Source organism: Staurois parvus, unplaced genomic scaffold (assembly GCF_062004578.1).
Source record: "Staurois parvus isolate SC_StPar_1 unplaced genomic scaffold, SC_StPar_1.0 ptg000232l, whole genome shotgun sequence".
In the NCBI taxonomy this organism is placed as follows: domain Eukaryota; kingdom Metazoa; phylum Chordata; class Amphibia; order Anura; family Ranidae; genus Staurois; species Staurois parvus.
Window position 1 is genome coordinate 9,057,346 of NW_028318028.1, and position 72,089 is coordinate 9,129,434.

Consider the following 72,089-nt stretch of genomic DNA (forward strand, 5'->3'; position numbering starts at 1 on the left):
CCGTTGCACAGAGCAAGTAATTATAACGTTTGTTTTTTAAAAAAGATGTGAACTTTTCAAATCGCTTTAACTTATTTTTGCTAGCCTTTTTTTGCTGTTGCATTTTATATCATTTATATTTTAATGTAGGGTAGTTAGGGTCAATTAAAGCCCATCTTTGAGCAAACATTTACACCCTTACCATTACCCATTTAATACAGAGTGTTACATTTCGTTGTGTCTTTTTTTTTTTCATTTTTAGGTTTTACCTGCTAGTAAGTCTCTGTATCCATTGTTGGATGTTGCTGCCATTCAGTCATCATTGATACATATTTTCAAAGTTGTTGAATGTAGTCTAAAATTTCTGCTATTTTTCCATTTTTTATAAAGATTTACCAAATCTTCCACATGTGACTCTTTTTCTACCATTTATCCTGTCATGTGTCCTGTTGAAGTTATTTTTTCCAAATGGGTATGAGTAAGAGCTTGACCAGCTGAACATTAGCACTTGTGGCCTAGCAGACATACACATGCACATTTTTACTGACTGCCATCCCTGGACTGCTAATGTAACAGGTGGATTTCCTTCAGTCCATGAATCATGAGATACTAGCCTGTTTCACATAATGGGGTTGATTTACTAAAGACAAGAAGTTTGTTCACTTTGCAAGGGAACTTATGCTGTACATGCGAATTTTCCCAAAGCTTGCAGGATGTGATGAAATGTCCCTCAATAAGAATACCAAATCATGTGCAAGGAAAAGAAAACAAGAACATTTTTGCTTGCACAGGATTGGATGATGTTAGTTAGCAGGGTTTCAGCTCATTCACTAAGTTCTGGGGAACATTTCCATTAAAAGTGCGACTTCACTTTCAAAATACCACATCCCTTGAAACCTGAACAGTCTTCTTGCACTTAATTAACCCCTTCCAGCTGCCGCCTCCCAGCCCTTTAAGAGTTTCAGACGCCAGGAGGCGGGGCAGGTGGGGCGTGGTTTAGGGATCATGTGACCGCCGTGACGTGTCGTCACGGCGGGCACATGATCAGGAAAGGTCCCGATCGAAAGAGCAGACCGGGACCTTTACGTGAGTACCGGACATGTGTGCTGGAAGCGGGCAGGGCGCGCGCTCTCAGCACATGTTTTTTCTTACATAAACGCAAATGTGCGGCCACTCAGTGTCTAGGCCCAGACGCCGGGAGGCCGCACATTTTTGTGTGGCCGGCGTAAAGGGGTTAATCAAACCCACTGCCTCCCTTCAACACACACGCCTCATACGTACTCCTCACCCTTGCACTCTTTGCTTTATACACTCCTGGCCCCTGCATCCTTTATGTTACCCACTCCTGACCCCTGCACTGTATTCACTGTGCTGTGTATTGCAATCTCCTAACTACTACACTCTTTCTATTGCAAAAGAGTTGCTGGCTGCTAAGTAGTAACTAACTTATATCTATAAAGTTTTTTCTTCAAGTAGAATGTGTGCAGAAAAGCATAGGTAATGGAAGAGTTTTTACTTTTGAATATATTTATAAACGATATAGGGGCTGGGATTACAAATCCTATTTCAGACTTTGCAGATGACACCAAGCTGTGCAGTGGAATAATGTCCTTACAGGATGTCTCCAACTTACAAGCCGACCTCAATGCACTGTTTATTTGGGCAACTATGTGGCAAATGAGGTTTAATGTTGATAAATGTAAGGTTATGCACTTGGGGGCTAAGAATATGCATGCATCATACATACTGGGGGGGGTACAACTGGACATACTAAGGGGGGGTACAACTGGGGGAATCAATGGTGGAGAAGGATCTAGGAGTTCTGGTAGATCACAAGCTTAATAATGGCATGCAATGCCAAGCTGCAGTTTTTAAAGCAAGCAAAATCCTATCTTGTATTAATACACCAGAGAGAGATATTATTTCGCCCAGTACAAATCATTAGTAATGCCTCATCTGGAATATGCAGTTCAGTTTTGGGCACCAATTCACAAAAAGAACATTGGGGAACTGGAGAAAGTGCAGAGAAAGGTAACCAAACTAATACGAAGAGGAGATTAAGGGGGGATATGATCAACATGTATAAATACATCAGTGGTTCATATAGTGAACTCGGTATAGAGTTATTCACCCTGAGGTCATCACAGAGGATAAGGGGGCACCCTTTACGCCTGGAGGAAAATAAATTTAATCTCCAAACACGGAAAGGTTTCTTCACAGTAAGAGCTGTGAAAATGTGGAATAGACTACCTCAAGAGTTGGTTCTGACCAGCTCAGTAGATTGCGTTAAAAAAAGTCCTGGATTCTTTCCTAGATACACAGAATATAACTGGATACTAACATTTATAGGTAAAGTTGATCCAGGGAACATCCGATTGCCTCTCGGGGGATCAAGAAGGATTTTTTCCCCTGCAGGAGCAAACTGTATCATGCTTTGCTGGGTTTTTGTGCCTTCCTCTGAATCAACTGTGGGTATAGGATTAGAACTTTTTTTTATGGTTGAACTGGATGGACTTTTGTCTTTATTCAGCCAGACTAACTATGTATCTGTGTAAAATGATTGTATGGAGATTTATACATTTTTTAGAGACTTCCCCTTGTGGCACAATATCTATTCACACAATTATTGTATGAAACTTCTCAATTCCTTTAGTAAATCAGCCTCACTTGCTCATATAATTTAACACAATATACAATGAAGTAAGTGATGTATTTTGGTTCTGCTGCTAAAGAAAGTTTACACAAAGTGGATCAGGACAGGGTGACCTTACTCAAAGGATGACCCAGGTTAATAGACAACCAATTTTGAAGCTCATTTTTATTTTACCAATATAAGTGCAAATATTGTGTAATGCTAAAATCAAGTATAAATATTCCATCAAAAAACCCAAAACACACCTCGTTCTTGGATGAGCTAAAGCTGTGAATCAGGTGAGTTTAAAATTATGTTTTTAAGTGGAGAGATAGATTAGAATTTCAAGGACTACACAAGGATCTGCCATGTTCATTGAATGCTTCTAGCCAGCATTGGGTTAGTGTGTATGTATAGGCAAAACATGTATTTTTTTTCATTTGGATAGAGGAAGGAAAGATTAAAACTCCTGTCAAGTCTGTATTGTTGTCAGTGCAGATTCATCTTCACTCTTTGTCCTAATGACCATTTTAATAGGCACAAAAAAATGAAGGGAAATCTAAAGTTTGGACAGTAGTCACCAAAACAACAGCTGAACAGTTCCAATGGGGACATCTGTTATGGTGACTGCTATCTAATAGAAGATTTCTCCTTACTTTGTAAAGATATGCTCTCACATCCTCATGCATCAATGGGACAGGGAACAAAGGGAAATCTCAAGTGGACAAAGGTAGCAAAAAACAAAATGGACAAGGGTCCTTACCCATGCCTATTCTATTCAAAACCGAACAAAACGTTTGTGGCTGTACAGTTTAACATAATTCTAGAAAGGCATAATTTTAGAAAGTCGTGCATACCCTAGCAGGGTGGCCATATATTTTCTTATGCAGCTGTACAAAGGAACTCTGAGACATAAGGGGCCATTTATACTACATGTGGGTCAAACAGGTGCTGAGACCCTTTCTATCTGTTATCTAGGTCAAGCAGGAGCCTTTCTTCATGGTGATAACTGTTTCACTGTTTTCTAATATCCAAGCGCTGTTAGGCTCACTAAAAAATGTAGAATAAAAGCTCACCTATTTCCATGTATCTCTCTCTCATGGTTGGAAAAGCAAGGTGTCACTCCCCCGCTGATGAAATCGCTGAAGAATGTAAGTCACCAATGAGATTCCCCGCTCACCCAGCAGGCTAGACAGTAAAGCTGGCCATACACTAATAGCTGCAGTGGCTGTATTTGATTTTTAATCAAGAGATATTGGGCAGAAAGCAGCCGCCAAATGAGCAGATTTCAGGAGGTTTCCTGGGAACTGAAATGTTTCAGTGTATGGCCAGTTTAACACATAGAAGTGTGTATTTTACTTCCTTGTTTAAGTGGTTCCTGCCTTGCCTATTGTACAATGACAACCAGGCAGGACCGCTCTTGTTCTGGGAGGACATCATATGACATCCTCCCATTCTCGCCAGGCATGCTTGACCCTGGGGGCATTCAGCGCCGTGATTGGTAGTGAGCTGGGACTCTTAGAGAGCGCATCACAGATCAGGGTCAAGAGCCTATGATGTTGGCTCTTTACCAAATGATCAGCTGTGTCCAATCACAGCTGATGACATGTAAACAAATACCGGTTATCTGCATTACTTTTCTTCAGCACTGTCACAGCATGAGGAAAAGAAAGCCAATAATCGGCTTTCCTGTGACGGAGATATGTACACTGATAAACAGGGGAATAATGAATGAACAAAAACCCAGTGTTAATTAACCACTTGCCTACAGGGCACTTATACCCCCCTCCTGCCCAGGCCAATTTTCAGCTTTCAGTGCTGTCGCATTTTGAATGACAATTGTGCGGTCATGCAACACTGTACCCATATGAAATTTTTATAATTTGTTTGAGACAGATAGAGCTTTCTTTTGGTGGTATTTAATTACCTCGGGGTTTATTATTTTTTGGCTAAACAAACCAAAAACAACTAAAGATTAAAAAAAAAGTTTTTCTTAGTTTCTGTTATAAAATTTTATAAATAAGTGATTTTTCTCCTTCATTGATGTGCGCTAATGAGGCTGCAGTGATGGGCACTGATGAGGAGGCACTGGTAGGTGGCACTGATGGGTATTGACAGGCATCACTGATGGGCACTGAAAGGCAGCACTCATATATTGCACTGATAGGTGGCACTGACTGGCACTGTTAGGTGGCACTGACGGGCACTGATAGGCTGCACTGACTGGCACTGATAGGTGGCACTGGTTGGCAGTACTGACTGGAACTGATAAGTGGCACTGAAAGGCAGCTCAGATGGGCACTGATATGTGACATTGATGTGGCACTAACAGGTGGAATTGATGGACATTGACAGGTGGCACTGATAGGGCTACACTGATCATCAAGGCACACTGATCATCAGTGCTCTGATGATCAGTGTACATGTCCCCTCTGAGTAATGTGGATTACCGGCTCTCCTCTCCTCACGAGCTGTCAGCGTGACAGCTCGTGAGGAGAGGAATGCCAATAACCAGCATTTCCTTATTTACATGCGATCAGCTGTGATTGGACACAGCTGATCACATGACAGAGCCAACCTCTTCAGCTCTTTCCGTTGATTGGTGATCCGCTGTGTCCCAGAGCTGAAGGAGGTCATATGACGTCCTCCCAGAATGAGAGAACCGCCTTGCACCCATCATTTCCTTATATGGCAGGCGGGAGGTGGTTAAATACCATCAAATGAAAGCTCTGTCTAAAAAAATTAAAAAAAAATGTAATTTGGGTACAGTGTTGCATGACCGTGCAATATTCATTCAAAGTGCGACAGCACTGAAAGCTAAAAATTGGCCTACACAGGAAGTGGGTGAAAGTGTCCGGTATTGAAGTGGTTAAAGTTGCATAGCAATACTGTCACTAACCAGTTACTGCCAGAAATTGAGTGATAATATTACTTGTGAGCTAATATGGTGAAATTCAATAGTGATATAAATAATAAAAAAAAATGATATATAAAAATACACCTATGTCACTAGCTCCTTACACCAACTCATAAATAGTGCTAACATACAAAATAAAATAATAGTGCTGCGCTCCTGTGCTATTAGTAATGTTTACTCATAATATGATGTGATATATCTTAAAAGAATAAATAAATGAAATAAACCATTCGTCTGTGACTTATATCTGTGATCAAACTATAAACTTTTTCATACCATCACTAGTGAAAAACATAATATAGTGACCAAATCAAAAATCATATATAATTGCCTCAATGCAATCCAATTAAATAAACACTAAAAATTGTCCGGATTATGTGAACAATCCTCCTGATATATGAAAAAACTTGTGCCTCCAAATGGATGAAACAACGGTGAGTATTAATTTATTATGCGCTCACCTCCTTTATAGCGTAATGTGAATTTAGGCTGAAAATCGCTTATTGTCCTAAAAGGACGGATGAAACTGCTCCTGCTCCAGATCTCCTACTCGGATGGTTCTACGTTGCAGTATAAAAATAATCCACCTGGTGTCTCTCCAAAGTGCTGCTCCCTATGATGGGTATGGATGGATGGATTCCTCGCTCTCACCTCCAGGGGTCTTTTGGTGTTTATTTAATTGGATTGCATTGAGGCAATTATATATTATTTTTAGTGTTTATTTAATTGGATTGCATTGAGGAAATTATATATTATTTTTAGTGTTTATTTAATTGGATTGCATTGAGGCAATTATATATTATTTTTGATTTGGTCACCATATTATGTTTTTCACTAGTGATGGTATGAAAAAGTTTATAGTTTGATCACGGATATAAGTCACAGACGAATGGTTTATTTAATTTATTTATTCTTTTAAGATATATCACATCATATTATGAGTAAACATTACTAATAGCACGGGAGCGCAGCACTATTATTTTATTTTTTACTGCCAGTGACAGGATCACTACTGTGACATGGCCTTTAGATGGCAAACACCTTGTGGAGAGGTGGGTATTAGTTCGTTAGATACTTTACACAAACACAGTCGCTTTTCTTTAAATTAACAAACTGACGGTATCTCATTAATCTCCCCCCCCCCCCCTTATGCTCACTGAGATTTGCAGAATAATTCTCCCATCTGAGTTTCAGCTCAGAAACCACAGAAACTGTAACCTGTCTGGCTGTTCAGTGTGGCAGATGTGCTAAATTAGTAAACATGTGTGTTTTCAAATGTGTATTTAACTGTCTGCTTGTAGTATTATTGGTAAAGCCAAAGTGAACCTGTTAAGGCAGAGAACAAAATGGGGAAAAGTGATTACTATGGCTAGACATGCATTGGGCTCCATTCACAAAGCGGTATTTTCCTCTTTACAATTTGCAGTAAAATTTCTTATAGCGTTTTTTCAAAAAGGTTTTTGGCATTCACAAAAAAAGCCACTAAAATAAGGCATGTGGTATTTCATTGAAATAGGCAGTATTTATCTTATGAAACCATGCGGTATTATATCTTATGCGATATCCAACGGGGCGGATTCAGTTGAGGAGAACTAGAAACCCTGTCAGATTGTATTACTAATAAAGAGGTAAAATGGTTTAAACCATTGAATACTTCAATTTGCTAAGTCAGTGCGTTCCCTGCAGCAGATGTATTAATACAAAAGAAAAAAGTGACTAGAATACCAGTCAAAGGGAAGCTGCTTTCTCCGGACACCTGTGGTGTATCAACAACTACGTTAAATTAGGTACATACAAAATATCTTTATAAATGTCAAATGAATGAAAATAGTATCAAAAATCACACACATAAATAAATACCCTTCTTCTACAACAATGTCTAATTGGTGGAAGAAGGGTATTTATATACGTGTGTGATTTGTTATACCATTTTATTTCTTTCAATATTTGACATTTAGAAAGATATTTTGTATTTACTTAAAGTATAACTAAAGGAAAAACTCTTTTTTTTTAGTTTTGGATAGAGTGGAGAGGGATTAGGACACCTATTAGGTTTTTATTGCTATCTGTTCCACCATTAAGGAGATTCACCCCCTCTATTTGACCTGATCACCATTATCATTGAAAGTGAAAAGAAAATCCTAAACTTTGATTTGTCCCCAGAAAAATAATAGAGGGGAAATCTTCCACTGGGGACACAGATGGCAAAAAATTATTTTCAAAAATGACAGGGGTTATAACCCTCCCTCGGCTCCTGTCTAATATGGCCCTAGTATGTGTATGTATGAATGTGAGTTAGGGACCTTAGATTGTAAGCTTCTTGAGGGCAGGGACTGATGGGAATGTACATTATATAAATAAATATATATAAAGCACTATGTAAATTTATGGCACTACATAAGTACCTGAAATAAATAAACAAGTCACATTTTTTTGTATTGCACAAGGATTGCTTGTGTTCATTGAACGCTTCCAGCCAACAATTAGTTAACCACTTGCCAACCGGGCTATAGCCAAATGACGGCTACAGCATGGTTGTCCAGTTCTGGAGGGTGTCATATGACATCCTCCCAGAATATGTACTCTCGTGCACCCCCGGGGGCATACATCCAGTGATTTCAATTATCACTGTGTCCTACGGACACAGCTGATCACGTGCTGTAGTAAAAAGCCAATCACAGCGGCCTTTTACCACGTGATCAGCTGTGTCCAATGACACAGCAAATCATCGGTAAATGTAGTTGCTGGTTATCGGCTGCACTTTTCTCATGCTGTTACAGCATGAGGAAAGCACTGCCGATAACCGGCAATTGTCAGAGAACGGATTGGCACCGATCATCAGTGCCCTGATGATCAGTGCAATCCACCAGTGCCACCCACCTGTGCCCAGCAATGCCGGCCACAAGTGCACAGCAGTGCCAGCCACCTGTGCCCATCAGTGCCTAGTAGTACCACTCACCTGTGCCCAGCAGTGCCACCCACCAATTCCCAGCAGTGCCCCCCATCAGTGCAGCCCAGCAGTGCCAGGCATCAGTGCCCATCAGTGCTGCCAGCCAGTGCTGTCAATCAGTGTCATCCATCAGTGCTGCCTCATCAGTGCCAGTTCATCAGTGCCCCCTATCAGTGCCCATCAGTGCTGCCTATGAATGCAACCTCATCAGTGCACATCAGTGAACGAGAAAAATTACCTGTTTGCAAAATTTTATAATAGAAACAAAGAAAACCTTTTTTCTTTCAAATTTTTTGCTTTTTTTTTGTTTATAGCACAAACAATAAAACACCCAGTGGAAATTAAATACCACCAAAAGACTGCTCTATGTGTGAAAAAAATGCTAAAAATTTCATTTGAGTACAGTTTTGCATGACTGCGCAATTGTCATTCAAAGTGTGACAGCACTGAAAGCTGAAAATTGGCCTGGGCAGGAAGAGGGTATAAGTGCCCAGTAAGCAAGTGGTTAATGTGTATGCATAGACAAGATTCCTTTATTTTAGTTTGGATAGAGGAGGGAAGCATTAGAACCCTGTCAAGTTTCTATTCCTGTCTAAGCAGATTCACCTTCACTATTTGTCCTGAAGGCTGTTTTCATAGCAACAGAAAATGATGAAAAATCTCAAATTGTTCCACTGTCACCAGAATAAGGAGACAACTATCTAATACAGGGTTTCTTAACCAGGAATCCTCTAGGAGTTACCAGGAGTTCCTTGAGCAAAGAGCAGTTTCTGCCTGTCAGATAAGTTCCCGTTGACACCACTGATCTCTTTAGCTATCTATAAGGGGCTAATTCTGCCCAATGTCCACAAATGTAAGGAGCATTCTTCCCATTGACCATCACACTAATGTATCATGAGTTATAGATATCGTCATTTTTACCAGGGGTTCTCTGAGACCGGAAAGTTATTTCAAGGGTTCCTCTGTGTTGAAAAAGGTTGAGAAAGGCTGGTCTTATAGGTGTACGAACATTTCTTACTTTTCCTTTAATTGCTGGAGTTTTTTTTTTTCATTACACACATGCAAAAATGTGCATTTGTGGTTTGAAGAATACCACCAAAAGAATATATATTTGCTAACAGCAGAGAAGCTGTAGAATAAAAAGGTGGTAGTTGCAAATGTTTTGTCACACATTATTTATACAACCTTTTTCTCAAACCTATATTTTCCATTAAAAATACATTAAATTTATTTTAGTGCAAACATAAAAAATATACTCATTTTTTTGAGGGAAATTATAAAAAGTGTGATTATGTCTACTAAATGGATACTGTGAAATTGCCACAGTCTACAGCAGCAATGGGCAAACTACGGCCCGCGGGCCGTATACGGCCCGGCGGACCTTTTAATCCGGCCCGCGGAGCGTGATACTGTCAGGATGGCTGTCAGGATGTGTGTAGGCGGGGCAGCGTGACGAACGTGAGGGGAGCTAGGCTCCTCTCACAGTCCGCCCTGAAGACCGGAACGGCGTGGGAACACGGCGAGAGGAACGCGCGGAGCAAAGGTAAGTAAATTGACACAGGGGGGACTTGGCTTACTACTTGGGGGGAATAGTACTATGGGGGATGAAATACTATATGAGGGATGAATTAATATGGGGGATGAATTAATATGGGGAATGAATTACTATAGGGGGGATGAATTACTATAGGGGGGATGAATTACTATGGGGGATGAATTACTATATGGGGGATGAATTACTATATGGGGGATTAATTACTATGGGGGATGAATTACTATATGGGGGATGAATTACTATATGGGGGATTAATTACTATGGGGGATGAATTACTATATGGGGGATTAATTACTATGGGGGATGAATTACTATGGGGGATGAATTACTATGGGGGATGAATTACTATATGGGGGATGAATTACTATGGGGGATGAATTACTATGGGGGATGAATTACTATATCTACTCTTGGTCCGGCCCCCGGGGTCCAATATATGAACCCATTGCGGCCCTCAAGTCAAAAAGTTTGCCCACCCCTGGTCTACAGCATTCAAAATTTTACAAATGCAATGCTTTAAAATTAGACTTTCAAATGGTTTGTTATTTTAAAGTGGTAGCAAACTGCATAAAAAAATTAAAAAACATTTGCTGCAAGGCAATGGCTTAATGCGCTAGTATGCATTGCATACTAGCACATTATGTAGAACTTACTTTAAAACTAAGCCCTCCAGCAGCGCTCGGTCACCACTGTAACATCCTCCATGTTCACCTGGTCTTCCTTACGAGTTCACAAGCTCCTGCCATCTGACTGGCTGAAGCGGGATGATGTCAATCCCGTGCATGCACACGGGAGTCATGGGCCATAGCACAGTGCCCTGAAGGAACAACACGTGTATGCCGTTCCTTCAGAGCACATGCGCCAGCTAAAACAATTCCTGAATATCTCCTAAGCAGTGCACATTTAGGAGATATTCATTTACCCACAGGTGAGCTTTATTATAAACTTACCTGTAGGTACAAATTAACCACCTCCCATCCGGCCGTTGTATATAAACGGCCGGACGGTGGCACTGTAGGGTTGGGTGGCCGTTTATAAATGGCCTCCCCGCACCCTACTTGTGCGCACTCCCTGGGAGCGCGCAGCACCGCAATCCGGTGCCCGCTGTGTCCTCCGGACACAGTGAAACACCGATCATTGGACGGGACCTTCGTAAGAGGTCCCGAACATGTGATCACTGATTGGCCACTTGTGACATCATTGCTTACGTGTGAAATCTGTGAATGATCACAGAGGTCACATGGTACAAGGCTATTCACAACAGCCTTGTACCATGTGACAAGCTGTGACCAATCACAGCTCACTCAGTAGTTCTCAATGGCTGCAAGAATGCAGACAGAGAGAAAGAGAAATGATTGATTTTACATCCTATATTGGTATAAAAGCAATCAGTGTAAAAAAAAAAAAAAAAAAATCTTCATTCTCCCCACAAGTAGTATAGCGTCACCATGGTGACCATGGTGACACTGTACTGCTAGGGTGACAGTATGTAAAAAAAAAAAAAACATAAATAATATAAAAAAATAAAATAAAAATGTAAAAAAAATGTTTAAAAATTATAATTTTTGGTTATAAACTAATTTGGCTTATTTATTTTTTTTTACTAAAAAGATAACGAAATACATTTTGGCCAAGATTTATGATGAAATATTATTTATTTGCAAAATTTATAAGAAAAACACTTTTTTTCTAAATTTTTGGACGTTTTCATTTACATAGCAAAAAATATAAAAATTCTAGTGGTTAATAAATACCACCAAAATAAAGCTTTATCTGTCTCAAAAAAATGGTAAAACATTCATATGGGTACAGTGTTGCATGACCACACAATTTTCATTCAAAGTGTGATAGCGCTGAAAGCTGAAAATTGCCCTGGACAGGAAGGTGGTAAAAGATACCGACCAGGAAGTGGTTAACAAAGTAGGTTTACTACCACTTTAACTAAGTATTAGTGTAGTTATATTTCTTGTGTCATTTGTTTATCTTACCATGTAATGCTGGGCTCACATGCTGTAGCTACTGTTTTTAGTGCCATGGCTGATCTAGTCTTTCTTGTCCATGTATTAATTCACCTAGCTTGTCCCTATTCACCAAAGTAACAAGACAGCTTCCTGTTCCATGTCACACAACAGCCAATCAATACCTTGACATTTCCTCTGTGTTGCACCACAAATGTGGGTGTGCTAATGCAATGAAAACACATCTCTTACCTGCATTGCTCTGCCTGCTTGTGCCTATTTCAGGCCTAATTACTAGTTTTCACCTACAGAACTCTAGACTGAGAGACCCAGGGATTGTGGGATATATAGTTTCTTCACAGAAAGTGTCAATTCCTAGACTACAGACAGAGATCATGCATTAACCTGTGCACTGCTATGCCATATGCCACATGTTTGAGCACAAATAGAACTTGCTAACAAAGGAATGTAAAGATTTATTCTAGTATAGCTGTGTGCAACAAATGACACCATGAAACTTCATAATCAATGCACAGCTTATGTTGTGAAAAACACAAGGTGCAGGTAGAAAGGTTTATAATACCTTTAACCACTTCCTACCCATAGGACGCAATATGATGTCCTCGGGGTTGAAGTGGTTATACTGGGATGATTCCTACAGCTGCAGGCATCATCCCGGAAACAAAAATTCAGCCGGCAATTACTTTCAACATAGACATTTTTGTGGTAATATAGAGCCAGTTGGTCACATCTATAGGCAGCAGAAGAGGGCCCCATTGGGGAACCCCAGGACCGCTCTGAAAAGGAGCATCTAGTGCACTGCACAGAGAGAAAGGAACTGACATTCTTTCTCCCTCTCTGTGAAATCAGACGTGATGAGGATTTGCTCAGTATGATGTAAACTAGATCTCAGATCTGATTAAACCGATCTCAGTTTGATCTAATGCTTTGGAGGCCAGAATAGAGAGGGAGGCCATAAAGAGCACCTGTCACAGCCCATGCTATAACAAGGGATGGTATTCATCCCTTGTGATAGCGATAAAGTTGTTTTTTAAAAAAAAAAAAAAAGCAACAGTGTTAGATAAGTAAATCTCATCCATGTAAACTAATACATTCTGCTGGAGAGCTTGTGCTTTTGCAAAACAACAGACTTGCACTCCACTCACATGCTGTAGTGTGCCGCTGCAAATTCCCTCCCCCTTTCCTGTCCTATGCACACTGCTGGTGGAAAGATCTGGGTTCGGATCTCTCAGTGTTCTGCTGCCATCGCCTTGACCAAGGAGGAGAATGCAGGGTGTTCCATGAGTTTGAGCTGAAAAAGACCCTGGGTGAAAGCTAAAAGAGGATATGCTGGGATACTTCCATCTGTCCATCCATCTGTATTGGATCGCATGCCATTTTAGCTGAAACTGGTTGTTTTTTGGGCAACTGTAGCTGGTGAATATATGTCCATAAGGTGGTGCATAGCTGCACTCTACTCAAGTCACAGGGGTGGAAAAAAGAATATAAGAAGTTTGAAGTTTGTGAACCAGGAATTACAGATCATGTGGACTGGAGTTCATTAATGGACACTGTCCAAACTGGTAGGTGGTACACTTCCTTGTCATAGGTGGTCAAACATGTTTTTTATCTTATTTTATTTTGTGTATTTATGTATGTATATATATATAGAGAGAGAGAGAGAGAATCTTATTTTGTATATGGATATTTTTTCCCCCCAGATTAGCGCTTTATTGAATAAGGCTATAAGGGTTGGACTTATACTTATTATCAGGCTTGTTGGCCGGATCACCAGATAAAAATAGAAGAAAGAAAGCCTACCAAAGGAAACTAATACAGCCATCACATCTAAGAATTGGTAAGCTGCCTAACATTTACATAATAAATGTTTACTTTTAGTTTTTATTACTTCTTTAAAGCAGACTCATGGCTACTCTTATCACTGACACAGAGGGGGGCACTTTTCATCCCACTGACACCACCAAAGGAGCAATTCTTCATCGAACAGTCACCAAAAGCACTTTTTATCCCACCAGTGAGAGGGAAACATTCCATTCCACTCACACCAACAAGTGGCACACTCCTCATCTCACTGACCCAATTTAGGGGGCACTTCAAATTCCACTGACACCAATGAAGGGGACACTCTTTATCCCACTCACACCAGTGAGGAGACACTCCTAACCCCACTGACACTAGCAAGGGGGCCCTCAAACAATTGAGGGAGAGCTCTTCAACCTACCCACACCAACAACAGGGATACTTTTTGTCCTACTCACACCAACAAGAGGGACACTCCTCATCCCACTGACATTAATGAAGGGGCATTCTTCTTACCATTCACACCAATAATGGGGTAACCTTCTTTCCATTCACACCAACTGGGAGGGCACAATTTATCCCACTCAAACCATGGAGGAGGGCACTCCTCATCCCACATGCACCAATGAGCGGCACACTCTTCATCCAACAAACACCAATGAGTGGGGCACTCTTCATTCCATGGACACCAATGAGGGAGGCACTCTTCATCTCACTAACACCAATAGGGGGCACCCCCTCATCCCACTGACAGCAATGAGGAGGCAACTCTTAATCACACTGACACCACTGAGGGGATATTCTGGGGCTACATGTCAGATATTCCTGTACATACTCCTTAAAAAAACCACACCCTTCAGTCAAATGAAGTACACCTACAATATGCTATGCACACCAGTTTCATTATCACCCTATAAAGGTTTGGCCTTGGTGGACATCCCTTTTTGCTGACAGTAGATGCATTAGGACCTTATTGTGAAGAAGTAGCTAAAAATAAAAACTGTACAAGATTGTGGAAATTAAGTTTAGGTTATAGGAGCTCCAGGGCCCCCCGGCTATTATACACTGATCACAGAGGTACTAGATTATGTTTAGTTTACTGCTGCAGGGACTGTTGTGCAGGAGGGAGATTTACACCATTTTTTTATAATAAATGTGAGCTTAACCTATAGATATTTATTACTTTGCTTATTTATTTATCATTTATTTGCAGAACATGCTTGACAAGATGTTTTCAGTAGCCACACTTTTGTTGGTCTATGGAATTCTCTTTGGCCTGCCTCAAAACGGAGGTGCAGAAAACTGGGCCACGTTTCAACGAAAGCATATCAGCAGTAACTCTACTACTGGATTCAACTGTACCAAAGCCATGAGCGATTCTATATTTATTGTAAATGGGCAATGCAAGAGCTTCAATACCTTCATCCATGCAGTCGCTGGAAGAGTCAAGGAGATCTGCAAAGGTGTCAAGGGTCACAAGAATAAAACCAGTCCAAATGCATATGACCTAACTGAGTGCACAAAAGCTACCAGGTGCGAATATAACGGACGTAATCAACGAAGTAAAATATGTGTAACCTGCGAAAATAGTGTGCCTATTCATTTCGTCCGTAGAGGAACCTGCTAATAAACGTTTGTCATAAGTTTACAAAAGCATATGATGCATTAAAGCAGAAAGAAACAATACAGAGTAATTTTGCTACTAACACTCTCCCCTTAACATATCTCTAAGTGTTTCAGAGGGTCAAATGTATAATCACATGACATTCTGCTCAATAAAGTAGCCTTAAACATCTTTCATATAGTTTTTTTTGTGTTATCTGCCGCTTAAATCCAAGCACACTTATTAAATAGAAAGAAATATATATTCTCTACTCAATGAAGAGTTCTTAAAACCTGCTGTAACCCATGGCAACCAATCAGAATCATTGTACTGCTCTGACTTGAAGTGTTAATAAACCTAGGACCCTGCGTTCATTATATCTGATCTCTTGCAGTACACAGAACATGGAAATGCAATTATTTTGGTAAATATAAACTGCTAAATACCTTTTCTCATAAGCAGTTAGAGCAGTCTTGTGACTTCTATTAGTGTTCAGCAGAGCACTAGTTAAAGCTTGTAGGAGGAGTTTCCTTTCTGCTCTAGGAGGATGCAGAACCCCTGACCTCTGTCTGTACAGTGCTGATTGGCCCTGTGATGATCACATGCACTTTCCCAAGAACAAAAAAAAATATCTAGCAATACACACCAAACTGAGCATGTGTGCAGTGTCTCCACACGATATGTCTTATCAGGAAATAAGAGGGGGACAGTGGAAGAAGGGGAGGATCAGAGAAGTCAGGATCAAACAGCATTTTTACACAATGCAGAGGATTAACCCCTTAGGTTCCACAGTGAGTATAACAAGCATACTTTACTGCATATACAGACTGATTATACTGTTATGGGTTTAGTAACACTTCAATCACAATTAATTCTGATAGGATACGTGGTTACTCCAGACCTGGCAGCACAGCTTTAGCATTCCTTTCTCTCCCCTGTTGCTCCATTCACTTGCCAGGAGCATAGAAAAAAACATGCCACTTCCAGATATAGGGAGGCATGTGACTCACACTCCTTCCTCCAATTGACAGCGACAATACTTTGCAAACAGCTTGCTTAGATAACCAGAGATGTCACATGGTGATAGGAAATGCTTCATCCACCCTGTGTAAGCTCCAAATGTCTTCCTCTCTCCACCCACAGGCATACATAATGAGGGGGCAAAGGGAAGGTGAGCATGTGCAGCTGGTGGGGCCACCATTAAGGTAAACTTGTTGCTTTTCCCTGCATGGGCAAATCACAGGTTTACTTTAAGAAAAAGAATAGCACAGGTACAAACGATAACTGCAACGTTAGTCTAATCCCAGTAAACAGTTAACTTTAGTACTTCCTGAGTCAAAGACCTGTAACAAGCATTCAGAACAGGAAAGTCAGAAATCTTGATCTCTACACGTGTTTAAGGTCTGGAACTCAACATACGAAAGCCAAGGGGTCTGCCAGGCATCTCCTTAGAATGTCACACTTCTGGAAGTGTTGAATATCTGTGTTCCTGTGGTTTATTTTCTCTAAACCTGCCTTACTACAGATCCTCTCATATTTAGTTCTCCATTCCACTTTTCTTTGTTCTTCCCCTCCCAATCTCCTGAATCGCTGAAATGGTACCTAGATGATATTCCAGTGCATTCACATTTACATTTCAAAATTCAAAATTCTCTGACCCACATTGTCCTGTCCAACACAATGGGCTCATTTACTAAAACAGGAGAGTGCAAAATCTGGTGTAGCTGTGCATGGTAGCCAATCAGCTTCTAACTTCAGCTTGTTCAAATAAGCTTGAACAAAAAAAATGGAAGATGATTGGTTTCTATGCAAGGCTGCACCAGATTTTGTTCTCTCCAGATTTAGTAAATCAGCCCCTGTAGGTCACCCTCGGGGGTCAGCTGTACCACTCATGGAATTCTTTTGCACTGGATATAAATCCTGTATACAATGATGATGAGCTGGGACACAGTGTTTTATGGCTCCGTACGAATATGTTCCTGCATTGTTATATGGAGTTCATCATTCACTGACTCCTACTGCTAATATTAATTTGTGAAGATGAACCCCCATGGTATCACCAAACCAGTGCTGCCACTCAATGTCCCTAATCCACACCAGTCAGTGTCCCCAATCACCGCCACCCACCCATAGTGTCTCTAATCATCACCACACTACTCACAGTGTCCCTGATCACTGCCACGCCAATCATATTGTCCCTGATCACCGCCACACCAGTAGTGTCCCCAATCATCACCACCCACTCATAGTGTCTCTAATCATCACCACACCACTCACAGTGTCCCTGATCACTGCCACACCAATCATATTGTCCCTGATCACCAGCACAACAGTCATATTGTCCCTGATCACTGCCACACCAATCATATTGTCCCTGATCACTTCCACACCAGTGATTGACACCAGTCAATTTCTTCCTGATCACTGGCACAACAGTCATATTGACCCTGATCACCACCACACCAGTCAAATTCTCCCTAATCTCCATCACACCAGATACAGTGTCCCAGGTCACTTCCACACCAGTTGCACCATGTTGAAAATAATAAATATGTATGCTTGCGAGCTACTATAGTGTATGATATAAATTAAAATAAAATAATTACCAGTGTTGTGGTTCACTGACACTTTTTACACATATCCATATAACTGTGCGATAATAACTAATATATATTTTAAATATGTGTCGCGCTCCACTTTGAATATATAAATAATAATTTTGTGAATAAGAAAATATTGCAATTGGCCCTTCTGATCACATGCAGTTTTCAAGCACTACACTACACTGACCATCCAGAAAGTGTCCACCACACATCTGTCACAGTGTCAAAAACATCTGTCAAAATGATCATCCACATCTGTCAGTGTACCAGTGATCCACATCTGCCAGTGTACCAGTGGTCATCTACATTTTTACCAGTGAACCACATCTGTCACAGTGTACTAGTGGTCATCCATATCTGTACCAGTGATCCACACCTGTCGCAGTGTACTAGTGGTCATCCACATCTGTACTAGTTACCAACATCTGTCACAGTGTACCAGTGGTCATCCACATCTGTACTAGTTACCAACATCTGTCACAGTGTACCAGTGGTAATCCAGATCTGTACCAGTGATCCACATCTGTCACAGTGTACATACACTTCATCCATTTCTGTACCAGGGAAAAACATCTGTCAGTGTACCAGTGTCAAATCCACATCTGTACTAGTGATCAACATCTGTCACAGAGTACCAGTGTCATATACACATCTGTACCAGTGATCAATATCTGTCACAGTGTATCAGTGTCATATTCACATTTGTACCAGTGATCAATTTCTGTCACAGTGTACCAGTGTCAAATCCACATCAGTATCAGTGATCAACATCTGTCACAGTGATCATCCACATCTGTCAGTGTACCAGTGATCCACATCTGCCAGTGTACCAGTGTTCATCTACATTTTTACCAGTGATCAACATCTGTCACAGTGTACCAGTGATCATCCACATCTGTACCAATGATCAACATCTGTCAGTGTAGCAATGCAAAACCCACATCTGTACCAGTGATCCATATCTGTCAGTGTACCAGTGTCAAACCCACATCTGTACCAGTGATCAACATCTGTCACAGAGTACCAGTGCCATATCCACATCTGTACCAGTGATCAAAATTGTCACAGAAAACCAGTGTCAAATCCACATCAGTACCAGTGATTAACATCTGTCACAGTGTACCAGTGTCAAATCCACATCAGTACCAGTGATCAACATCTGTCACAGAGTACCGGTTTCAAATCCACATCAGTATCAGTGATCAACATCTGTCACAGTGTACCAGTATCAAATCCACATCTGTACAAATGATCAATATATGTCACAGTGTACCAGTGTCAAATTCACATCTGTACCAGTGATCCCCATCTGTCACAGTGTACCAGTGTAAAATCCACATCTGAACCAGTGATTAACATCAGTCACACAGTACCAGTGTCAAATCTACATCAGTACCAGTGATCAATATCTGTCACAGTGTATCAGTGTCAAATCCACATTTGTGCCAGTGATCAACATCTGTCTCAGAATACCAGTGTGAAATCCACATTTGTACCAGTGATCAACATCTGTCACACAGTACCTGTGTCAAATCCACATCAATACCAGTGATCAACATCTGTCACAGTGTACCAGTATCAAATCCACATCTGTACAAATGATCAATATATGTCACAGTGTACCAGTGTCAAATCCACATCTGTACCAGTGATCAACATCTGTCACAGTGTACGAGTATCAAATCTACATCTGTATCTGTGATCAACATCTGTCACAGTGGACAAGTGTCAAATCCACATCTGTCACAGCGTATCAGTGAACATCAAAATCAACATCAGCAGTGCAGTATCAACATGTCTAAAAAATTATACACCAGCAAGGAGGCTTTCCAGATGCTGATTATGATGGACGAGAGTAGTGGGGAACTCTCTCTGTCAGACTCAGATTCTGAGTATGAGCCAGTTGAAAGCAGTGGATCAGCAATGGATTCTGAGGAGGAGAGGGCCCAAAGAGGTTCAGGAGACCTGAGGAGGAGCAGGCATCCACCAGTGGTGAGTATAAGCAGCGAAGAACTCCCAGAAGATAGGCAGGCATACACAAGTAGCGCTGCAAATCCTGGTGCAGTGGCAAGTAAAAGAAGGGTCACATTCCCAGATGATAGGCCAGGCACTAGTAGCGTGGTGTCCCATTCACAACAACGAGGTATGGCCCATACTAGCCTCCCAGACGTACTTTTATATCCCACATGGCTTCCCACTAACTCGGCAGAACCTACAATTTCGCCTTTTACAGCACAGCCAGACCCTCAGATACAAGCAGAAAATGTTACCCCAATTTACTCTTTTCAATTATGTTTTACTGATGATCTGCTAAATTACATTGTTGGTCAATATCACCTGTGTGCCAGGCAATATATTATACAATAATGTGGTGCTGCGCTTACACATGAAACATCACAGAAAGAACATATGAATAAAACTGCATAAAGATGAAATCTACATGAATAAATATATACCGGGAACCCCCCAAAATGTAACATCTAGGGCAGCAATGGGCAAACTACGGCCCGCGGGCCGTATACGGCCCGGCGGACCTTTTAATCCGGCCCGCGGAGCGTGATACTGTCAGGATGGCTGTCAGGATGTGTGTAGGTGGGGCAGCGTGACGAACGCGAGGGGAGCTAGGCTCCTCTCACAGTCCGCCCTGAAGACCGGTGTAGCATGAAAATCTGTCTCCTATGAGGATCTGTCCCCCTCGACGTATCTGCGCATGTGCCGGAGATCGCCGATCGGCTGCTAATGCCTGAAACTGGCACATGCGCAGATACGTCGCGGGGGACAGATCCTCATAGGAGACAGATTTTCATGCTACACCGGAACGGCGCGGGAACACGGCGAGAGGAACGCGCGGAGCAAAGGTAAGTGAATTGACACAGGGGGGACTTAATATGGGGGATGAATTAATATGGGGAATGAATTACTATAGGGGGGATGAATTACTATATGGGGGATGAATTACTATGGGGGATGAATTACAATATGGGGGATGAATTACTATATGGGGGATGAATTACTATGGGGGATGAATTACTATGGGGGATGAATTACTATATGGGGGATGAATTACCATATGGGGGATGAATTACTATGGGGGATGAATTACTATATGGGGGATGAATTACTATATGGGGGATGAATTACTATGCTTACTATGGGGGAATATTACTATACTTACTATGGATGACACATACACATCATTCATCTACTCTTGGTCCGGCCCCCGGGTCCAATATATGAACCCATTGCGGCCCTCAAGTCAAAAAGTTTGCCCACCCCTGATCTAGGGTGTGATAAGTAGAATCCCCCTATTGTTGTGCCGAATAGCACAAATAAATAAGTGATGTGAAAATATATCCACTGATATATAGGTGCCAACCAGGTATAATCCGGAAATCTACCAAAAAAAGACACTCAAAGTGCCCATAAGTGATTGATGAGGTGATTATAAGTAAAAAAAACACAAATTTACCACAAATGAATATATATCAAACACAAACCAACTGATGTTAGACTAAAGAAAAAATATGAACCATATGATAGCGATCCCAAATAGGGATAAAAGAGAAACATAGTGACTAAGTGACACCAATATAAACTGTATATGGTGAAAAAAAGAATATAGGCTGCACCGCCTATAAATATAAACAAGAAAAAATACTAATAGTACGTGACCCCAATAACGGGGATAAGAACATGACGTGCACATGACCCCGTGATGCAATCACTATAATGAGAAAAAATATAGGCAGCACCGCCTATAAAAAAGAAATGATACGTGACCCCAATAGCGGGGATAAAAAAAGTGGCATACACGTAAATCCATGAGACAATCAATAAATCAAAAACCTCCCAAAGTATACATAAATAAATAATCAATATACAGGTGAAACTCGAAAAATTAGAATATTGTGCAAAAGTTCATTTATTTCAGTAATGTTACTTAAAAGGTGAAACTAATATATGAGATAGACTCATTACATGCAAAGCAAGATAGTTCAAGCCGTGATTTGTCATAATTGTGATGATTATGGCTTACAGCTCATGAAAACTCCAAATCCACAATCTCAGAAAATTTGAATATTACATGCAATCAATAAAACAAGGATTGTACATAGAACAATATAGGACCTCTGAAAAGTATAAGCATGAATATGTAGTCAGTACTTGGTTTGGGCCCCTTTTGCAGCAATTACTGCCTCAATGCGGCGTGGCATGGAAGCTATCAGCCTGTGGCACTGCTCAGGTGTTATGGAAGACCAGGATTCTTCAATAGCGGCCTTCAGCTCTTCTGCATTGTTCGGTCCCATGTCTCTCTTTTTTCTCTTGGCAATGCCCCATAGATTCTCTATGGGGTTCAGGTCAGGTGAGTTTGCTGGCCAATCAAGCACAGTAATCTGACGGTCATTGAACCAGGTTTTGGTGCTTTTGTGTGGGTAGGTGCCAGTGTGGGCAGGTGCCAAGTCCTGCTGGAAAATGAAGTCAGCATCCTCATAAAGCTCGTCTGCAGAAGGAAGCATGAAGTGCTTCAAAATCTCCTGGTAGACGGCTGCGTTGACCCTGGACTTAATGAAGCACAGTGGACCAACACCAGCAGATGACATGGCTCCCCAAATCAACATAGACTGTGGAAACATCACACTGGACTTCCCATGTCCAGGATCCGTCTGTGTGTGGTGGCTCTTGATGCACTGACTCCAGCCTCAGTCCACTCCTTGTGAAAGTCCCCAACACTTTTGAATGGCCTTTTCCTGACAATCCTCTCCAGGCTGCGGTCTTCCCTGCTGCTTGTGCACCTTTTTCTTACACACTTTTCCCTTCCACATAACTTTCTATTAATGTGCTTTGATACAGCACTTTGGGAACATCCAACTTCTTTTGCAATTACCTTTTGAGGCTTTAATGGCTCAGGAACCCTTTGCAGGTGTTATGGCTTAATTAGCTGATTAGAGTGGGACACTTTGAGCCGAGAATATTGCACCTTTTCACAATATTCTCATTTTCTGAGATTGTGGATTTGGGGTTTTCATGAGCTGTAAGCCATAATCATCACAATTATGACAAATCACAGCTTGAACTATTTTGCTTTGCATGTAATGAGTCTATCTCATATATTAGTTTCACCTTTTAAGTTGTATTACTGAAATAAATGAACTTTTGCACGATATTCAAAATTTTTGAGTTTCACCTGTATAAAGAGTATCTAACTCAAAAAAAAAATTAAACTCAAGAAAGTCCAAAATCACCTAAATGGTGGAGGTGTTCTGTAGTCCTTTATTAGATTTAGATTTATTTAGATTTAGGGTAGTTTTTTTACTTATATTCCCATTTTGCATGCATCTGGGAACTCCAGTATAATGGCCGCTGAAATTCATAACATAATTGCATATTTTTATTATATTTATTCTACATCCCCATTATTATTGTAATTATCTCAGTAAGCAGAGTCCGTGGATAATTTATTTACATCCTTATTGTTGTCCTTATACATAGCCAGTCTCATAGACAAACATCCTATTTCCCTCCATCATAGCAGAGGAACGAATTCTGTGTGTCCTCTGCTTTAGACTCCAACAAAATGGCCACCGGGAGTCCGCCTTCCCTCTAATTGAGTGACGGATGGTCTCCCTATAAATGACAGCAACAGTCGCCAATCACGATACCCTAATGAAGTCATGTGGTAACGTGGCTTAATGCTTAGGACGTGGTGACATAATTTCCGGTTGTGCTGACGCAACCTCCGGTGTGGACGCCATCTTGGGACTCCAATAAGCATCCATGTAAAGTACACCCACAGCATGTGGTTTTGCACAAGGCTTATGTTTGAAGTTTGAAATGTGAGTGGGACTTGTATTATTTTAGCTCTTTGGTATAATAAAACTTTAATACACTATGGGAGCATCTTCCTTTCTCTTTCTGGCCGTATGAGGAGTGATCATTTTCGGGACATCTTTGAAGAGTCTGCTTACGGTACCTTTTGCCCACCAATGAGGGGGATTGACTCTGCAATGGACTCTATACCTGCAGGAAGGGGTCCAGGTTCCCGATCAGTGTGGTATTGTTCTAAAAGGCGTTTTGACCCTGTGGGGTCACTTCATGGAGGTGAGGGGCCATTTCACCTAGTGTTGGACTCCCAATATCTAGCTCTGCATATACATACATTTTTTTGGGAGTTAGATATTCTTTATATATTGATTATTTATTTATGTATACTTTGGGAGGTTTTTGATTTATTGATTGTGTCACGGATTTACGTATATGCCACTTTTTTTATCCCTGCTATTGGGGTCACGTATTATTTCTTTTTTATAGGCGGTGCAGCCTATATTTTTCCTCACTATATTGATTGTGTCACGTTCTTATCCCCGTTGTTGGCTTCACGTATTATTAGTATTTTTTCTTCTTTATATTTATAGGCGGTGCAGCCTATATTCTTTTTCACCATATACAGTTTATATTGGTGTCACTTAGTCACTATGTTTCTCTTTTATCCCTATTTGGGATCTCTATCATATGGTTCATATTTTTTCTTTAGTCTAACATCAGTTGGTTTGTGTTGATTTATATTCATTTGTGGTAAATTTGTGTTTTTTTCACTTATAATCACCTCATCATTCACTTATGGGCACTTTGAGTGTCTTTTTTTGGTAGATTTCCGGATTATACCTGGTTGGCACCTATATATCAGTGGATATATTTTCACATCACTTATTTATTTGTGCTATTCGGCACAACAATAGGGGGATTCTACTTATCACCAATTTTTTGGGTTTCACTGATTTATATGGTTTATTATTTCACCTCTCTTTCTTCTTTCTGATTATATCAGTTTGGCACATATTATTTGTCACAATATATTTTTTGTGCAATTTAGCACAGAAGTGGGGAGTTTATTCCTACTACTATTTTTTGGGTTCATTGATATTTATGATTTGGTGTTTAATGTGTTTTCCATCAATTTTGTGATTTATAGTCACATATAAGTACACCCTAGATATTACATTTTGGTTCCGGTATATATTTATTCATGTAGATTTCATCTTTATGCAGTTTTATTCATATGTTCTTTCTGTGATGTTTTATGTGTAAGCGCAGCACCACATTATTGTATCTTTTTATTGTCCAGTGTGGTATGTGGTAGGGTGTTGACAGCTTTATTTAGTGGTTTGAATTCTGGGCGCAGGAGGACTATACAGTTATACCAGCCAATATATTGCCAGCAATCCTAATTTGTCATATGCCCACCCATTTGTGTGGAAACCCCTCACCATGAAGGAAGTTAACATTTTTGGTTAACCAACCTATACATTCAAGTAAGGGATACAAACTTGACCGCTTTCAAAGACAAAAACAGAATTTCAACTAGAAACAGTAGTCTACAGCGGTTTAAAAAGTATGAAATATAGTTAAAGAAGGTAACGGTTTGGATAACATAGCCAAGTACTGACGTAGGTCACACATTTCATGTCAGATAGGTAATCAGTGCATAGAAAAGTTCTAGTTCCACAGCCGACATAATTAAAGTGAACTATAGAGAAGAAGATACAGTATGCTAAAATATTAGCAAAATAGAAGGTGTGAAAAAATCATGTAGTTCAGAAAATGTCCCTGCGGAAGAGCCAAAAAACTGAAGTTTTTTTTTTTAAAAAAAGGGGGGGGGGGGAGAAAGAAGAAGAGAAAAAGTAAGTAGGAAGTGGATGTTCGCAATGCTTGAATTCAGTTAATGAGGTATGATTGGGTTATAGTGAAGTAAAGCTATTCGCTGAGATTTCCGGGTGAGCATATTGAATCCATGGAGTTCAAATTTTAAGGAATCTCTTGTGGGAGTCTGAGAGTATGCTAGCCAATTCTTCATTTATTAGAAAGTAGTCAAGGCAGCGATGAACTTCCGTGAAGAAAACAAATTGCTGTTTCCAGCTTTTCGCTATGGTTTCTTTGGCTACCAATAGTACATGGGTGACTAGTTTAACTTTGTGTTTAGACAGACCCGGAGGTTTTTGGTGTAAGATAGTGTACCACGGGTCTCTCTGGAAGGGGTCGGTGAGTAGTGATTGAAGTAATTTGAGGAGATCATAGGGCATGTCCACAATATGTGTAGGACGTTGCCCGGTGCGTTACAGCCGTTAAAACAAGTGTTAGAGGCAGATGAGTGGAGTAAAGCTAGGCGGGATTCAATAATAATACCCAATGCCCTCCTTGAAATCATATTGATTATGATAAACTATTCAAAATTAACGAATTAAAAAATTAATTAATTAATCAACTTTTTTGCTGTACATTCAAGGAAATGTTTACTCCCCAAAAAAATATTTATGTGGATGAATCCCTAGTACAGCTAACTGGAAGGCTTGTCATTAAACAGTACATCCCTAGTAAATGTACCAAATATGCTGATCACTGTATTACTGCACTAGTGACATCACATAGTGTCATGGTCTGTAAGGCTCCCTTCCCAGTCAGGGTCAGCTAGCATTAGATTTCCCGCACACTATCGCACTCCTAACGCTAAAGGGTGCTGATCACCGCCATTACTAGTATAGTGTTTGTACGGATGAAGATATTGATCACGAACAGAACTATACTAGTGCCTCCTTTGTATAGTGTCCCCAAAAATGCAGTGTTAGCAGAATCAGCCTCGTTCGCTGCCAACACTACCGTTTAGCCCCTCTGCTGTTTTTCACAGAAGATTTATATCAATTGATTGTGGGCCAAAGAAATTTGTACACACAACAATACACTGCCGCCCACCCACATTCAGCTCTTGCCAGACAACTTGCATGGAAACCTATCACAGCTTCCCAATTTAAAACGTTTTTGGGCCTAACCCTCAACTTGGGCATTACAAAAAAGAATGAATTGCTGTCATATTGGCCCACAGACTTGGTTCATCATATGCCCATGTTCTCTGCTGTTACATATATGCCCAACATGGACCAGCAACATACTGGTACGTTGCTGGACTTTGAGCGGTTATGCCAGGATGATGCCTGCAGCTACAGGCATCATCCTGGTATTGTTTTTTTCTGCTGGCGGTTGACTGTCATGTGAAAACAATCATAGCGCTAATTAGCCACTGGATCGCTTTTACAAGTAGCAGTAAGTGACTCTCCTTCCCCTTCCGTCGCTTTCCAAGGTTTTGCTGGGCTCTCCTGTCCCACCGGGGAACCCAAAAATGCAGCAGGTAGTTCTACTGGCTGAAAATAGAGCTGATCGGAGACTGGAATGCCTCAAAGCATCTCTATGGTCTAAGAGACCAGAAGCTATGAGCATTTCGTCATTTTTTTTTGCCAGATATAAACAGTGCAATTTTAAAATTGGGAAAGCATCTGATCACACCAATCTTGGTGTGATCAGATGTTTTAAGGGCAGAGGAGAGATCTAGAGTCTAATAGACACCAGATTTCTCAGAAAAGAGTAACTGTCACTGCCTATTGCTGTCACAGGGGATATTTACATTTCCAGTAATAACAATAAAATAAATGGAAGGGACAGTGTAAAAATAATAGAAAAAAAATCAAAATAGATCATTTAAAAAAAGATTCACCTCCAACCCCGTGCTCGTGTGCATAGGCAAACGCAAGCGGCAGCGCAAGTGGTGGTATGTAAACCGAGGTTGCATCATGCATGTGAGGTGTCAACGCGAACATCAGATAGAGAGCAGTAATTCTAGCACTAGATCTCCTATGTAAATCTAAAGTAGTGACCTGTAAAGGCTTTTAAAGCGTCACCTATGAATATTAAAAATGTACGTTTGTCGCCGTTGCACAGGCGTGCGCAATTTTGAAGCATATCATGTTTGGTATTTATTCGGTATAACATCATATTATATTTTATCAAACAACTGGGCAATATATTGTGTTTTTGTGCATTCAAATTCTAAATAGTGTATTTTAAAAAAAAAAATAGCGTTTGAAAAATTGTTGCGCAAATACTGTGTGACGTGAAAAATGTCAACCCCATCCGTTTTATACTCTATGGCCTCTGCTTTAAAAAAAAAATATATAATGTTTGGTGGTTCAAAGTAATTTTCTAGCAAAAACAACTGTTTTTCCAAGTAAACAAAAAGTGTCAGAAAAGGCTTAGTCTTCAAGTGGTTAGAAAAGTGGGTGATGTCTGGCATAAGCTTCTAATGTTGGCTCTGAAATGCCAGTATAGTAGAAGAACTTCCCCCCCACAAATCCAAATGACCCCTTTTTTGAAAGTAGACACTCCGTGGTATTTGCTAAGAGGTATAGTGAGTATTTTGTAGATCTAATTTGTTGCCACAAGTTTTTGGAAATCTAAGAAAGAAATTGAAAATGTATTTGTTTGTTTTTTTTTTCAAAACCCTGTGACAAAAATGATATCTGCAAAATACTCACCATGTCTCTTATCGAATTCCTTGGGACATCTACTTTTGAAAAAGGGGTCATTTGGGGAGGGGGTGTTTGTACTATCCTGGTATTTTACAGTTGCAAGAAAAAGTATGTGAACCCCTTGGGATTACGTGGAGTTTTGCATGAATTGGGCATAAAATGTGCTCTGAACGTCATCTAAGTCACAACAATAGAAGAACACAGTCTGCTGAACATAATACTACACAAACATTAGATGTTGCCATGGTTTAATTGCACATAACATATAAACATTCACAGTGCAGGGAGGAAAAAGTATGTGAGGCCCTAGCTTAATGACTTCTCCCGGAGCTAATTGGAGCCAGGAGTGAGCCAACCTTGACTCCAATCAGTGTGATGATATTGGACGTGTTGCTGACAGCTGTCCTGCCCTTAAAAAACACACACCTGTTTTGGGTTTACTGGTTTCAAGAAGCACTGTCTGATGTGAACCATGCCTCACAGAAAAGAGCTCTCAGAAGACCTACGATCAAGAATTGTTGACTTGCATGAAGCTGGAAAGGGTTACAAAAGTATCTCCAAAAGCCTTGATGTTCATGTGTCCACGGTAAGACAGACTGTCTACAAATGCAGAAAGTTTAGCACTGTTGCTACTCTCCCTAGGCGCGGTCGTCCTGTAAAAATGACTGCAAGAGCACAGCGCAGAATGCTCCATGAGGTACAGAAGAATCCCAGAGTGTCAGCTAAAGACCTACATGAATCTCTGGCACATGCTAACATTTTTGTTGACACATCTACAATAAGGAAAACATTAAACAAGAATGGAGTACATGGGAGGACACCACGGAGGAAGCCATTGCTGTCCAAAAAGAATATTGCAGCACGTTCGAAGTTTGCAAAAGAGCACCTGGATGTTCCACAGCACTACTGGCAAAACATACTGTGGACAGATGAAACCAAGATTGAGTTGTTTGGGAAGAACACACAACACTATGTGCGGAGAAAAAAAGGCCCAGCACACCAACATCAAAACCTCATCCCCACTGTAAAACATGGCGGAGGGAGCATCATGGTTTGGGGCTGCTTTGCTGCCTCAGGGCCTGGACGGATTGTTGTCATTGATGGGAAAATGAATTCCAGAGTTTATCAAGACATTTTGCAGGAAAACGTACAACCATCTGTCCGCCAACTGAAGCACCGCAGAGGATGGGTGATGCAACAGGACAATGACCCAAAGCATACAAGTAATTCAACAAAACAATGGCTGCAACAGCACAGAATACGCCTTCTGGAGTGGCCCAGTCAGAGTCCTGACCTCAACCCGATTGAAATGCTGTGGCATGACCTTAAGAGAGTGATTCACTCCAGACATCCCAAGAATATTGCTACACTGAAACAGTTTGGAGTGGTCCAAAATTACTCCAGATTGTTGTGCAGGTCTGATCTGCAACTACAGGAAACATTTGGTTGAGGTTATTGCTGCCAAAGGAGGGTCAACCAGTTATTAAGTCCAAAGGTTCACATACTTTTTCCTCCCTGCACTGTGAATGTTTACATGTTATGTGCAATTAAACCATGGCAACATCTAATGTTTGTGTAGTATTATGTTCAGCAGACTGTGTTCTTCTATTGTTGTGACTTAGATAACGTTCAGAGCACATTTTATGCCCAATTCATGCAAAACTCCACGTAATCCCAAGGGGTTCACATACTTTTTCTTGCAACTGTAGGTCCTCTGAAACTATAATAGGTAGTGAGGAAGTAATATGAGGAAATATGCCCTTTGAAAGCCTGGAGGTAGTCATTGGATTTTGGGGGGTGTACGTGGCTAGGCTGCCAAAAAGTCTCTCGCATGTGGTATCGTCATACTCAGAAAAAGTAGCAGAATGTGTTTTGGGATCTTATTCCACATATACCCATGGCATGCGTGAGCAATATACAGTATCATTTAACTGACAACTTTGAGTTAAGAAAAAAATTGTCATTTTCCAAACATTTGTGGCAAAAAATAAAATGTTCCATGGACTCAACATGCCTCTCAGCAAATTCCTTGAGGTATCTATTTTCCAAAACTTTGGAAAATTCAGGTCATTTGGGGGGTTTTGTACTGCACTGTCATTTTAGCACCTCAAGAAACATGATATGTAGTCAGAAAGTAAAAGCTGCATAAATTCCAGCATATATACAATAGTTTGTAGACGCTATAACGTTCACACAAACTAGTTCATATACATGTATTTGGGATTTTTTTTATCAAAGACATGTGGCAGAATACATTTTCACCTTAAATAACCGAAAAAAGACCAAACATTTTGAAAAAAACATTTTTTACTTTCGGTTATAAAAAATATATAGTACATTCAAAGGGAGTTATAAATATTAACTGACTGTGAGTTTACTATATATTTTTTATAACCAAAAGTAAAATATATAGTTTTTTTTCAAAATTTTTGGTCTTTTCTTGTTTATATCATAAAAAATAAAAAAATCCATTGGTGATCAAATACAACCAAAAGAAAGCTCAATTTGTGTGAAAAAAGAACATAAATTTTGTTTGGGTACAGCATTGCATGACTGCGCAATTACCAGCTGAAATAGTGCAGTGCCGAAAAGAAAAAAACAGCCTGGTCATTAAGAGGGGTAAATCTTCCAGAGGTCAAGTGGTTAAAGCCCGTCTCTGATTAAGTCATTTTTTGTAACCTTTTCCCCCACCCTTTTAGAGCATCTCTTTTTTCTTTTACTTTCCACTATTCAATAAAATATTCTCTTTGAAGTCCTGCTGACATCAAAACTTGGCTTCAGAGTCTTTGTGTTCCAGTGTGCCAAGAGGAGGAGTCAGTAGGACCTGCAGAAATAACAGGGACATTGAGACTTGTCACCCAACCTATAGATGACTGGTGTGACCTGTCTCCTTAACAGGACGTGTTGTCTTCCAGCAGGCAGCATCTTCTGATGAATTAAGGCAAGGAGGAGCTAGCAACACCTTAAAGTGACCCTTCCACCAACCTTAAACATTTACAGGTAAAATCACCGGAAAAAAAGCATTTCACATGCTCAGAGGTGTAGCTTGAAGCTTTTGGGCCCCAATGCAAAAGATGACCTGGAACCCCCCCACTTCCTCCCACTGTGTGCCAAGATATGATAGCTGTATGGTGGCTGTCTCTCTATTCTCTTGCCCCTACTGCTGTCTGCACGTGCACACAAGGTGGGGGCAGGCAGGCCACACTCTGAGCTGTCGGGTGAAAGTGGAAGGTTTGTATGTGAAAGAGGAAACTCCGCAGGCCCTCTGACGTCCAGATCCACATACAAGCCCACCGCTTTCACCCAACAGCTCACAGTGTGGCCTGCCTGCCCCCACCTTGTGTGCACATGAAGGGCTGAGCAGGGGTGGGAGGGGGGTACTGTACTGGGCTGGGTGGGGGGCTGATCAGAGGGTGTGCCACTGTGGCTATCACACCTTTTTTTTTTTTTTTTAAACACCTTTGTTTTATTTGTTATTAAATATTACCCAGTTACATCTCTCATGGCCAGGCTGCAGTGATATGGAGGTGCAGGAGGTAATGCCAGATGATCCCCTCCCCACCAGGTAATGACAGATGACCCCCCTCCCCCACCAGGTAATGACATATACCCCCTCCCCCACCAGGTAATGACAGATGATCCTTCCCTCCCCACAAGGTAATGACAGATGACCCCTCCTCCCCCCACCAGGTAATGACAGATGACCCCCCTCCCACACCAGGTAATGACAGATGACCCCCTTCTCCCCCACAAGGTAATTACAGATAACCACTCATCCCCACACCAGGTAATGACAGATGACACCCCCCCTTCTCCCCCACCAGGTAATGACAGATGACCCCTCCTCCCCCCACCAGGTAATGACAGATGACCCCTCCCCCCACCAGGTAATTACAGATGACCATTCATCCCCCCAACAGGTAATGACAGATGACCCCTCCTCCACCAAGTAATGCAAGTAATGACAGATAACTCTCCAGCAGGTAATAACAAATGACCACCCTCTCCCCCACCAGGTAATAACAGATGACCCCTCCCCTACCAGGTAATAACAGATGACCCCTCCCCCACCAGGTAATGCCAGATGACTCCCTTCCCCCACCATCTAATAACAGATGATCCCCCATCTAGTAATGACAGATACCCCCTCCCCCACCAGGTAATGACAGAGTCCCCCTCTCCCCCCCGGGTTATGACAGAATACCCTCTTCCCACACCAGGTAATGACAGGTGACCCCCCCACCAGGAAATTACAGATTATCAGCCTGGGTAATGACAGATGACCCTCCTCCCCACCATCAGGTAATGACAGACAACCCCTCCCCCACCAAGTAATGACAGATTTTCTCTCCACCAGGTAATAACAGATAACCACCTCCCCTACCAGCTGATAACAGATGATGCCCCACCAGATAATGACAGATACCCCTCCCCCACCAGGTAATAACAACAGATGACCCACCCTCCCCCACGGGTTATGACAGAATACCGTCTTCCCACACCAGGTAATGACAGGTGAACCCCCCCCCACCAGGAAATGACAGATTCTCCGCCTGGGTAATGACAGATGACCCTCCTCCCCACCACCAGGTAATGACAGACGACCCCTCCCCCACCAAGTAATGACAGATTTTCTCTCCACCAGGTAATAACAGATAACCACCTCCCCTACCAGCTGATAACAGATGATCCCCCACCAGGTAATGGTAGATGACCCCCTCCCCCACCAGGCAATAACAACAGATGACCCACCCTCCCCCACAAGGTAATGGTAGATGACCCCCTCCCCCACCAGGCAATTACAGATGACCACCCTCTCCCACCAGGTAATGACAGACACTCCCTCGCCCACCAAGTAATGACAGATAGCCCCTCCCCCACTAGGTAATGACAGATACCCCTTCCCCACCAGGTAATGAGAGACACCCCCTCCCCCACCAGGTAATGACAGATGATCCCCTTCCCCAACAGGTAATGACAGATACCCCCTCCCACACCAGGCAATGACAGATGACCTCCACCTTCCGGTTGCCCTCCTCCTAGTAATGACACATGACCCCCAGGGAATTACTACCACCACACATTAACCCCCTCCCCTATACTGACAATGAAAGATTCCCCATCCAGCTCCCCTCTGCTCATCCTGCTCAAACTGTCACAGTAAAATCTGCAGCCTCTGGAGCCCGCAGTCTGCTGTGGGGCCCCTCAGGAGATGTTACAGGAATTTGTGAGAACTTTTGTGTGTCAGCAGTTGTGGGGAGGGGTGTGGAGGTGTGTGTCTGTTCTCTGTACAGATCTCTGTTCACTGGCACTGTCATTTAAGGTGAGCATAAGAAAGGCAGAATGAAGGTTAAGAAGAATTTTGTTTTATGAAAACCACTTAGAATATCATCATTTTCTTTGGTCTCCTTTTTCAGATCATGACTTCCATAATATTTCCAAAATCCTCCATTCTCCTGCTATTTGCAGTTGTTTGAGCCTCACCCACACGTCCTTATGTCAAGACTGGAAAACATTTCAGAAGAATCACTTGACAAGGTCCCTGGATGTTGACTGCGATAATGTCATGAGAAGAGCCTTGTTCAATTGCAAGGCACGGAACACCTTTTATCTATTCACTTCCCGAGCCGGTGAAGGCCCTCTGTAGAGGAGTTCCAGGCACCAAAGATATATTAAGTTGTACAAAGTTTACACTCATTGATTGCATTGAAACAACCAAGTATTGCCAGTATAAAGCCAAAAATTGAGAAAATGTCATTTGCATAACAGAATCAACTTCCTGTACACTTAGTCAATGTGGGGAGCTCTCCAAATCCAATTCAAATTTAGGTTTAACAGGGATGTGATAAACAGTTGCATGAAAACATATTGGGGTGGATTTAATAAAGGCAAATAGACTGTGCACTTTTGGAATGCAGTTGTACACATTTTTCTCCAGAGCTTAGTGAATATGGTGAAGCTCTGTTTATTTCTAACATCCTATCATGTGCAAGCAAAAATGTTGTTTTTATTGATCGGGTGTTTTGTTCAAAGTGAATCTTTGCCGCATTCACTAATCTCCGGGGGAAATGAGTGCAACTGCTCTTCCGAAGTGCACAGTCTATTTGCCTGTAGTAAATTCACCCTAATATTTCTGAGCAGAGGTCAAAGCTAAAGCAACAAAAAAACTTTACCTGGAGACTCATTTTTTATTAATTGAAGATTATCTTTCTTTAATCTCCTGAAATATTGTAACCAAAACTAAACACATATCAACTCAGTATTACACACAGCAGCAGAAGTTAAAGTGGTTCTCAATACAAATGTTCTTTACCTGAATGCATTTTCTGCATCAAAATAAAAACCTTACACTACCTGTTCCCCCCAGCCATCCCAAAACACTTATCTGAGACCTGCCACGGCCCTGCGCTGTCCTGCGTGCACTGGTCTCTCTCCATGGGGGGGGGGGGTGGTTGAGCTGTGTTGTGTGTGTCTTTGGCCAATCTCGGGAGAACATCTGTGCTGGCGCCCCTTCAGCACATGGCTTGCTGAGTGGGCACTCGCAAGAGAAACAAGTGGACAACACCATAAAGGAACTCCAGAAGAGGAGTTAAGGGTCCAGTCAGTCAATACCATTCCACAAAGCAGGTAAGTGTAACATGTTTGTTATTTAGATTAAATAAAAAAAATTACAATCACTTTAACTATTTCAATGCTGAGAACTTTCACCCCTTTCCTGCCCAGGCCAATTTTCAGCTTCCAGGGCTGTCACACTTTGCATGATAAATGTGCTGTCATGCAACACTGTACCCATTTTACCCAAATTCTAATCATTTTTTAACACAAATAGAGCTTTTTTTGGTGGTATTTAATCATCACTGGGTTTTTTTATTTCCTGTTAAATAAACAAAAATAGTCCAAAAAAGTTTGAAAAAAAGCATTTTTCTTTGTTTCTGTTACAAAATTTTGCAATTAAATAATCTTTCTTCATACATTTAGGCAAAAATGTATTCTACATTTCTTTGTGAAAATAACCCAAATCCTGATGGATCTCATTTCTTGAGGTCCAAAAATGTCAGGACAGTACACAATTTTCTGACAGTAGACAGTCCAAGGTGTTTAGCAAGAGGCATGTTGAGTTTATTGAAGTTGTAATTTTTTGTCATAATTTTGTGGAAAATGAAGAAATTAAAAAAACACTTTTTTTCACAATTCACACTTTTTTTTACATACTCTCACTAGTGCAGTACAATGTCATCATACAACTGGAGTGGCGCTGATTAGGGGAACTGACTGGTGACAGTATATTAAAAAAAAAATAAATTTTTTAAGATTTTTTTTTTTAAGATTTTTTTTAAACACACTGACCAGAGTAATACAGTGTTCCCATATTACAATTGTACTACAATTGTACTCTCTAATTGCATTGCCTTGAAAAGATAGGAATGAAAGGGGGGGGTCAGCCACCAGCAGGAGTTGTTCTATATCTGTTGTCCTATTCCTGCAGGTGGTTCTATAATCTAGTGGCCATGATCTAAAAATGTCCACCGTGTCCTTCAATGAATGTAAAGAAAATTATTTGAAAATAACTACAAAACAATCCTTTTTTGTTCTGTAGACATACTTATTCCATAATTATTCAAGTTCTTCTTCTGTTTAACAAATGCAATTATTATGTTCTCATGTACCTTTCTATCATTGCAAGGCTATAGGTCTGTTCAGATTGACTGAAAACTACATAATACATAACGGATTCCGACATTTATTAGCATGTTTTTTGCCCACACTTACTGGTATAAATAAAATCAATACTGGAAATAGAGAATTACTAAAGTGAAAAATGTGGAACTTTATTCAAGCATTGGAAAGCTACATCTAAAATTTCTTAAAGGTAAACATTTCAATAATATCTTTAGGTGTGTAAAAACTGAAAGTTTCTATTAAAAGTTCCCTACACACTGTGCTGTTCCATTGCAGTACATTAACTCACGCACATTAAATGTATGCTAAATTGCACATGGATATGCATTGTGTCCAGGGGCAGACCGACAACTCATGGGGCCCTGGGCAATAGCGGATCATGGGGCCCCTGTGTCCTTGCCCAAACTCAAAAAAGCCTATGAAAAAGGTACCAGGGGCATCTCATGGGGCCCCCTACTGACCCCGGGCCCTCAGGCAGTGCTCGAGTTTCCAAATGGTCAGTCCGCCCCTGGTTGTGCTAAAGCAGCACATTCATATAGAGGGTGGCAGCCTTTGTGACAATAATGAGGTTCGATTAACCCAGGGTAGGGACAATGGGGGTCAACTGAATACATTGGGGTTGATTTACTAAAACTGGAGAGTGCTAAATCTGGTGCAGCTGTGCATGGTAGTCAATCCGCTTCTAACTTCAGCTTGTTCAATTAAGCTTTGAAAAAAAACTGGAAGCTGATTGGTTTCTATGCAGAGCTGCACCAAATTTGCACTCACCCGTTTTAGAAAATCAACCCCAGTACACCCTATTAAAATGCCACACTAGAATTCTTTAAAACACAAAACTAAAAATCAGTTGTTCTGTCTTGCCAAAGATTTTCAGCAAAACTCTGTTGAAAAGTGGATAGGTAAAAAAATCGCTCTGCTTCCTTCTTTACAAGGAATGTATATATACAGTATTATAAATGTATTATCTAAATATTTATATAAACATGCAGAGGTTATTAGTAATTAAACACTACCAACCAAATAAACCAAATCAGCATAAATGTGATGCACTTCAACAAACAAAGATAAAGACTTTAAAGTATTACTAAACTCACAACAGTAAAATCAGTCCGTATATGCAGTATAGTATGCTTGTTATACTCACTGTGGAACCTAAGGGGTTAAACCTCTGCATTGTGTAAAAACGCTGTTTGATCCTGTCTTTTTTGATCCACCCTTCTTCCAGTGTCCCCCTCTTATCTCCTGATAAGACATATCGTGTGGAGTCACTCTGCACATGCTTAGTTTAGTGTATACTGATACTGATATGTATGTTTATTGCAGGCGTCATGCCTTTTTGAACAGCTCTGAAGAAGAGACCACGATTGGTCTGGAAACGCGTCAGTGGTAACATATTCATGACTAACCTTCCATTACCAGTACTAAGTCATCAATTCTTGATAATAACGCCACAATTTTTGTATTGCAACCTGGTATGTCTTTTTTAACCTCTTCACGCCGGCCGCACACAAATGTGCGGCCTTCCGACGTCTGGGCCTAGACGCCGAGTGGCCGCACATTTACATTCAATTAAAAAAAAAATGTGCTGAGAGCACACGCTCCCAGCACACATGTCCGATACTCAAGGAAAGGTCCTGGTCTTCTCTTTCGATCGGGACCTTTCCTGATCATGTGACCGCCGTGATGACACGTCATGGCGGTCACATGATCCCTAAACCCTGCCCACCCACCTTCCAGCTTCTGAGACTCTTAAAGGGCCGGGAGGCGCCGGCGTGAAGGGGTTAAGATTGTATAAAATAAAAATTGATTGTTATTTTTTAACTGCTGATTTATTAGTTCATTAATTGACAAACCTGTGCCTTTAAAGTCCCACCAACAAGAGGACTTCTCTATTCCATGTTCTGTGTACTATGGGAGACCAGATATAGTGAATGCAAGGTCCTGGATTTAGTAACACATTTACTAAGTTTCCTGAGTGCAAAGAAAATCATATATAGAATCATTACAAAATCTATCCAAAGTGCTTGTACAATATTCATTGTTTCTAATCTCTACCCTGAAACATTGCATACTTTAGTGATTAAATTAATCTTCCTTTTTCAAAACACATAATTATCCCTCCACCTAAGCCTGAAACCACACTCATGGCTTTTTTGCCTCTCTAATCACAGAAAGGCAATCACACTATGTAGGGTTGCCGCTCCTCCAGGCTCCATCTCTCCCATTCCTTGTCTTCACTCTCACTCCACCAAGTATAGAACTGTTGTCTGCTCTTGACATCCAATTTTTAAAATAAATCCTCTATTATATATGTGGTCATCATTTGGTAAAATGGAAGCAAAAAGAATCGCATCTGTTTAAAATCTACAACAGCAGATGTAATCTTCTATGTCCTCCCGTTCATCCCCTCCAGCCTATCTGTATCTCACTGCCTGCTTATGTCCTCCACTAGCACTGCCATTCAGGGTTCACAGATGAAGCACTACCCCCTTAGGGATTGCTTATGAATTTGGGTCCCCCTATAGTCTGGCACAGCCAGTCATTTAGCACTGCTTCACACAAGCTCTCATCTGTAGACAAAACAAATGCTGAAGGACTGATTTCTGTTATTTTATTCAGGGGATTAGAACTTGGATAGAATAAGGGGTGTATAGGATGCCCAAGGGAACCGAAATCTGAGGACAACTTCCTGAACTATTCACGGATTCTTTTCTCTGTCACAGTCTCTGTTGGAATGCTAGCCAGCAGCTCCAGTTATACTACCCCAGACACTAGATGAAATCTTCCTCATCCAGCAGTCTAGAGACTTTCTCCTGAGCAGGGGATCAGCTGGGCTGCTCCTACCCTGCCATACAGGTGGTCCTCTCTCGGGGGGCCAGTGAGTCCCAAGTTTTCCTCCTTTCCAGCTCCAGGCTCACAGGCAGGCCTCATCCCACTAGGCCTCCTGGCAGCCTTCCTCCTCCAGCCTCACATCTTCCTGCTCCACACTTTTCTCTCACCACCACACTCCAGCTACTGAGCAGGCTCTTCCACTTTTAAGAGAGTCCCTGCCCCTTGACAAGCCTCCTATTGGGGATTGGCTGAGGTCCCTTTTGACCCCTTTGGCTATCTCATCTGAGCTGCTAATAAGCTCCTAACTAGCCATTATGGTCTATCTCCCCCTAGCTAAACTAGGACGGTGCAACACAGAGGTTCCACCTGCCTTTTTGCATAACATCTCCAGACTCCACTTTGTAATATTATGAAAGAATACAAGGCTTTCTGTGATTTGCTGAGATGGAGACAGTGACATCATCCACCCACTTTTCCACCTTCATCCGCCAAACAAAGAAACCTTTTGTTGATTAATAAATTACAAGGCTTCCTGTGAATGACTGATTTTGTTCTGGGAACAGGAAAGGAAGTCTCTGTACAGCTGCTGGTACATAGCACTGTATACTGTATGTAGCTAGTGTTACATACATGTAGCACTACCCTCACGAGGACCACTTGTATGATGTCCGCAGGCTCCCCTTTACTCGCCTAGCAGCCAGGCACAGTGTATTTCTTCAGCCAAATACACTCACACACACTTCAGCTCGTTGTCTTCAATGACCAGTCTAGGGGTTATGTTTTGCTTATGGAGTTTATTGTAGAACTAGGGATGGGGAATTGTAGTAGGATACTCCAAATCAGAACTATTCACACTAAGGACATCTAGCTGATCTTCTAGTAGAACACTGTAGAAGTCTTGGCTGACAGTAGATAGCAGACTTCCTTGTAACATATAGCAGCAAGTCATTTTAGGAGTGAGAAAAGTCCCTTTAGAAGTAGTAGTGGATATATGGATATAGGGCTGAGCTCCTCAAGTATAAGCCCGTTACGACAGACTACGACAGCCCAAAGGTAACATAGCTGAGCAAAGTCCTTTGCAGTAGCAGCACTTGGAAAATACTCTTCGGAACACTAGCCACTGTTCCCTTTTTCTAGACCCACTCTGACTAATAAGCTCCAGGGGAGGTAACAAGTGAGTCCCCAAATTCCTCAATGTCAGTATTCACGAAGCTCACGGACAGAATGGTTGCATCCCTCCAATTTTCCAGGTGAAACCCTCCAGTGATACCAGACAGAGCTTTGCCGGACAGATCCCCTCAGTCAGCGTACTGAAGAACCAAAGTCACACTTTCCAACTTCAGGCCCTCAGGTCGACCCACCTGAGACCACGTGGCAGCAGTTACCAGGCAAGGCAACCTGCCTCCAGCCTGGCTCATGTAATCCACTCCTTGGATAGACCCCAAGGCCATGTGCTCCTAGAACATACAGTAAATACTACTCCCAGCATGGAATTGGATTGCTTTCCCTTGCAATTGGCCAGGGCTGTATCCACATTCATGCTGTTCATTTGCCTAGCCCCTTCCCATGTTCTTGAAGTCTCTCGTAGCTTCTTGAAGGTGGGCAGAACTCCAGAGCAGCATGAGCAGACCTAACTAATCAAACACAGCACTCTGTTAATCAGAATGCCACACTGACTTTACCTGACAGCTTCTCTAGTAAGCAGAGAAACACAGCTATGCTTAATCTAACTATACAAATCCTAGCACCCAACTAGGAGGGTGCTATATGTGGTTTATAGAGTGCTGACAGCAGGGGCATGTATTAGTGAAGGAAACAGTTTGTTTGGATCAGCTTGGTCCAAATGAATGAAATAAAGGTAAAAGAAACCTGGAGTTAGGCATTAAAGTAATAGTAAAGGCCCTTAAAAAACAACTTCCCCCTGCAAGTTAACTGTTTTCTGCCCAGCCTATAGTACAATGACATCCTCTCAGATAGCCGCATCTTGCACGCCCCCGGGGCTGGGCTGAGCTGCAGCGAGATTCGATCTGTGTACTGGCCCGTTGCCAGTATCATTTGACCACTGTTACCAACCACAGCAGGTCACATGACAATTGTAAACAGTGGATGGCTTCCGTTCATGCCATCAATTGTATACAATTGTGCTGCTAGCTGTGATTGGTCACCGTGGTTACATGGTACAGACTGAGCCAAAAACAGCCCATCTCTGTCATGTGATTAGCTGTGGCCAATCACAGCTAATCACAACAAAACAAACTGATTTCATTCAGTAAAATGCTTGTTTATAGCAATGAAATTTATTGCTACAAGCAATCATAATGTGTAAAAAAAAATGATTAATCACATCCCCAGAGTAGTACAATGTTGCTATGGTAACATAGCAAGTAAGTATTACTCTGGTCACAATGCATTATTAAAAAAAAAATCATAGAAAAAGAAAAAATCAAGTTACACTTACGGTAACGTCTTTTCCAGTAGTCTTTCAGGACAGCACCTTGAGAGACCTCGGCTCCTCCCCACCTGAGGAAACACCTCCACCCAAAATAAAAGTTCTCCACTCCCCTCCGACCTCAGTTCTTAAATCGTACCTCCGGTCACCTGGGGAGACACAACATGAGACAACATGACCGTAATAAGACATGCTCACGTAACCAAATATCAACACTGGGTGGGCAATCGGTGCTGTCCTGAAAGACTACTGGGAAAGACGTTACCGTAAGTGTAACTTGATTTTTCCCCTTTCGTCTTTCAGGACAGCACCTTGAGAGGATAACCGAGTAGTCACCCCTCGGGCGGGCTAACTGCTTGCAAGACCTTACGCCCAAAGGCCTGTTCCTGCACCGAGACCAGGTCGAGTCTGTAATGCCTTACAAACGTGTGATAGCTGGACCAGGTAGCAGCCCTGCAGATTTGTCCTGGGGAAGCCCCTGCTAGCTCTGCCTGGGTAGTCGCTACCGCTCGGGTGGAATGCGCCCTCATCCCCTCCGGGGCCTCTAGGCCTTCCACTTGGTATGCCCCTGTAATTGCCAGTTTTAACCATCTGGCCAGTGTCCTTCTAGAAGATTTCTTGCCCCTCTTAGCCCCTGCAAAAGAAACAAAAAAAGATTCCATGCTCCTAAACCCTTTTGTCTTTTCAAGGTACAGGAGCACGCACCTTCTAACATCCAAAAAATTTAGTTTCTCCTGAACTTCCCCAACCGGGTCAGGAAAAAATGAGGGTAGCACTATATCCTGTTCCCTCTGGAATCTCTGGGCCACCTTCGGAATGAAGGATGGATCCGGCCTTAATACCACTCTATCCAGAAAAATCTGTAGATAGGGGGCTCTGACTGAAAGGGCCTCCAGCTCACATACCCTCTTTGCTGTGGTAATCGACACTAAAAAGGCTGTCTTAATAGTAAGGTCTCTTATCGGGCAGGACTCCAGGGGCTCGAACGGGGCCTTAATCAGTACTCCAAGCACCTTGGCTAAATCCCACCTTGGAAAAGGCCCGGACCTTGGAGGTCTCTGCCTCGCCAGGGCCTTAAAAAGTCTCCCTATCAGTGCCTCCCTGGCTAAGGGCGTCTCTAAGAATACGCTGAGGGCCGAAACCTGGCCCTTGAGCATGCTGACTGAAAGTCCCTTGTCCGCCCCTGCTCGCAGGAACGCCAATGCTGAAACTATGCTATGGGTCGCTACTGACGCCCTATCGCACCAGGCCGTAAAGCAACCCCAAACTCTGCTATAAATGGTCTGAGTCTCCTCCTTTCTACTAGCCAGCAACGTTGCCACCAACCTGGTTGAAAACCCCTTCGCTAATGGAGCTGCCGCTCAGAAACCAGGTCGTTAGCCTCAGTCTCTCCAACCTGGGGCATAGGACCGGCCCCTGGGTCAGCAGATCCTTCCTTGGCGGTAGCTCCCAGGGCGGGTGTGTGGCTCAGCTTTTTAGGGTAGCAAACCACGCTCGCCGCGGCCAAAAAGGGGCAATCAAGATGAGCGAGATTCTTTCTGCCCTGAATTTTCTTAACACCAGGGGGAGCAAAGGGACCGGGGGGAAAGCGTAGCACAGCGGGTAGTCCCACCTCTGTCCTAGCGCATCCACCGCTTCTGATCTGTCCCGGCGGTTCAGGAAGAAGCCCCGCCCCTTCTGCCGAAAGCCGCCATCCCCCGACGTCCAGCCCGGCAAGGTCCACTGCACGCCAGCATGGGAAGGAGTGGGACTCCTCCCTGATCCTCTCCAGACCTCACCGCGGCCGCCCCGACGCCCCAACTCACCGGAGGGGTTGGGGGGGCGAGAGCAGGTACGTGCTGTCTCCTGTCCCGCAGGGTGCACGCTCACCGCACAGCAGCCTGCCCAGGGAGGATCACAGCTGGATGCTCTGGCCTTCACTCTCAGCTGCCCAGAGCCTCTCAGCCGGCTCTCCGACCCTCGGCTCCCCTGCCTGTCTACCTTACAGCACCTTGTGCCTCCTCCCATGTCTCCCCACCGTAGGAAACACCTGAAATGAGGTCGGAGGGGAGTGGAGAACTTTTATTTTGGGTGGAGGTGTTTCCTCAGGTGGGGAGGAGCCGAGATCTCTCAAGGTGCTGTCCTGAAAGATGAAAGGGGAAAAAATTTAATAAAAAATAAGAAAATATATATTTATATATATAATATATATATATTTTTTTTTGTACTGTAACCAGTCAGTGTCCCTGATCACCACCACACCAGTTATATGATGATGCTGTACTGCACTGGTGACAGTATGTAAAAACAAAATTGTGAAAAGGTTTTTTTTAATTCCTTTGATTTAAAAAAAATTATGACAAAAAATTACATCTTCAAAAAACTCACTATGCCTCGTACTAAATACCTCAACCTGTCTACTTTCCAAAAAGGGGTAATTTTTGGTATATCTGTACTGTCCTGGCATTTTTGGGTATCAAGAAATTAGATTGTCCATCAGTCCAGAAGGACTGATCGATTTTCAGATATATACCAGAGTTTGTGGACTCTATAACTTTCCTACAGACTAAATAATATACACTGATTTTGGTTATTTTCACCAAATAAATGTAGCAGAATACATTTTGTCCTAAATTTATGAAGAACATTTATTTATTTGCAAAATTTTATAACTGAAACAAAGAAAAGCTTGTTGTTTTTTTTTTAAATTTCCAGTCTTTTTTCATTCATTTAGAAAAAATAAAAAATCTCAGTGGTGATCAATGCCACCAAAAGAATGTTGTATTTGTGTGAACAAAACAATAAAAATTTAGTTTGGGTACAGTGTTGCATTACTGCACAATAGTCATTCAAAGTGTGTCAGCGCTGAAAGCTGAAAAGTGGCCTGGGCAGGAACAGGGGGAAAGTGCCCTGTATGGAAGTGGTTAAGAGCATGTTTGCTAGTATGCATTGAAACTATCACATTATGAGAGACTTATGTGAAAACGAAGCCTTCCAGCAGAGCTGTCCCTGCTGACTAGGCTTATGTCTTCCCCCGTCTTCTTTCAGGGTTCACAGGCTCCAGCTGTTTGAATAGTTGAGCCATGATGATGCCACATTTCCGCATGTGCACAAGAGTCACAGCTACAGCACAGAGATGTGAAGGGACAGCATGTGTCTCTTAAGTGAGCAGTGCGCATGCTCACTTAAGAGACACATGCTCTTAAGACGCATGCTCACTTAAGAGACTCAGCATCTGTTCAAGTGGATAAAGATCCTCTACTGCTCTTACTGGTTGTGGAAGTGCCACCACAAAGTGTCTTAATTGGTAATATCACCACTCATCTAATATGTAAAATAAATCCTTTTTATGTTTCAATTCTTGAAAAGAACATATTTCCCCCTTTTTCATAATATCCTTTAGCTGTACATTCCTATCTTTTATCCATTTTCTCGGTGACATCACCCGCTGCATAATTAGTAAATATCTCCTAAACGGTGTACATTTAGGAGAAAATACTCCTTTATTATAAGCTTACCAGTAGAGTCAAGTGAGCAAGCGGTGTTTACTATCACTAGAAGCCTGGTCTCCAATATTCTAATTAGAAAATAAGAGAAAGCTAAACAGTGTTTATCCCAACACAACACAATTGCCTTAACCACATAAGTTAAATATAATAACTTTTATAAGTTAAAAAAGATTCCTCGCAAAGCTTAGAATTATACGTTTTTGTTTTGTTTTGTGGCAATCAGAAGGAAAACAAGAAGGAATACATTTTATAGAGTACGTGCATTTATTTTTTTATACTGTGCCTAATTTATTTCTCAATACATTTTTAAAAGTTGGAAGGGAGCTTGCAAAATCTTGTATTCTTTTAAATTTGTTTTTTTTTTTACTTTTCATTGCCATGAAAATATTATTTAACCAGTTAAAAATCTTATAGAGAAAAAGTTATTATTTGGATAAATTGATGTAGCACTGATGTAGGACTAAAGAGCAAAAACTGATCCGATGATGAAGTATTTAAATTATAAAAATGATATTAATATCTCCATCTCACCAAAGGTTTCCTAGTGAAATGTTACTTAAAGTATTATCAACATTCTATTTTCTTTCTACAATATATATATATATATAGTACTTATTTCTATATTATGTTATAACACAAAAAACAGTGCAAAAATTAAATAAATAAAAATAATCACAAATAAATAAATGTCTGTGCAAAAATATATATATATATAATATAATATTTCAAACATAAGTCTTTATTTTCCCAAAAGGATTTTCAAGACAATGTTCCAAAATGTGCTTCCACCTAATCACCACGTGAAAAATAATATTGACTGCACTCACCAGATGGAGGTGAGTAATAAGCCTCATAGGATATAAGGGATCCTATAGCCCCTCAGGAGGAACTCAAATCGCCTTCTTCACCCTGCTTAGATACAGCAATCGACTCCACTCTACTTCTCCATGGAATCCTCAATAATGTGCAAGGAAAGAAAGGCTACATAGTGTAATACTGCCACTCAATACCATATAAATCCATAGAATAAGGACACTCACATGTTTCAATAAAATAACAGGCCTTGTTTAATAGCCTCAAAGGCTTCAAAGGAACAAGTTTCCAAATTGTAAATATAGGGATCTCACGCTTTAAGAATCACTGTAGAAGATGACCAGCTTTCCACCTCTAAAATGACCACTTGAACCGCAAAAGTCGGCGTGCGTTCCAAATACCGGAAGTGACGTAGGCCAAGATGACGGCAGACCGGAAGTGTTATATTATGTTATAATAGCCATCGGTCATATGAATCCCAAACCTTTTAATCAGTTATCCATTAACTTAGGTTAACATTGGCATATCTGTCTGGTTAGAGTGTCCTGACCAATATTTTATAAACATAAGTTTATCATTAACTATTGTTAGTATTTATACAACTAAATTAGATATTCAAATAAAGCTGTTTTAAAGGTGCCTGCAAACATTAGATGATTATTGCCTGATCGTGCCAATTTAAGGTAGAACTATGTGCAAAAGCAAAAATGACATATTTATCACCCGTTGATTCAGCCAGTAGAAATGTTGATTTTTCACTTTCTTTAGGGTTCCTCTCACACAGATACCCAGGGAGGCAGTAAATCATATCCACCACCCTATGTGCTAATTTAAATATTTTCCCTTTTTGCTGTTCATTTAGTTGTATTCCAAGCGCCTTCTCCCATTTCTCTAAAAACGGTGGAGAAATAGGTACAGATATTTTAGTAAGTACCATACATATACGAGAAGTACCATGTTTCTGTATAACACCCGAACTCAGCATCTGTTCAAGTGGATAAAGATCCTCTACTGCTCTTACTGGTTGTGGAAGTGCCACCACAAAGTGTCTTAATTGGTAATATCACCACTCATCTAATATGTAAAATAAATCCTTTTTATGTTTCAATTCTTGAAAAGAACATATTTCCCCCTTTTTCATAATATCCTTTAGCTGTACATTCCTATCTTTTATCCATTTTCCTGATATATCATCTTTCCCTGGTGAGAAACAAATTTGTTCCCACAAGTGATATTAACAGTGAGTTATAATCCCATCCCATTTGCTTATGAATTGCATCCCTTACCCTAAATACATTCCATGTTAAAGTGCTTGTGCTTTCAGAAAACATCTGAAACTGTTGTGAAATCCAAATAATATTATCTAACTTTGGAGGGGCGTCCAGTTGTTGGTAATGCCACTATTGCGCCATATTTTCTCCACTTGACGATGACGGTCTTCACTGTATTCCATGGTATATCTAATGCCTTGGAAATTCTTTTGTACCCTTCTCCTTTATTAGATTTTTATTAATTTTGTTTGCAAACAGATAAGAAAACCCACAATATATCATTCCATACATCTAATTTTACAATACATAAGTTTACATATTTCCTTCCCCCCCAACCTCCACCCACAACCACCAACCTTACCCTCACTTTTCTCTTATTCTTTCTCTTCTTGCTCCTCTATTGCTACTTCTATGTTCCTTCTCCCCATTCCTCTCGCTCATATTTTTTCTTATGTAAAATAAATCCTTTCTATGTTTCAGTTCTTGAAAAGAACATATTTCCCCCTTTTTCATAATATCCTTTAACTGTGCATTCCTATCTTTTATCCATTTTCCTGATATATCATCTTTTCCTGGTGGGAAAACATTTGTTCATAAGTGATATTAATGGTGGGAAGTAATATTAACGGTTATGAATTGCATCCCATACCCTAAATACATTTCGTGTTGAAGTTCTTGTGTTTTCAGAAAACATCCGAAACTATTGTGGAATCCAAATAATTTTATCTGTGTCTCACTTAGTGTACTTTCTATTTTTGCCCAACTTTTCCCTTGTGCATTATATACCCACTCCACTACTCGTGATAATAATACAGAATAATATCTCTTAAAATCCGGCACATTTAAACCCCCATCTAATTTATCTTTACACAGGCCTTCATATTTTACTCTCGTTTTTTTATTTACCCATATATACTTATTTTTTTTTAAATCCCAAAGTATATCATCTGTATATATATTGGGAGCATGTTTATTTGTAGTGGGTTGGACAAATAAACATGGTGAAAATAGTGCTAGTACCAAAAATTCTGTATAAATTTCATATGCTCCCCATATATATACCAATGATATACTTTGGGATTAAAAAAAAATAATACTTAAGTATATACGGGTAAATAAAAAAAACGACAGTAAAATATGAAGTTCTGTGTAAAGATAAATTAGACGGGGGTTTAAATGTGCCGGATTTTAAGAGATATTATTATTCTGTATTATTATCACGAGTAGTGGAGTGGGTATATAATGCACAAGGGAAAAGTTGGGCAAAAATTGAAAGTACACTAAGTGAGACACAGTTAGATAAAATCATTTGGATTCCACAACAGTTTCGGATGTTTTCTGAAAACACAAGAACTTTAACATGGAATGTATTTAGGTATGGGATGCAATTCATAATAGTTATTATCACTTCTCACCATTAATATCACTTGTGGGAACCGAAAAGATTTAACAAATATATATAACCTGTATGATCTGTCCGGACTTTTCCTCTCTATGGTGTTTCCTTCACCAGCATAGCTCACGTGAATACAGCTGCCTGCTGTCTACCACCCTCACCGATCCGCTGACTGATGCACACCGCAGGGTATATTCGTTAAATCGTTCCGGTTTGTCAGGCATTTCCAAGCATCTGTCAGTCGTGTTTCCATCTTATTGTATGATCCCTGGTGAATATCCAGTGCCTGGAAGAGGCAGATCCACATATACTGGCTTGCTTAACATCCTGGTACCTAAGGAAGGTCATCCACTCCCAGGTTGTATCACGAACCACCCTTAGAAGGGACAATCAACATTATATGATACATGCGCTTTTTATTAGCGCATCTGGTGAGTACGCATTTTATATATTTATCAGCACACCCACCTGAGGACTATTTGCACACTGGGATTTAACACAGTCACCTGGCGACCTGTTTCTCAAGATTTACTGACATTTTATGATTTAAACGCATTTTACGCATATGTGTTTGTCATTGTTATTTTGATCTTGATTTTATTCATTATTTTATGAATTGTATATGGTCAAAAAGCACCCATCACTGATGTGTGTTTTTTATTAAATCAGTTTGGGTTATGTGTATCATCTTACCTATTATAATTGTTTTTAGCGCTACACTACTATTTTTTACTAGATTCTAGTGAAGGCATGTGGTTTGCCTTTTGGTGTTTTCAGCTGCTTTGGGTTTCAGCGCTTCCTTTTATTTCCCATTTTTATTTAGGGTTTTCTTATCTGTTTGCAAAGGAAATTAATAAAAATATAATAAAGAAGAAGGGGAAAAAAAAGGGGAAGGACACAAAAGAATTTCCAAGGCATTAGATATACCATGGAACACAGTAAAGACAGTCATCATCATCTGGAGAAAATATGGTGCAACAGTGACATTACCAAGAACTGGATGTCCCTCCAAAATTGATGAAAAGACGAGAAAAAAACTGGTCTGGGATGCTGCCAAGAGGCCTACAGAAACATTAAAGGAGCTGAAAGAATACTCCCTTAACATCCCCTCCAGTGGTTTACATATTATCGATGATTAACTAACTGCCCTGTAGTTTCCAGGTACAGTGGGGCAAAAAAGTATTTAGTCAGCCACCAATTGTGCAAGTTCTCCCACTTAAAAAGATGAGAGAGGCCTGTAATTGGCATCATAGGTGAGACCTCAACTATGAGAGACAAAATGAGAAAAAAAATCCAGACAATCACATTGGCTGATTTGGAAAGAATTTATTTGCAAATTATGGTGGAAAATAAGTATTTGGTCAATATCAAAAGTTCATCTCAATACTTTGTTATATATCCTTTGTTGGCAATGACAGAGGTCAAACTTTTCCTGTAAGTCTTCACAAGGTTGGCACACACTGTTGCTGGTATGTTGGCCCATTCCTCCATGCAGATCTCCTCTAGAGCAGTGATGTTTTGGGGCTGTTGCTGGGCAGCACAGACTTTCAACTCCCTCCAAAGGTTTTCTATGGGGTTGAGATCTGGAGACTGGCTAGGCCACTCCTTCGTTGCCTGGGTGGTATTTTTGGAATCATTGTCATGTTGGAAGACCCAGCCACCTTTTTTCTTCAATGCCCTTGCTGATGGAAGGAGGTTTGCACTCAAAATCTCACGATACATGGCCCCATTCATTCTGTCCTGTACATGGATCAGTCATCCTGGTCCCTTTATGGAGAAACAGCCCCAAAGCATGATGTTGCCACCCCCATGCTTCACAGTAGGTATGGTGTTCTTTAGATACAACTCAGAATTCTCTCTCCTCCAAACACGGCGAGTTGTGTTTCTACCAAACAGTTCTATTTTGGTTTCATCTGACCATATGACATTCTCCCAATCCTCTTCTGGATCATCCAAAAGCTCTCTAGCAAACTTCAGATGGGCCCAGACATGTACTGGCTTAAGCAGAGGGACGTCGGGCACTGTAGGATCCCTGGCGGCGTAGTGTGTTACTGATGGTAGCCTTTGTTACGTTGGTCCCAGCTCTCTGCAGGTCATTCAATAGGTGCCCCCGTGTGGTCCTGGGATTTTTGCTCACCGTTCTGGTGATCATTTTGACCCCATGGTGTGAGCTCTTGCGTGGAGCCCCAGATCGAGGGAGATTATCAGTGGTCTTGTTTGTCTTCCATTTTCTAATTATTGCTCCCACAGTTGATTTGTTCACACCAAGCTGCTTGCCTATTGCAGATTCAGTCTTCCCAGCCTGGTGCAGGTCTACAATTTTGTTTCTGGTGTCCTTCGACAGCTCTTTGGTCTTCACCATAGTGGAGTTTGGAGTGTGACTGTTTGAGGTTGTGGACAGGTGTCTTTTATACTGATAACAAGTTCAAACAGGTGCCATTGATACAGGTAATGAGTGCAGGACAGAGGAGCGTCTTAAAGAAGAAGGTACAGGTCTGTGAGAGCCAGAAATCTTGCTTGTTTGTAGGTGACCAAATACTTATTTTCCACCATAATTTGCAAATAAATTCTTTCCAAATCAGCCAATGTGATTGTCTGGATTTTTTTTCTCATTTTGTCTCTCATAGTTGAGGTCTACCTATGATGCCAATTACAGGCCTCTCTCATCTTTTTAAGTGGAAGAACTTGCACAATTGGTGGCTGACTAAATACTTTTTTGCCCCACTGTATATCTCTGCTCTTTTAAAAATATTGGTATCATGTTGGCCTTTTGCCAATCCGCTGGTACCATTCCTTTCAGTTTGCTGTTCATATAAATTAGGAATAGCTTTAACTTGACTGAGTTCTTTGAGTTCGGATGTAAACCATCTGGTCCTGGTGATTTTTTTGCGTTAAGCTATTCAAGTCTTTTTTAGAACACTGACTTCTGTAAGCCACAAGGACACATTCTGTGAAACGTTACTAATGATACAGTCAATATTACTCTACCCCTCCTTTTCCTTTGTAAAAACTGAGAAGAATGCATTTAGTACAGTTGCTTTCTCCTTGATAATTGTAACCAACTTCCCTTCGTCATTTTTTTATGGGGCCAAAATGTTCTGACTTCGTCTTTTTACTATTAATATATTTAAAGAATTTTGGGGGATTTTTTTTATTCTCCTCATTATATATCTCTTGTTGTCTATCTTAGCTGCCCTGATTGCATTCGTACACTTCTTATTACATTCCTTGTAGTGTTGAAATGCCAACAATGACCCCTGTGCCTTATATTTTTAAAGGCCTTTTTTTCTCTTTAATATGTATTTTCACATCAAAGTCTAGGCACCCAGGTTTAACCTTAGCTCTTTTATATTTGTTGCCTATTGGAATGCACTGGCTAATACCTCTATTTAATTTATTCCTCAGTGTTCAATGCTTCTAGGATCTGGTCCCATTTAATATCTTGTAGTAATGAGCGCAGTTTCAAAAAGCTGACACTCTTGAGATTGGGTGTACTTGCACTACCCATGTGCCTTTTTTTTCCTATGATCTATGCTGAATATAATTATCCTGTAATCACTGGATTCCAAGTTGTCCCTTAGTTCCACATCCATGATCAGATCTGTGCAATTTTTAATTGATAGGTGTAGCAATGCATTATTCCTAGTCGGGGCATCCACCAATTGGCACATGAAGTTGTCCTGTAAGACCTTTAAGTTGTATATCAAAGTTGTTTTAGTTATTGCACAAAATTGGTGCACTCTCTTCTGTGCTATATCATCCTGTTGTTTACTATACCTACCAATATGACACCATTGAACACTTTGAGTAGTACAAATTCTTTAGCCCAGAGAAACCTATCCCTACTGTGAAAAGGTTAATTGCTCCAAGGCCAGAAGTCCTAAGTCCTCCCCTGTTAGTTTAGCTCCCTGACTGGCACCCAGAAAAAGTGATCCTATTAATTCCACGATTAGGTGCTGTGCTCAGTATATTTGAAGGGTCTACAACTTAGGCAACATTTTAGGGAAATAATTAAAAGATTATTCCAGGACCCCTTGCTTACCAAAGTCTCACCTCCTAAATCCAGAACTATGGTGGCAATTCTAAAGATATGAGGAATTTATTTACCACTATTCATATGAAAGGTAAGAAAGGATCCTTTCCTAATATGTCCTTTACAGCTAAGATAAGGATGCAACAAGCAATTGTTGACACGCCATATTGCCAAAAGTATTGGGACACCCCTCCAAATCATTGGATTCAGGTGTTCCAATCCCCTCCATGGCCACAGGTGTAAAAAATCAAGCACCTAGGCATGCAGACTGCTTCTACAAACATTTGTGAAAGAATAGATTCCTCTCAGGAGCTCATCGAATTCAAGCATGGTATGTGATAGGTTGCTGCCCGTGCAATAAGTCCATTTGTGAAATTTCCTTGCCACTAAATATTCCACGGTCAACTGTTAGTGGTATTATAACAAAGTGGAAGCAACTGAGAACAACAGAAACTCAGCCACGAAGAGGTTGGCAAAGTAAAATGACAAAGCGGGGTCAGCTGTTGTCAACTGCCTGCAGCGTCAATAGCTAAGGACCTCTAAGCTTCATGTGGCCTTCAGATTAGTACAACAACAGTACGTACAGAGCTTCATGGAATGGGTTGCGATGTCCGAGCAGCTGCATCCAAGTCTTACATCACCAAGTGCAATGCAAAGAGTAGGATGCAGTGGTGTAAAGCATGCCAAAATCAAATACAAACATGTTGCGCTCCACTAATAAAATGTGAAATATGCAAAAAAGATATATACATAAATTAAATCATTAAATATAATTTTAAATATTTTTTAATGACATAAGTGAGTCCAATCCTGTTATAGCTGCGTGCTTATTTCAAACCAACCGTGACTTATAGTGTGTTTTCCACTATTGAAATATATATAGAAAAAATATATAAAAATTATATATTAAAAAAGTCCACAAAATATTTATCGTGAGTGCTTCTTCACCAGTTTGCACTCACCTAACTTATATGACCAAGCCGTTAAGTGAGGTAAAAAACAGATGGTGTCTCTTTAAATGGACTTGGAGATGAGTGGATATCTGCATCCCTGTCCCAGATGGATGGATGGATGAGTGGAGTATTTCCCTCTTTCCATCAGGGGGTCTCGCTGTTTCCTAGAGCCCTATTTCCTGGAGTTAGATGGATGGAGTTATTCCTCTTCCCTCTAGGGGGTCTCTTTACTCCTTTCTGATACAGGGACCTCGTACGCTCCAGTGTTGTGCTGTGCTGCTGCTGTTCTTGATTTCAGGAGACACCAACTCGTTTTTCTTCTATACGGAGAGCCCTGGGAAGCCACTATCTATGGACCCTGTCATGATGAACTGTGAGAGATAAATCAGAAAGGAGTAAAGAGACCCCCTAGAAGGAAGAGGAATAACTCCATCCATCTGACTATAAGTCACGGTTGGTTTGAAATAAGCACGCAGCTATAGCAGGATTGCAAACTAAAGTTGGACTCACTTATGTCATTTAAAAATATGTAAAATTATATTTATTGATTTACCTTTTTTGCATATTTCCCATTTTATTAGTGGAGCACGACACGTTTGTATTTGATTTTGATTATAGTGACACACTTGTATGAGTATGTGTATGGTGTAGGGGACCCACTAATATAATTTCATTTTATTTTATTTATTTATTTATTTATTCAGTAAGTATACACACAAGCACATTAATTTTGCACATATTTCACTTATATATATTTTTATAAATTTATATTGGTTTTTTAATGTTATTTTAAATTTTATTGATTCACTATATTAAGACATATATGCACAAAATACACCATAGTACCTCACAAAAATCACGTTTTTAAATTAGGTGTAAAGCATGCCGCCACTGGACTCTAGAGCAGTAGAGATGTGTTCTTTGGAGTGATGAATTACGCTTCTCTGACTGCCAATCGGATGGACATGTCTGGGTCTGGCAGTTGCCAGGAGAAAGGTACTTGCCTGACTGCATTGTGCCAAGTGTAAAGTTTGTTGGAGGGTGGATTATGGTGCAGGGTTGCTTTTCGGGGATTTAGGAGATAATCTTCCTTTATTATAAGCTTACCTGTAGAGACAAGTGAGCAAGCCGTGTTTACTACCACTATAAGCCTGGTCTCAAATCTTCTAATTAGAAAATAAGACCTTTGGACAAGACATTTTGGACAATTCCATGCTCCCAACTTTGTGGGAACAGTTTAGGGATGGTCCCTTCCTGTTCCAACATGACTGCGCACCTTTGCTCAAAGCAAGGTCTATAAAGACATGGAGGAGCGAGTTTGGGGTGGAGGAACTTGACTGGCCCTCAGCCCGATAGAACACTTTTGGGATGAATTAGAGTGGAGACTGCGAGCCAGGCCTTCTCATCGACAAATGCGCTTCTGGAAAAATGGTCAAGCATTCCCATAGACACACTCATAAACCTTGTTGACAGCATTCCCAGAAGAGCCAAAGCTGCTATAGCTACACAGGGTGGGCCAACTCAATATTGAACCATATGGACTAAGACTGGGATGCCATTAAAGTTCATGTGCGTGTAAAAGCAAGCATCCCAGTTCTTTTGGCAATATTGTGTATGTTGCCCATAGGCCTTTTCTTACCCAACATTTTATACCTTGGTTGTACCACGGCCATAAATACTTAGGAATTAATTGGTCTGTTTTAAATTTGGAAAGTTCAAACAAAATATTTTTTTTTTTATTATTATTATTATTATATATTTTATTGATTTTATGAAACACAATTATTTCAGATAATACAATCATACATTTTCAATATCAAAATTTTTACAAAAAACCCTACCCTTCCTCCTTCCCTCACCTCCACCCTCAACCCATCACCACCCCCAAGTCACTCTGATCCTCTATTAACGTCTATCATCCATCCACCACCTCCTACTCCATCTCTAAAAAAATACTCAATAGAGCAAAAGGAAACCTTAGATCTTTCCCCCTAACGTTCCTATCAATTCTAAATAACTCTAAGTTGTTTTATAACTTATCCATTTTCCCAGGTTTTTCTACATTTTTTAATTTTATCCTTTCCAATATGGTATAGTTCCTCCATCTTGTATATGTATTCCGCTCTGTTGATCCAATCTTTTATTTTGGGAATTTCTCTTCTCTGCCAAAACCTAGTAATCAATCATTTAGCTGTGTTTATTAAGTGAAATAATTTCATATTCTTATATTGCTTCACTGTAAAATCCACATTGTGAAATACACAGGCCCAAGGGTTGTTTGGTATTATAATTACCGTTATCTCCTACATTTGTTGTATTATTCCTTGCCAGAGCTCTTGAATTTTAGGGCACTCCCACCATATATGTGCCATAGTTCCTTCCTTCCCACACCCCACAGAGTGAACTCTGTGGTCATTGCTTATGTGCCACACAAGGTGTACAGTACCATCTTATTAAGCATTTGCAGTTCATTTCTACTATATTCATATTTAAAGCACAGTGTATCAATTTGAATATTTTCTTTTTTTCTTGCTCCTCCAATTTTATTCCAAGCTATTTTTCCCCACTTCCCCAGGAATGGTGGAGAAACAAATCCCAATATATTATTAAAGATCTTGTAAATACAAGAAGTTATATGTTTACGTATTATTTCTGGACTAAAAAGACATTCCAATGGATACATGTTCTCCACCGCCCGTGTCTATATTTAAGAGTGATATTGGTCTATAACTAACATGGGATGGATCTTTCCCCTCTTTCGGTATAATTGTAATATATGCCTGCAGCGACTCTTCCCTCATTTCCATCCTCTCTCCCAATGCATTCATACACAGGCACATTTTGGGCACAAGCTGTCCTTGAAACTTCCTATATTATCTCGATTTAACCATCCGGACCCAGGCTCTTTCCTGTAGCTGTACTTCTCAGAGCCACATTAATTTCTTCTTGCAAAATTGTTTTTTTCCAGGACTAGCAACCTTTCCTCTTCTAGCCTGGGCAATCCGGCCTCTTTCACATATAACTGCCTTTTTTCCCTTTCTTTCTCCCTCTAGTTCTTTCGGGTTGCTAGGTTTTAGATCACATAGCTTGCTGTAATATTTTTGAAACATTTTAGCAATATCAGTGGTTGAATATACCATTTCTCCATTCTCATCTTAAATTTTCTCTATACAATTCCTTGATTTCTTTTCTCTTACCCTTCTCATTGAATATTTTCCTGGTCTATTCCCCCACTGATATCTTTCTTTAATCATCCTATTAAAGACTCTTTGTCACAAGTTAGCTTGCAGCCTCTTGTATGTTTACTCTTACCTCTTTGCTGCTCTTGATTCCTGCACATGTGTGTTTGTCTGTGCTCACCTGTGGGCATCGTCTGCTATTTCCTGGGTTTTATGTTCTTCCCTTCCATCACTTCCTGTCCCACCTCCTTGTCTGCCTATCTATTTAAGATGTGCTCAGACTAGGCCACATTGCCTGAGAAACTTCATGTTGTTGGAGCTCACGTGTTTTTCTGCTGTGTATCCTGTGTTGTCTATCTGTGTACCGACCCCGGCTTCGTTCCTGACCTTGCTAGTTTTCTGCCTGTCCTGACCTCGGCTTGCCCATTGGATTCCCTGTGTCTTCTGCCTTGCACCCTGCTCCCTCTAGCGGTCTCCTCCACCTCAGCTGGGTGTACCTGGGGGCCGTGACCTGGTCCCAACCTGCTGCAAGTCCATTCCCACCATCAGGGGCCCTGGTGAACAAGCAGTCTGGGGTTTTGATTCCGTGACCTAGGGAACCCCAAGCTGTGGTTCTATAGAACTCACTACCATAGCCTTGACACTTCTTGTTTCCTGTTCCATAATATCCTTCAATTCCTCTCTTTCAAAATTATCTTCTGTTGTATCTCCGCATCCATTTTCTTTTTATGTGCTTGTTCTAGATCATATAATTCCTTAGTTAACAGTTTTATTTTATTTTCCCTTTCTTTTTTTTGGCCCCTATCGAGATCAAAATGTCCGTAATATACGCCTTATGTGCTTCCCATACTGTCGCCACAGGTATCTCTTCAGTTAAAATAATGCTCTATCTCCTTCCTTAGTCTTATCTCCGTCTCCAATTCCTCTATAAGTGTTTCATTTAATTTCCACATATTAGTTCTGTTCCCCTCCTTTCCCCACTTTAATCTCATTGTAACAGGTGTGTGATCTGATAGTGACATTAATGCAATATTAGAATTTACCAAAGACTCCAGATGTCTATGTTCTATCATTATATAGTCCAGCCTTGAGTACATCCCATGCGCCGAAGAGAAGAAGGTGTAGTCCTTATCTCTTGGATAGAGATGAGCGAATTATTCAAAAATTCAATTCGGCTGATTCGCCGAATTTGCGGGAGAAATTCGATTCGATGCGAATTTATTCGCCGCAAATTTAACTTATTAAAAGGGTTTCTAGGCTTCAGAGAGCCTTTATATTAGTGCAGAACACTGTACCTTTAACTTAAATGCCCTTGGAGTCTGCTGGGGAAGAGAAATAATACTGTCAGTCAGTATGACATGCAGATGAGTGCCGTCGATCTTAGAATCACCGCACACTTCACTCATTTGGGCAGTCACGGGGCACGAAGAAGAAGAAGGAAAAGAAGAAGAAGAAGGAAAAGAAGAAGAAGAAGGAAAAGAAGAAGAAGAAGAAGGAAAAGAAGAAAAGAAGAAGGAAAAGAAGAAGAAGGAAAAGAAGAAGAAGGAAAAGAAGAAGGAAAAGAAGAAGAATGAAAAGAAGAATGAAAAGAAGAAGAAGAATGAAAAGAAGAAGAAGAAGAATGAAAAGAAGAATGAAAAGAAGAAGAAGAAGAATGAAAAGAAGAAGAAGAAGAATGAAAAGAAGAATGAAAAGAAGAAGAAGAAGAAGAAGAATGAAAAGAAGAAGAAGAATGAAAAGAAGAAGAATTCCAGTACAGCAAAAAGTGTATCTGCAGAGAGCTCCGCTATTTCTGACAGTTCTCTGACAGTTCCTTCACATTTACAGCGGTTGAAACATTGTATCTATTTATTTCCGAATAAAAACATCTGTATCCTAAATGGAAACAAATAGATACAATGTTTCAACCGCTGTAAATGAACTGTCAGAACTGTCAGAGAAATAGCGGAGCTCTCTGCAGTGACACTTTTGCCGGCTGATCGGGGAAAATTCGATTCGTGCATCCGAAGTTTGCTAAAATTCGGATTCGATGCGAATCGAATTTTTCCTAATATTCGAAACGAATTCCACTTCGCCAAGTTCGATTCGCTCATCTCTACTCTTGGATGTTTCATTTGCCATATGTCCATCATTTGACACTGATAAAGCCTTTTTTAATCGATTTTAGACTACTACCTCCGTCCCTCCACACCCGTGATGATGTATCCATCCACAGATCCATACAGAAATTAAGATCTTGTACCACAATCAACTGAACCCTTCTTAAAATCCATGAGGCTTTTCAAACCACCCTCCAGCTAGACCATCAGATTCTTATTAGGAAGTAGATGTTTACTAATGTGCATTCTACTCCTTGTAGCTTCCCTCTCAGGAACAGAAATCGACCTCCTGGGTCTACCACTCTGTCTTCCAAAGTAAAGCTGACATTTTTTGCTATCACAATTGCCACCACTTTTGCATGTTTAATAGGAGAGTCCTCATAAAACCAAGTAGGATAATGTTTGGAAAATAACGTGACATTTGTATCCTGAGATAAATGTGTCTCCTGTAGGAACACATCATCCGTCAAATGTTGATGGATTTCTCTAAGATTCTTATGCCTTTTAGTTGGGGTATTCAATCCTTTCACATTGTATGTCATGAAATTACACACATTCATTCCTTCTCCTCGTCTGTTCTCCATCTATATGAAAACTCAAAAAGGGGACAGATATATACAAATTGGAGCAGGGTGAAAATTTCCTCTGGGTGACCTTTACCTTCCTTCTCCCTCCAGCCATCCCATCCCCCCTCCCTACTCCCCTCCCATGTTCTAGCCCAAGAATCAGTTGTGGCCAATTTCCACCTTTTGATTCCTCTTCGGGATAGGACTCAGATCACCTACGCCTATCCGGACCAGTATCTCCTGACTTTAAAATGACTCTTGTCATATTAAGCATCCCGATGCCCTTCTTTTAAATCTCCTTTTTTCTTCCTTTACATCTCCCTTTCCTTCCTTCTTTATTTTCTTTTCCCTCTCCCCTCCCTCTGTCTCCCTACTGTATCCGACCTTCATACCATTTATAGGAGTAAAAAAAACAAAACAAAAACACAACACTCAAGAGAGCACTAGACCACTACCTCTCTGTCCTATTCTCTATTTAGTAACCCATTGCCACCTGTTTTTCCTTAATTCTATACTCTCCTTGGTCCCTTCAGACCATCCTGGAATATCTACTATCTGCAAGTCCAGTTTTTCACAAAAGGGTTTTAGATCTTCTGGGAACCTTAGCCTTGCCGATTGTACGCCCTTCCATCCGATCAAGCATGCTGGGAATCCCCAGCTACAGTATATCGGATGTTCCCCTTGCGCATAAAATTCAGTAGTGGTTTCAAAACTCTCCTTCTAGTTAGAGTTTATAATGCTATGTCCACAAAAATTTGCAATCCCACTCCTCCATATTTTACTTCTGGAACTCCACGCAACTTTTTCCAAATGTTAGCTTTGTCTTCATAGTGATGAAAACACACAATTACATCTCTAGGAACTTCTGGAGCTACTCCCTGGGGTCATTTAATCCTACACTATTGATCTTCAATTGTTCTCTCAATGGCTTACCCATTATTGGGTTGAATATTTTCCTAATTTTTTCCACTAGATCTTCTCCTGATGTTACTTCTGGCAGGCCCCGGATCCTCACGTTGTTTCTTCTGTCCCTATTTTTTTGATCTTCTAGTCTTTATGCCAACTTCATTTGCTCCTTACGCATGTCTTCTACCTGCGTTTCTAATTTCTTAATTACTTGCTCTTGTATCTCTAATTTTTCCTCTGCCTCTTCGTCGAGATAAAACTTGTCCCAAATCCTTATGTAATACGGCCATTTCACTCTAGTTTCACAAACATCTTTGCCATTTCCGTTTTCTCTAGGTATTTGTAAACTTGATCTTATATCTCTAGAATCTGTTTCAATTTCCATATTGTTTAGCTCTTTAATCTGATCCAGGTTTGATGCTACTGATGATATTCTGATTTGATCTCCGCTATTATTTCCCAGGTCGAGCCTCCCCTTTACATTGCGTTGTCTCTCAGGGGTATGACCTTACAAACGTTTTTCCTGTGGAGGCATATATTTCCTTATTGTACTCAATTGGGACGTTTTTGTCCCTCCCCCTTTAACAGATCTGTTCTTCATATTATTACAATTCCCAGTCACTTTAACACTGATTCCATTTCCCTTAGTAAATTGCAAATGAATTCCAAAAATCCAGGCAAGTGCTCACTTCCTTTCTCCTCCTATACAAGGTATAACACATCAGAAAGAAAAGGTTTCAGAAAGAATTCAGCCTCTCACTCCTTTTCTTCAATACCCACTGGGTGACTCCTAACTTTTTCTTGTTCCTTTCTTTTCTTTTACTGTCCCCAGGACTTCTTAGAGCCTCCTATGTCGCCTTAACATCCACTCCTCCCATGCTCAGGCACTGTATTGATGAAATCAAAGGATGAGAAGAAAGACTTGCCACTGCTCGTGGTAACTCACCCCCACTTTAGGGAGACCTCAACTCTTACTCGTCCTCTCTGCTATCTCGTTTCAGGAGCAGGTGTTTCACTCACCGGGTGTCTCTGGTCCTGAATAGTATGGAGAGGTCACCCTCCGTGGATAAAGGGGCTGCAAGCGTCCTGTACCCTGTCTCGTCGTCATTCAACTGTAGTAAACGGTGTGCTCCACCTCTGCCACTGGGGCGACATCCACTGCTCTCCCGAGCCTCACACCATTCTCCTTTCCTGCACACAGTGGCTCCCAGGGTGCTCTCTTCCAATCACGTGGGCCCTCCCAGCATACACAGCCTTGTCCGCTCTACCCACCAAGTGGGATTCCGGCTCGTCGAGTGGGGTGACAGTCTCCCCTCTTCGATCTGCCACACACCACATGGAGGGCCCAGTCAGAGAAAGACAGGTAAGAGGGGATTTTCAGGTATCACTCTTCATCTTTAACTGCAGGCATAGGGAGCTCCTGCTCCTAGCGTCCGGCCATCGCCATGTTCCTGCCCCTCCCCTCTAGATCAATGAAAACAAAATATTTTGAAAGGTAATTTTAATTTTGGATATGTGTCTCTGCAAACTTTTCTACTGGTCATACCAATAATCCTAATGATGTCTCAGTTTAGGAGAGTTAAGATATCAGATTGAATTTACCAGGAGTTAAAAGGCTCAATAACCTTTGTAACCTTTTTGGCTTTTTATGCAGGATCATTATCCCAGTGAAAGTCTAGTGGAAAGATGGGCATTCATACCATTAAAGTGATTCTAAAGGCTAAAGTTTTTTCTATGCATGAAGGTAAAAAAACCTTCAGTGTGCATGTTGGTTCTGTTGACCCTTTAGACCCCTGGTCTAAATTCTCTGTCACTCGTTCTGTCTCCTCAGGCCTGGAGAAGCATTGGTTACAAGTAATCACACATGAGACCGTCTTGTCAGTAACCAAAAAACTTCTAATTTATTCCACAACGAAAGCTCTCTTTTATAGTACAATATAACGTGCAAGTGAGAATACAAGCATTTACGTCAATCCTGAATAATGATGAGAAGCAAAATTTAAGGAATGTCTATTTCATAAAAACTTATCTGCTACATACAATAGAATCTGGCTAGATACTTTTCAAGGCTGTGAACATGATCTTTCTCAGGCATTTGTAATTAGTTATAAGTAACAAACAATTATTTTCTCATGGAACAGAAATATTTGACATTTAATTGTATCATAACAGAAACAGGTGCTTGTTAATACAAAGAAATAATTGGATACTATCTCCGTCTCTACCAAGGCTAAGCTAAGATAAAATATAGAAGAATGTTGTGAGTATAGTTCTGTAATACATAACTGACATAGCATATTTTCATTAACTCATTCTGGTTATAATACAAAACAATTAATCAACATGTTGGTACAAAATGGAGTGGGAAAAACAAAATGACAGACCTAAAAGACATACATTTCCCTTCAATCCCCTCTTAAAATCAACTATTCCTATTGGGTGATTTTATTACTTCAATCCACAGTTACCTTGACGTCATCAGAGGTTTGGCAACTCTCTGGCTACATACAATGGGTATGGCGATGCTAGCATCCTTGGAATCCCAGGTGGCATAAGGGCCGCCCCCATCCGTCAAATAACTGGGCTACCTTTCTTCCTCTCTTTGTGTTTCGCAACATAAACAGAATAGTCATTGGGCTTTTTATCAAATAATCGTGTGTGTTCAAGACTTATGGAGAGCATGGAGGCATTTTCAATGCCTTTGCTAAGCATTTTACGGAAACAAGGGATTACACAACATACAACTAAACCTATGATTACCATGATAATAACGATAATAATGAAAAATTGCACTAATGCTTGTTTCTAACTAGGAAACCATTCAAAGTACTGGTCCCAAGGGTTATCAATGCCTGAGTTTGTTTTTAGCTCTTCAGAAAGGTCCTCCAACTTTTTATGGCCAACGTGATCTTCCCATTAGGCCCAGTATTATCAGGTATGTAGGTACAACATCCTTCGGTTTTACCAATGTATACACATGTACCCCCCTTTTCAGCAAGAATCATGTCTAGGGCCATGCGGTTTTGAAATGTCATGGTGGAATCAGCCTGCAACTGCTCCGCTATCCCCTTCAATGCATCCCTGGTGTAGTTGACAAACCTCTGTTGATTGTAATATATATAATTTATCCAATCAACATTCTTGTTGACGGTAACAATGAGAAATATAGACTCAAATCCTGCTGCTGCTTGGTTTTTTTGCCTTAAATTCATCTGGAACCCCTCTTGGTACCCCTATGGCATCTATATATACATGGCTAACATCATGTGCAGTATGATACATATTACACAACCAGAGTAAGTGGGAGTTATGGGGACATTGTACACTTTGGCAGTAATCAATAATAAAGGTAGCAACCTCAGTATTTGATGAATTATACCACAATATAGTGTGGCCTGAGTCCTGTATTATCACCACTTCACCATGGCTAGATGCCAACAAAATCAGTATGATCAGGAGAAAGTGGCAGAACCATGGTCCAAAATTGGGGAAGCAGTTCATCTTCTTCAGGGTCAGGGTTTTCTACCCCCGTTAGTACCCTCTTTCCTTGATTGTCCTGTTCGAGGTCAGGGCTTTCTGCCCCCGTTAGTACCTCCTTTCCTTTTTTCCTTGGGTCTGGTCCTGGGCCTTTCTTGACCAGCTTCGCTCTGGAAGCATGGATCCAGATGGAACTATGTTCAGTGAGGACTGCTGTTCTGGTTACTGCTACAACCGTAGTTTCTGGTCCATAGACGAAATCCTGCTTTTTCTCATCAGCTGTTTCACCACAATACGATCTCCGGCCTGGAATGGGTAGGTATTTTCCTGTAAAAAAAACGGAAACTTGCAGATAATATCGTTCTCTTTTTGTGGAATACATTTCTGGCCATCGGGGAAAACACATCTGTGACCACACAAGCTGGTTGTTGTCCTCCCTTTTGTTTGGGGTATGTGTGTAAAGTCAATTTGAAGATGTGTAAAAAAGTGTTGTGGGGTAAGGCAGGTATTGATGCATGGCTTTATTTGGGTTGTTTGGGTTACTCCTGATACATGTGATGCATCTTTTCACAAAATCTTGTACTAACTCCACCACTTCTGTGATATAAAAATCTTTTTGGAGTTGTTTTAAGGTTGCCTTCCATCCTATATGTCCTATCCCATGGTATTGTGCAATGTACAGTCATGGCCGAAATTGTTGGCACCCTTGATATTTCTCCAGGAAATCATGTATTTCTCACGAAACGTATTGCATTAACACATGTTTTGCTATACACATGTTTATTCCCTTTGTGTGTATTGGGACAAAACAAAAAAAGGGAGGAAAGAAAGCAAATTCGACATAATGTCACACAAACCTCCAAAAATGGGCTGGACAAAAGTATTGGCACCCTTTCACAACTGCGGATAAATAAGAATGTTACAAGCATGTGATGCTCCTGTAAACTCACCTGGGGCAAGTAACAGGTGTGGGCAATATAGAAATCACACCTGAAAGCAGATAAAAAGGAGAGACGTTCACTTAACCTTTGCATTGTGTGTCTGTCTGTGCCACACTAAGCATGGACAACAGAAAGAGGAGACGAGAACTGTCTGAGGACCTGAGAACCAAAATTGTGGCAAAATATCAACAATCTCAAGGTTACAAGTCCATCTCCAGAGAACTAGATTTGCCTTTGTCCACAGTGCGCAACATTATCAAGAAGTTTGCAACCCATGGCACTGTAGCTAATCTCCCTGGTCGTGGACGGATGAGGAAAATTGATGAAAGATTGCAACGCAGAATAGTCCGGATGGTGGATAAGCAGCCCCAAACATGTTCCAAAGACATTCAAGCTGTCCTGCAGGCTCAGGGAGCATCAGTGTCAGCGCGAACTATCCGTCGACATTTAAATGAAATGAAACGCTATGGCAGGAGACCCAGGAGGACCCCACTGCTGACACAGAGACATAAAAAAGCAAGACTACAGTTTGCCAAAATGTACTTGAGTAAGCCAAAAGCCTTCTGGGAAAACGTCTTGTGGACAGATGAGACCAAGATAGAGCTTTTCGGTAAAGCACATCATTCTACTGTTTACCGAAAACGGAATGAGGCCTACAAAGAACAAAACACAGTACCTACGGTAAAATATGGTGGAGGTTCAATGATGTTTTGGGGTTGTTTTGCTGCCTCTGGCACTGGGTGCCTTGACTGTGTGCAAGGCATCATGAAATCTGAGGATTACCAAAGGATTTTGGGTCGCACTGTAGGGCCCAGTGTCAGAAAGCTGGGTTTGCGTCCAAGATCCTGGGTCTTCCAGCAGGACAATGACCCCAAACATACGTCAAAAAGCACTCAGAAATGGATGGCAAAGAAGCGCTGGAGAGTTCTGAAGTGGCCAGCAATGAGCCCAGATCTAAATCCCATTGAACACCTGTGGAGAGATCTTAAAATTGCTGTTGGGAAAAGGTGTCCTTCCAATAAGAGAGACCTGGAGCTGTTTGCAAAGGAAGAGTGGTCCAAAATTCCGGGTGAGAGGTGTCAGAAGCTTATTGATGGTTATAGGAAGCGACTGATTTCAGTTATGTTTTCCAAAGGGTGTGCAACCAAATATTAAGTTAAGGGTGCCAATACTTTTGTCCAGCCCATTTTTGGGGTTTTGTGTGACATTATGTCATATTTGCTTTTCTGCCTCTGTTTTATATTTGTTCCAATACATACAAAGGGAATAAACATGTGTATAGCAAAACATGTGTTAATGCAATACCTTTTTTGTGTGAAATACTTGATTTTCAGGAAAAATATCAAGGGTGCCAACAATTTCGGCCATGACTGTATATCAGGGTGTGCAATGTATATCAGGGTGTGCACCGTGGGATGCATGGTTCCCCTCTTTGCAGATTAATCCAGTCCTTGGATTCTTCTGTAAAATAGGGTAGCACCAGTCTTCGAACTCCTTTGTGGAAGCTGACTGCTACAAAGTTGTGATCAATTAAAAATCATCTGGGAGGATGGGGCATAAAGTGGGCATCTGCAGTAAAGCAAATTATTACTGAGCTACCTTTTTTTCTTCATAAGCTGCTAGAGCGTTACCTTTTGTTATATCATCGTCCCCTTTGGTATGTGCTCTGCAGTGTATGACAGCAAGTTCCTTGGGAAGTGTGAGAACCTTGAGCAAATTGGCTAATAGTTGGGAATGGGCAATCTTTTTCCCTTCCGCTCCTATGTAGCCTCTGAGAAACCATAATACACCATGGTCATATACTGTTCCATAGGCATATTAAGAATCTGTGTAAATAGTGACAGACTGATCTTTGTACAGTTCACATGCTTTAGTGAAAACAATCAATTCAGCAGCCTGGGCTGATTGAAAAAGATTGGTCATTTGGCCTAGTGCAGGAGCCATCTATGAAAACAACATCAGCATTTGGGATTGGAATCTTTAATAAATCTAGTCTGGGTGAAATATTAGCCTCAATGGATTTGAGGAAGTCATGAGCCTCGGGTCCTAGATCGTTTGACAATTTGAGACCCAACAGTGCATTTAGGATCATGGCTGGACCTGAGTTGTTATACTTGATATGCAACATGGGGTTGCTCATCAAAATAACCTCATATCCGCTGAGTTGTTGGGAGGACATGTGCTGAGTGTGTATATTTCTTAATAAAATAGCTACATTATGTGTAGTGTGCAATATCATGGGGTGTCCTAAGGTGAATGACATAGACATCTCCACAGTCATAATGTAAAATGCCAACACTTTGAGACACGCAGGCATGCCTTGGACCTGAACTGGCACCATTTTTGAGAAAAAAAAAACTACAGGGCGAAGTCTGCCTCCATGCTCTTGGGCGAGTACACCAGCCATGGTCTTACAATTGTCCCTTGCATACACATGAAACATTTTTACATAATCAGGAAGGCTAAGGCCTGGGGCAGTTACCATTGCATTTTTCAAATACACATATGCATCAACCATGTCATCTGACCACTTAACAATTTCTGACATTTTCTGGGTTGTGACTTATCATAATAGGAACAGTCAGATATCCACTGGCGGCAGTAACCAATGGCTCCAAGAAAGGAGAGCATGTCTTTCTTGGTTTGTGGGCGGGCAAGTTTCAGGAGAGCCACAGCTCTCTTTGGACTGACTTTCCTTTCCTCCTTTTGTAAACACAAAACCCAGATATTCAACACTTATTTTACACCATTGTAGTTTTTTCTTTGACACTTTGTATTCACCTTCAAAAAGACATTTCAACAAACTCTCCCCATCCCTCAGGCCGGCCCCCTTAGTGAGACTGCAGAGGCAGATGATATCCGCGTACTGCAGCAGGACTGACCCATAGTCCGGTGTCCACCCCCTCAGAGTGCCCTGGAGAACAGTTGTGTAGACTACAGAAAAATCTACAAAAAACTCTGAGGCATTAAACAGAAAACAAAAATGGGCTGTGTCTCTGCATCAACAAGGACGCTAAAAAATGCATTTGCTAAATTAATTACTGAAAAACATTCAGCATCAGACGGTATGGCTGTAAAAAAGACGGAATGTCAAACACCAACAGAACAATGTTTTATAACACAGTCAATGTCCTCTATTTCTAAACATTTAATTATTAACATGTCTCCTACAGTGAGAAATGAATATCCCTTGATCTGTGTTGCCACTTTGTATCTGGTTCTACCTGCCTGTCCGGGACTGAAAATTTTATCTATTCCTGCTTTATTTGCCAAGTCTACTAATAGGGATCCTGATATCTCTTTTAATCCTTCACTAAAAAAAAAAGTTCCCTCATCCTGTGTGGAATCAGGAATTCCTTGGGTGGGGGTTCTGGTTGGTCTTCCACCGTGTCCTGGACTGGGACAGGGGATGAGGCTGTGGGTTGGATTTGCTGCTGTGCTGCAATAGCTACAAGGAAAAATTCACGTCCTCTTTGGAGAAGGAGGGATATATTCTGACAGTACGGAGCTGACAGTACGCAACGGGTCTAGTGACACATAACCACTTATCACTCTCAACAAAAGATAGACAATAAGAACTTAAATATTGACTCTATTTCAATAACTTCGACCCGTTCACTTACCAACCAGGTTCACTTATTTGCATAAACAAATTATCTTATTACTCTATACATTTGATAGTAGAAGCAAAGAAAAGAAAATTGATTACCCCCAACAGACTAGTTAAGACTCTGTAATTAACCTAGACCCTGTCTAGGTATTTAAAATGTAGACCCCGTCTACATAAATCACCTTTCCTTATCTGAGTCTCCCGGAGACTCAATGAAAGGTTGTCCATAGCCCCTGGCAATCAGTCTTTATAGTCAGTTTCAGGTACGGACGCGTCGGGGAGATTGACTTCATCTCAGAAGAAAAAGACAACAGACATACACATACACACAGTGATAGGTAAAATCAATCTCTCAAGTTGGATACTGTCAAAATGAGATCAGAGTCCTTTCCCTGACTGTCTTTCTGAAAAATCACCCCACAGACACAATATTTGCAAGTCATTTACAGATAATATCTTCTTTCAAAGGATCTTAATTGTCCCAACGTTTGGCCTATAAACATATGCGGCACTGGTATATGACAATTAATTTTATACAACTGACCCCTTCTGGTATATACCTCACCTTGATTATAAGGTCTATTTACAACATCTACAATAACGTGATTATTACTATCACGACCTTTATAATGTATCAGCAACCCACATTTACACAATGTACATGTCATTACATAGACCTCCCAGTTGGTGTCACCATGCGTTCACCTTTCTCAGGTCAACAACCAATAAGGTCTAGCTGAGAGGGTGGTGCGTCTTACACCTTCTGACAATAGGTCTTCAGTGATTTCGGTCTGTACACTTACCACCTCAGACTTACTACTCATACAAAACAAATTAACTTATACTTCTATATGTAGAAAATAATAAACTTTAGACACAGAATGAGTGACTATAGGCAATCTCCCTGAGATTGCTTAGTCTCCCTGAGACTATTTCTAACACTCCCGGAGTGTTGTGTTCCCTGAACACTTTATTGGCAATCTCCCTGAGATTTCTTAGTCTCCCTGAGACTATTTCTAACACTCCCGGAGTGTTGTGTTCCCTGAACACATTTTGGCTTAAATGGATATCGGACTAATCAGAGCCTCCCAGTTTCCTTATATCCAACTTGTACAGGTTATATAGAAAATAATTCTACTTACCGGACAAGTGGATGGTCACTGAGCGGATGATACCGATATCCCGGACGAGCCCCCAAAACTGTTGGTTCTGTTGACCCTTTAGACCCCTGGTCTAAATTCTCTGTCACTCGTTCTGTCTCCTCAGGCCTGGAGAAGCATTGGTTACAAGTAATCACACATGAGACCGTCTTGTCAGTAACCAAAAAACTTCTAATTTATTCCACAACGAAAGCTCTCTTTTATAGTACAATATAACGTGCAAGTGAGAATACAAGCATTTACGTCAATCCTGAATAATGATGAGAAGCAAAATTTAAGGAATGTCTATTTCATAAAAACTTATCTGCTACATACAATAGAATCTGGCTAGATACTTTTCAAGGCTGTGAACATGATCTTTCTCAGGCATTTGTAATTAGTTATAAGTAACAAACAATTATTTTCTCATGGAACAGAAATATTTGACATTTAATTGTATCATAACAGAAACAGGTGCTTGTTAATACAAAGAAATAATTGGATACTATCTCCGTCTCTACCAAGGCTAAGCTAAGATAAAATATAGAAGAATGTTGTGAGTATAGTTCTGTAATACATAACTGACATAGCATATTTTCATTAACTCATTCTGGTTATAATACAAAACAATTAATCAACATGTTGGTACAAAATGGAGTGGGAAAAACAAAATGACAGACCTAAAAGACATACATTTCCCTTCAGTGCAGCTTCCCCCTCAGCGCCCCCCAATGCTTACCTGAGCCTGATTTTGATACAGCAATGTGAGCGAGGGCACCAGCTCTCTCAGGTCTCTACCTTCTCATTGGCTAAGATACAGCAGTGGGAGCTATTGGCTCCCAATGTTATCATTCACAGCCAGTGAGGAGGGAGTGGGGAGGGGTTGAATCGCGCTCTGTGTATCTATGCAGTGGTTCTGGAGCAAGCAGGCACTCAGAAAGGGGGAGGAGAGAAGAGTGCTGGTGGGGTACCCGAGAAGAGGAGGATCAGGGCTGCTCTGTGCAAAACCGTTGCACAAAGCAAGTATAACGTTTGTTATTTAAAAAAATATATAAGCCTTTCAAATCTCTTTGTTATTTTTGCCAGCTTTTTTTTGCTGTTGCGTTTTATAACGTTTATATTTTTATGTAGGGTAGTTAGAGTCAATTAGAGCCTATCCTTGAGCAAACATTTACACCAATATTACCCATTTAATATGGAGTGTTACATTTCATTGTGTCTTTTTTTTTTGTTTCATTTTTAGGTTTTACCTGCTAAGTAGTCACTGACTTACCGTATTTTTCGCTCCATAAGACGCACCTGACCATAAGACGCACCTAGGTTTTAGAGGCAGAAAACAGGAAAAAAAAATTCTGAACTAATGGACTGCAGACACAGTACAGGAGATGACCAGAGACTGCGGACACAGTTCAGGGGATGACCAGAGACTGCGGCCACAGTACAGGAGATGACCAGAGACTGCGGACATAGTACAGGAGATGACCAGAGACTGCGGCCACAGTGCAGGAGATGACCAGAGACTGCGGCCACAGTGCAGGAGATGACCAGAGACTGCGGCCACAGTGCAGGAGATGACCAGAGACTGCGGCCACAGTGCAGGAGATGACCAGAGACTGCGGACACAGTGCAGGAGATGACCAGAGACTGCAGACACAGTGCAGGGGATGACCAGAGACTGCGGACACAGTGCAGGGGATGACCAGAGACTGCGGACACAATGCAGGGGATGACCAGAGACTGCGGACACAGTGCAGGGGATGACCAGAGACTGCGGACACAATGCAGGGGATGACCAGAGACTGCGGACACAGTGCAGGGGATGACCAGAGACTGCGGACACACTGCAGGGGATGACCAGAGACTGCGGACACAGTGCAGGGGATGACCAGAGACTGCGGACACAGTGCAGGGGATGACCAGAGACTGCGGACACAGTGCAGGGGATGACCAGAGACTGCGGACACAGTGCAGGGGATGACCAGAGACTGCGGACACAGTGCAGGGGATGACCAGAGACTGCGGACACAGTGCAGGGGATGACCAGAGACTGCGGACACAGTACAGGGATGACCAGAGACTGCGGACACAGTACAGGGATGACCAGAGACTGCGGACACAGTACAGGAGATGACCAGAGACTGCAGACACAGTACAGGGATGACCAGAGACTGCGGACACAGTACAGGGATGACCAGAGACTGCTGAGAGCACAGGGATGACCAGAGACTGTGGATAGTACAGGGGATGACTGCTGACCTTTGGGGAGGTGGGGAGCGGGTACCTGAATTTGACAGATATCCGCTCCCACTTCCGCGGAGTTGTTCTTTCATCTTACCTGTTCCTCTATCCAGCCGCGCGCTGTCTTCCCGGCTTCTGTTCTCGGCGTGACAGCCGGGTGCCCAGTGCGCATGAGCGGTAAGCACTTGCGCTTTGTGATTGGTCCGGCGGCTTCTGGGATCTGTCATGTGTCCCAGGTGCCGCCTTACCATTCACAAAAAGCACCGCTTCCTGGGCATGCGCACTTGGCACCCGGCTGTCATGTCCACACTACAGAAGCCGGGAAGATCGCGCCGCTGGATAGAGGAACGGGTAAGATGAAAGAACAACTCCACGGAAGTGGGAGCGGGTACCTGTCCAATTCAGGTACCCGCTCCCCCCCCTCCCCAAGGTCAGCTGTCATCTCTATAAGGTCCCGCTGTAGAGCTGAGCGGCCGGCCCGGTATTCTGACACGGCGGCAGTGGAAATACCGGTCCGGCCGCTCCATATTCGCTCCATAAGACGCACTGACATTTTCCCCCCTTTTTTGGGGGGAAAAAAGTGCGTCTTATGGTGCGAAAAATACGGTATATTTATGTAGTTTTTTTCTTCAAGTAGAATGTGTGCAGA

General features: G+C 41.2%; 1 long non-coding RNA gene across 1 annotated transcript; it reads left to right on the forward strand.

The window, feature by feature from the left end:
• The first annotated feature begins 2,878 nt into the window (after positions 1-2,878).
• On the forward strand, positions 2,879-15,607 carry LOC149460354 (uncharacterized). The gene is made up of 3 exons (XR_016313109.1): positions 2,879-2,910; positions 13,713-13,849; positions 15,026-15,607. It is a non-coding gene; the product is annotated as an uncharacterized LOC149460354 (long non-coding RNA).
• The last annotated feature ends 56,482 nt before the right edge of the window (positions 15,608-72,089 follow it).